The sequence below is a fragment of the Miscanthus floridulus genome, chromosome 1, assembly GCF_019320115.1.
Source record: "Miscanthus floridulus cultivar M001 chromosome 1, ASM1932011v1, whole genome shotgun sequence".
Classification (NCBI taxonomy): Eukaryota; Viridiplantae; Streptophyta; class Magnoliopsida; order Poales; family Poaceae; genus Miscanthus; species Miscanthus floridulus.
The window spans coordinates 101,310,080-101,382,168 of NC_089580.1; the positions used below are offsets into that span (position 1 = coordinate 101,310,080).

The 72,089-nt window shown below is 42.8% G+C and overlaps 1 long non-coding RNA gene and 1 other non-coding gene across 2 annotated transcripts; one reads left to right on the forward strand and one right to left on the reverse strand.

Annotated features, from left to right (window-relative positions):
• The first annotated feature begins 6,751 nt into the window (after positions 1-6,751).
• On the forward strand, positions 6,752-6,860 carry LOC136511229 (small nucleolar RNA R71). Its single transcript, XR_010772666.1, has one exon. It is a non-coding gene; the product is annotated as a small nucleolar RNA R71 (small nucleolar RNA).
• Positions 6,861-22,752: 15,892 nt separating this feature from the next.
• Positions 22,753-23,385, reverse strand: LOC136490175 (uncharacterized). Its single transcript, XR_010767539.1, has 3 exons — positions 23,323-23,385; positions 23,134-23,218; positions 22,753-22,877 (listed from the first exon to the last, which is right to left on the reverse strand). It is a non-coding gene; the product is annotated as an uncharacterized lncRNA (long non-coding RNA).
• Positions 23,386-72,089: the final 48,704 nt, after the last annotated feature.

Here is a 72,089-nt window from a genome sequence, read left to right on the forward strand (position 1 = left end):
GTCCATATCCTTTTACACATGGTAAATATGCTTGGGCAAGCAACATGGATTCAATTGAATTTCAATTCATATCTTTGTGAAAGGGTTGTCATCAATTACCAAAAAGGGGGAGATTGAAAGCTCTAGTTTGGTTTTGGTTAATTGATGAAACCCTAAGTGCTAACCTAGTTTATCAAAGTGATTATGAGATAGGTAGAACTATTCAAAGTGGTGAAGCAAATGAAGATCATGACATGATGATGGTGATTCCATGGTGATAATCAAGTGCTTGGACTTGAAAAGAAGAAAGAGAAAATCAAAATGCTTAAGGCAAAGGTATAAGTTGTAGGAGCCATTTTGTTTCGGTGATCAAGACACTTAGCGACTATGATCACATTTAGGATCGATAGCCATACTATTAAGAGGGGTGAAACTCATATCGAAATGCAGTTATAATGTGCCACTAGATGCTCTAACTCATTGCATATGCATTTAGGATCTAGTGGAGTGCTAACACCCTTCAAAACATTTGTGAAAATATGCTAACACACGTGTACAAGGTGATACACTTGGTGGTTGGCACATTTGAGCAAGGGTTAGGAACTTCACCAGTGGAGTGTCCACACGTGGAGTGCGGACAGTCCGACGGTGCCACTGGCTCTATACAAAAAAGACAGAGGTCACTGTAAGTGACCGGACGCTGGTCTTGATAGGACCGGCGCGTTCAGTCAGTGGAAGCATGAAGACACTAGCATCGGTCTTTGACCGGACGCTGGGTCACTTAGTGACCGGACGCTGACAGGGTGCATCCGGTCCTACTAATGTGGTAGCGCACAGAGGAGACGTTGAGTGACTGGACACTAGGTGAGTCCAGTCGGGTATGACCGAATGTGTTCGGTCATGATTTTTTGCTTCTGGATGCTTACTGGAAACGACCAAATGCTGAGGTCCTGCGTCTAGTCACTTTGAAGTAGTGCGTCCAATCACAACTTAAATGTACTAATGACCATTGAGATCGGGCGATCAATGTTTAAAGCAGGGGACATGTGGCACACATCACGTGACCAGACACTAGGGTCCAGCGTCCGGTCAATCTGACCTGCGCGTCTGGTCATCCCGTTTTTTAGTGGACTGAGGAGCCAATGGCTCTATTTCATAGGGGCTTCTATTTAAGCCCCATGGCCAGCTCAAGCTCACTCTCTTGGCCATTTGCATTGACATAACAACCTTGTGAGCTTAGCCAAAGCCCTCCCATTCATCTCAATCATTGATTCATCATCTTTGTGAGATTGGGAGAGAAATCTAGGTTCATTGCTTGAGTGATTACATCTAGAGGCACTTGGTATTCATGTTTTGCTACAGGATTCACTTGTTACTCTTGGGGGTTGCCGCCACCTAGATGGCTTGGAGCAGCGAGGATCATTGAGCAGAGGTTGGTGATTGTCTTTGGCTCTAATCGTGGTGATTGTGAGGGGTCTTGTGCCTTCCCCAACAGAGCGCCGAAAGGTATCTCTAGTGGATTGCTTGTGTCATTGAGTTACCTCACTTGTGGGTAGGTTCTTGCGGTGTCCAATTGTGTGGATGAGGTTCGTGCAACACCTCTTAGCCTGCCAAACCACCAAGTGTTGGTCGACACAACGGAGACTAGAGTGCCGGCAAGCACGTGAACCTCGGGAGAAAAATTGGTTGTCTCCTACCCTTTGGTATTCTCACAGTGATTGATTTAGTATTCATCTTGTGATTGGTTCACTCCTCTACATGGTGGTATAATCACCCTACTCACTTATTTATATTCTTGCAAACTAGTTGTAGCAAGCTCTTTAGTGTAATTAGAATTGAGAGCTTGCTTTGTTGTTTTAAGTTCATCTAGTGGAGCTCTTTAGTGTAGCAAGTGTGAGAGCTCTTAGTGAGTAGTGACATAGCAAATTGTGTGTCTAGAGATCATAGCAACTAGAATTGTTGGATAGGTGGCTTGCAACCATTGTAGAGCTAGAGCAAGTTTCCATTTCGCTATTTGTTATACTAATCAAATTGCTCTAGTTGATTTGTAGATTTTTAAATAGGCTATTCACCCCCCCCTCTAGCCATATTAGGACCGTTCACCGGCCCCACCTAGAGGCCTCTTGGCCCAACAGAGGCCCACCTATCAGCCTCATTGCTATGTCGATTTCCCACCACCTCCTAGGATGCATCTAAGTCGTTGCTTAAGTCGGTTTGATCCAAGGGCTCATGTTGTATCCTCAGGGCTATATAATCCAAGCCCCCTTCCTCTAGGAAGAATCAACTTATCAGATCATAAGTTAGGGCTAGACAAAAAACTAGGGTTTCCATAGATTAGAGATTAGAGCTCTAGTTCTTCAAGTTTCTAGTATAGATTAGCTAGCAAGGTTCAACAAGAGTGTAGGCTATTGCTCAGGATTCTGGATCTGCCATCTAGAGACTGGTATAGCCATTGTATCTCTATATTTATGACTTTGTGATACTTTAATATTATTATGTTGCTATTTATTATGTTCTTAGTTTGCTCTAGTTGTATGCTTGATATAGTTATGATTAATGATGAGTTTATGTACATGTTCGCAAAAAGCTTAGCTCATTATGCGCATGAGTTAAGTGGTCAACACTATGTAAGCATGGTGCTTAGATATTGTTTGCCTGTAGATGCCCTCTGCATTCTAGGTCATGTGGTAGATCGCGGCTGTGACACTCCTGTTGAGTCCTTTGTAGTCCACTCCCTATTTGTATTGCACGTAGAACGTGATTGCGAAGGTAGACAAGCTTTGTTCGTGATCTTTCTTAGTAATGTTCCTTATGCATAGATCTAGAGTTAGTTATACTATAGATGAGAGTGTATATATTAGGGTGTACAAAAGATAGTAGATAAGTAATGACTTAGGAATCTTTTGCTCTTAACGAATCTCCTACTTAGCTGTACTACATTTTATGGGTCTCTAATTCTATCTCTGGAATACCACTATTACCTTACACTTATTATTTATTTACCCTTTGACTTACCATTGCAACAGCATGAGAGTGATTATTATCATAAGTATACACATTTGTCAATATCTATATGCCAACACCACTCCATAAGCTCCTCCCTGTGGTAAAAATGTAAATAACGATATGTGGTATACTCCCAGGTGAAATGCTACAATGGTATATTATCTGTGTGCTTGCGAATACTTTATATATATATATATATATATATATATATATAAATTTCTCTAAAGTTTACAAGTGTCATTAATAATTACCAACCATGCATTTCTGGCATTATGCTAGGGATGACAACCTAATAACAAGTGATGCTAAGAAATGCCAACCATGGGAGTTTCCTAATTTTACTGAGGCCAAACCGACCATGCTTCGCTGTATAAGGAGTAGAGCTCATTCTACACACACATCATTTGGAGCCTCTACCTCGCTACCTCATCTTGTACTCTTAGCTTTCGTTTTATTTTGTGAGCAAGGGAAGAGCTACTTGGAGAGCTTGTCTCCTTGGAAGAAAGAGCAACTTTTGTTGAATAGAACTATGAAGACTTCTTCCATATTCAAGCTCTCATATCATTTATATAGTAGCGCATATGAACTAGACTATAGTTCTCGTTTTATAATCGTGTATATAAACTAACATATAGTTTATGTGTGATGATCCTAACATGTAGAACTTTACACTTAATCATTTATATAACTTATATGAGTAGAATTAGAGCTAAGTTGAGGTGGCAATTCATCGAGCCTTCATGTGTGCCCATGTCCTATGCTTGTTGATCCATATGGTCAGAGTCCTGAGGGCATGTGTGTAGTTTCTATGTAATCGGGCAAGGTGCCTAGGGTACATAGGAATAGGTGAATACATTTCATACTCCACGGTTCAGGGGTAGGCGGCAAGTGGTGATAGCCCTGTCTGTCCTTTGTAATCCCGCACATTCAGGTAGGGTGTAGGAATCTAAATTGTCACATGAGGATGCTGGCAGACCAGTACTCAGGTGGCCTCCTGACATATCTTACACTTAGTTCTAGATCTAACCACTATATGTTGTATGATCATCAACTGTTCTTTGCACGACTATATTAGAACATGCTGGCTCCATGTAGGAACATTCTTTTATTCTTTGTCTTCCTTTTATCCTTGAGGTTATCCCAGATGTGTGTGCACTATCCATGAAATATTGTTTTTACCACTGTTATGAACTATGGTCCACTATGCAAGTATGGAATCATGTTTATGTCTATGCTCGAATATGTATACCTTGCCCTCCTTTTAGAAAATATAAATAATGATACCCTAAATACTTCTGAGTGAAATGCTACAATGATAGATCTGTACGCTTGCGGAATATTGTCTGTAATCTTTAAGGACTATCATAGGTTGGTGTTTCTTGGCAGCGTTGCTAAGATTAACTCAATCTTAGTAATGGTGTTAAGAAATACCAACAAGCATTTCTGGCACCATTACCGGTGATGGACTTAAAACCTCCTCACTTGGTGATAGCGCTAAGAAATGCAACAACGGGGCTTAAAGTTTTATAGTGCAATGATGGAATTTTTTATTTTCTTTTCTAAATGCAATATAAATGTAGAAAAGATAAATATGCTAAAGTAAAAGTAATTTATGCAATGCAAAAGGGTAAATATGGATAACTACCAATTTTACCTCCCGGCAAGGGTTTAGTGTTTTGAGTCCTTCGAACAGGACTAGAGGAGTCCTTGATTCTTCAGGTGCATCAATTAGTCCTTGAGATGGAAACCTTGATGGTTGCACCTCTTGTGATGGTGACTCTAATGATGATATCACCTTTTCCTTCCACACCTGTTTGGGTTGTGGACTCGATTTTGGCATAGTATGTTCATCTTTTCTAGGTCCTACTTCTTCATTCTTTGTGGATTGATTCCTCCGGCATTGGGATGATCAGCGTCTCATCTTGGAGCAGATCTTCTTTGGCTCTTCATAAGTTGTATAACTATTGAAATAGCATCGTACCTTTTGTCTAGTGAATTAGAAGTGGATTTGTCCCAATCCTATGTAGATAATCATGTTTGTAGTGTTGAGGAACGATCATCCAAGGATGATACGTACGCCTTCTTCTTCTCCCATGTCAAGAATCATGAAGTCGGTAGGGACATAGTAATCTTGTATTTTTACCATGATGTCTTTTGCTATTATCTCCAGGAAATCAAATTGATTGGTCCACCATCTGCAATTGCATATATGTAGGGAACAAAGGCTCATCACCAAACAAATAGTCATATGTTACCTTGGACATTATGTTGACACCTGATCCAATGTCATAGAAGGTGCTATGGAAATTTTTTTTGCCTAATCGTACACTCGATCGTCGGTACACCAGGGTCTTCTTTCTTGGTAAGGAACGGTGAAGTGAGGAGGTGGTCATACTCTGATCGGAGTGTGTTGATCATCTTGACTAATTCTTCTTGTGGCTGCCTGGGCTTGTCTTCCTTCTTCGTTTATTTCTCTTCTTAGTCACTATTGTCTCTTCAGGTAGACACAGCCTTTTGTGGATGACTAGGAGAGTGATGTATATGATTCTTGAAAGTGAAGTTCTCCTTTCTACCCTTGATTATGAAGCAGATCTTGGCACTGTCCACATAGATGATGGCTTTTGCGGTGCTTAGGAAAGGTCGGCCCAAAATAATGGGTGTCCTTAGATCTCCACCTGTTTCCAAAACCACAAAGTCTACGGGTATGTATGACTATCCCACTCATACACATATGTCTTCAAGAATTCCCTTGGGGTAGTAGAGTGACTGATCTACAAGCTACAAACACATGTTTGTCTATAACAAAGTGCCTCCATTAATTTTATCATAAATTACCTTTGGCATAATGTTGACACTATCTCCGATGTCATAGATAGCTTCTTGGAATATGTGAGGTCCAATGGCTATGGGGATGACAGGTCTTCCTAGATCACCTTTCTTGACAGACAGAGACTCATCATTCCAAGCCCCTGTCGATGATTCAATGTAGTAGTATCCTGCATTGTGAATATTGACAAGATTTATAGTTTCAAGATGTTCCAGTTGCCCTAAAATCCTACCTTTGTCAGTCGAAGGAACAACAACTGCCAGCTGAGCTATTTGTGATTCTATCATTTTATTAAAGCTATGCTAGTTTTTAATGGCTGAAGAGAAGCTATCCATTCTATTATTTATATTTTCTAACATTTTGTCATTGGAAGCTAGTTTTCTAGATAGACCCTCCATAATTTTAGCTTGACCAGAGACTAAATCTCTCAAAGATGGTTGATTATTGAAATTATTGTAATTATTACCTTGATAGTTGCCTTAATAATTACCTTGTTAGTTTGGCATTTGTTGTTGATTCCATCCTTGATTCTATTGAGGACGATAGTTGTTGTTGTTGATGAAGTTCACATCCTCTTGGGTTTTAGGATAGTTATTCCCTGAATGCCTAGTGTTTCCACATTCTTCACACGTCATGTGGGAATCATGAATGTGCATGACTTCTTTCTTTTCATTGACTCGGTCTTCAAGCCTTTTCATCAGTAGATCCATCTTGGCAGACAACATGTCCACCTCCTTGAGTTGATGCATACCTCCACCTCTCTTGCAGGTTTGAAGATGTTCTTCATTCCAACCTTGGTTGGAGGCCATCTTCTCCACAAGAGCTATTGCTTGTGTGATTGTGAGTGATAAAAATGCACCTCTAGTAGTGGTATCCATATTCTCATGGGTACTATTAGTCAATCCATGGTAGAAGGTCTGCATGTGTAGCCAATTCTCCATATCATGATGAGGACATTCTAATATGTAGTCTTGAAAGCATTCCCATGCCTCAAGGATAGATTCATCATGTTGCTGTTGAAAACTTGAGATTCTTCCACGTAGAGCATTGGTCTTGCCTATGGAAAAGAACTTTGCTAGGAAGGCAGTGGAGCAGTTTTCCCACCACTCATGGGCTTAGGCCCTATCTAGCTCTAGAAAAGTAGTAGGGAGAGATGTGAGGGAGAGTTTGGGGAAGAGTCGGGCTTGTCGATGTCTCCCTGCCTTGTACCTCGACGAACACAAGCTTTGTACCTCGACAGGTATTTTAGTAAGTGTTCGTGGTTCCTTTGGTTAAAAAGTCTTTGAGTAGTTGAGCTATACTTTTACTTGTTTGTGGGTTCATCATCCATCCTAGTGGCGGATGCTCTAGTAGATGGCTCCTGATATGACGCATAACCCTGATTCAGGCTAGAGTAGTAGTTGATAGCATAAACATGGTGTCTAGGCTAGAGGCTACCTTCGTTTGTCTCATACCCTCCGGTTGAGGGGTAGGTGGCAGTTGGTGATAGCCCTGTCCATCCCTTGTAATCCCCCACATCCGGGTATGGCATTGAGCTATAGGCCGGCCTCTCCTGGCAGACTAGGTGTGGTTCGGTCCCCGAAGTGAGCAAGTATAAGTAGAGTTTATCTATCCTTAGACCATAAGCCATAGGAATCCTTCTCTACCCTCATTAGCTATCCTTGTGTTGTCGTTGGATGAGTTAGCTAGAAGAAATACCTCCGTTCCTTGTGGAAAATATGATACCCTAAATACTTCTAGGTGAAAGCTGCAACGGTAATTCCATACGCTTGAGGATTAATTTATGTAAATGTTAAGAAATACCAACAAGCTTTCTGGTGCCATTGCTTGGGAACAGTTGCTATTTTCTACAAAACTAGTTCGTTCTCATATCTATATCTTTTCTTTTTATAAAAACAAAAATATTTTCACTTTATCCTTTTGTCACCATGAAGCCAACATCTCTTGCAAACTCTTCCACTTCAAATGGGGAGTTCCATGAGCCACCACTTTCTCCAAAACCAAACCGTTCATCTAGCTATGAACTCCACCCTAGGCTTAATAGACATGGTTGGGGCACTACCCTTCTTAGGGCATGAAAATGAAAACCCCTACCATCACCTGTGAGACTTGGAAGAAATGTGCTCATGCCTAAGCATCTCGGGCATGACACAAGAAACTTTAAGGTGGAAATTGTTTCGCTTCTCCCTCATAGGGAAGGTGAAACAATGGTACACATTTACCATAGGAAGTACGAATGGGGACTTGGATGAACTTAAAGACAAGTTTTGTCTTGCATTTTTTCCCCATGTCCCAGTATCGGCTCTCTACCAAGGGCGATCCTCGATTTTGTGTAGTTCGAGAAGGAGTCTATAGGTGCAGCCTGGGCCCAGTTTTCAATGTTAATACATGCCAGCCTAGACTTGTCATTACCCTGATGGCATGATTTTGCGTCTCTTTTGTTTGGGTCTTGACATAGATGCTGACCTATGCCTAAACGTGACTATCGGAGGTCATTTTACACACAAAAATATGACAAAACAAGTAGAATTCCTTGAGCATTTCATAGCCATAGACACTTTCTTCAGTCATAAGAACAAAACCCCTCTAGGCAAAAGTCATGTAGAGTGTGGAGGAGTCCTCATCAGTCAAAACCAAGCACATACCATCCCAAGGTTTGGCTCATGAGCCCCCACATGAACCACGAACATCGAAGGAATGAGTAACTCATCCTTTAGAGTTCCCTATCCAATTCAAGGATTATGGCAATACCTTGAAGTTATCATGGCACGAAAAGAACATAAGGGAAGTTCCTGTTAAAGCAGAACCACTAAAGGAATGGCTAAAGGAAGTGAAACATTCTTTCAAAGCAATTCAAATTCTTTCACCTTCCATGGCCATAACTTGTTCATTAAGGGGAACCACCATACAAGCCCTGCACAACCCCATGGTCGAGACTAATATCATGTGCGAATTCCTTGTTGAAGCCCTTTTGGGCAAAATGCCGCAAGTCTTGACCAATAAGCTCTTCAAATGTGCCTCGTGACTAATCTTTGAGTGTTGTGGGATTGCTAGGGTCGTGCCACTCAAAATTGATGAAATCAATGGTTTTTATAGATTTCCACATCTTTGCCATCCTTGAGTTCGATCTTCTCATAGGCTACCCGTTGGACAAACTTTTTCAAGAAAATATCCACATGGGAGTCTTAATGAGAAGTTTGGGAAAACTACTTCTACCATTCTTATCTTTCACCCTAGAAATCTCAATGGTAAAGCATAATCCCAACAATGATCTAGTCGAGGAGGTAAAATTCATTTCCCCATCCATTTCACATCCTTGTGAAGCTGAACATCCATTATCACCCTCGCCTAAATTCGAGCCATGTCTCTCTAGCCAACACAAAGAAAACTTGTTGGTCCATGGACAAACTCAAAACATCAACTCTAGAGCTTGAAATGAATGATTCCACAAATGAGAATGAAAGTTCCTCTTTTGAGTTTCCCTATGTTTCATGCTCACTTTTGGCATCTCTAGAGTTGATCATGCTTAGTACCATATGCTTTCATGAAAACCACAACCATACTCTACTCCTCATTTACAAACTCTTTAGGAGGATGGTTGTGGATGCATATGTCTATCGCAAATATTGCAGATCTCGTGGATGCATTGTGGTACTAACCTTGTAGCTTGAGTGATAATGCTAAATGTTTGGTGGTAAAGTTGGGAACTATACCACCATTGATAGTTGTAGGATGAAGTTCCCACGGTCAAGCTTAAGACCATAAATGAAGCACTGCCGGGAGATACACCAGGATTATCATATATTATCATAAAAAATTATGATTATCATATAAAATAAAATAAAAACTTTTCTTATCAATAAAAGCAAGAACATGTTTTTAAGGGTATTCTTGGTTGGTAACCCTTTTAGGTTGAGATCAAGAAGAACAAGGTACATATGATGCTAAAAAACATGGGAAGCTACATCAATCATACACGTTGATGTTCTTTCATGATGTAACACACTCAAAGGGAGACCCCCAACATTGCACACTTGACTTTTACACAAAAAGTCCAAGTGTGGAGGAGGAAGTTCCATCCACACAAAAGGCCATCTTGGGCTAAAAACAAAAAATTGAAATGATGCCAGCTCTACCTTGCCATAAAAAAGAGAGAGAATAGAAAAATCTTTCTCTTAAAAAAAGAAAAAGAAAGAAAGAAATATATATAAAAAAAGAGAGAGAAGAGGAAAGAGAAGGAGCATTCTCCTCTCCTAGACCTTTGCTATCACTAAGGCCCATGGTCCACACACACTAGTTGTGTGTGTAGCCTAACCTTAGGTGATAACTTGAGATGAACCATACACAAGTCATCGGTGTAGCAACTTTAAAATCTTCATCCACATATGCTATCGGTAAGTACACTCAGGTATGCAAAGGTAATTGAATTTTCACCAAACTTTTCTACTCATATTTGTCTTCATAAGAATACAACTTGATCATGCAAAAAATTCTAGCTTCCCTTATTTTTGTCATATGCTCTAGTTTCGGTGTTTCCACATTTGCACATGTGGTATATCCATAGGCCCTTTAAATTAATCATGGTTCTTAGGTTAAAATGGTCTGCTTTAATCAAAATTCAACATGGTGTTGAAATTTGATTAATGAACTTTGAATATTACTTTCATAAATAATGGAGGTAGTCATCTATGGAGATAAATCAAGGCTAGAATTATACTATAAAATTTTATCTTAGCCTTGCTTGAGTTATATAAAGTTGGGTGAACAAATAAAAAAAGATAATAATAAAATAAATAAATAATAATTATAATTATAATAAATTTAAGGCTCCCTAGTGTTTCAACTGGTAGAGCCCTTGTCTATTTCCATTTGTTTTTCTATTGAATAAAAGCAGGTATAAGAATAAGTGTGGGATAGATCTCTCAAGCATAACAACCACACACTCGAGATCTCCCTAACATGTTGCACAACACCGAATGATCCAGCTTGTAGAAGGACAAAGCAGATGACTCTAGAAAAGATTGGCTGAACCTCTAGGTTTAGCCAAACCATCTCTCACTTCCCATAGCGCCTTCATCTTCAATGGTGGTTTGTGCAACTCAACCCTCAACTCTCCCGAAATTTCGAAGCTTAAAATTGAAACAAATTCAAAATACAAAACAAAATGATGCTCAATCTCCATGCTATCCTTTGATTAAATTTGCATACTCTTTATTCCTTGCTAATATTCCTAAACTTGTGGACAACTCATCATAGGGACCCCATATATCTAAGTAATTGGAATATGTGATATAGTAGGATGAAAATGAACCATGCTCTCTTATGCAAAGAACTTGGGAATTATTTTACAAAATAAAATTCAAATAGCATGCTCCTCAATTATGTTCAAATTCCTACCAAAGCGATATCTAGTGTTTAGAGCTTAAAGCCTCCAATTTTATGCTACTTATTTCTACATTGTATTTTGTCAAGTCTTGTTGACCATTGTCGAGAAAGTTATCATGCCCCCAAGATCAAGATCACGTACACCCACATACATAAGCTATTCCTACACTAGGAATACGCTAAAAACATGCCTCCATCCACCCAAAACTCTGCTCCTACACTGGGAGTAGACAAAAAATGTTTGTTAGGAAAATACTCCATGTTTTACAAGATAGTGATCTCTCTTAATATGTGGTTTAAGAGACATGGGCTATGCAAAAGTATGAGAAAAGTATATATATATGGACACATGAAGGTCCAAGAAAAAAATAGGGACACATGAAGGTCCCAAATTATTGAAAAAAATTAAGCAGATGAAGGCTCATAAAAAAGAAGAAAGAAAAAAAGGATAGCCATGTTTCAAAATAAAAAGCTAGAGAGAGACCACTCATACAAAAGGAGTATAGTATAGATTTAGAAATTATTTTACCCACACACTTGCACTTCTTGATCTAAGGTTATGACATCTTTTCTCCTTGGATCCTGAGCTTTGCCTTAACAAAATATGTAGAGTAAGTATGCCTTCATATCTTCCCCTACCCAAAGATCCACATAAGCTTTTTTAGATGTAGGAAAGAAAGAAGTCATTGCTATGATATGCTTTGGTGAGGAACCAACCACATACATGAGTGATTTCAGAGAATCATTTGAGGAGCTAAGCTATGTTTATATTTAAAAATCAAATGAAAAGCCCAATTTCTAAATTGAATGATGCAAGGGGATTTGAATCCATGTTGTTCCATTAATCAATTACCCATCATAATGTGATAGACACTTCAAAAGTTCACTAAGTGCAGGTGAAGCTTGGAACAACTTGTATGCAGATGTCATATCAAGGAGATGACCCATCTTTGTCCTAAACTTTACTCGAGGACGAGCAAAGGGATAAGTGTGGGGGAGTTGTTGGCAGGTCCTTAACTCACATTTTCCATCACCAACTATCACATAAAATCATAGCATACAAACACCAAACCTAGAAATAGGATTTTAAAACTAATCAATTCCACAAGTTTTGTTGATTATTCAATTATAGGAGGACATGTCGGGATTATGTAACATCATAGTGTTAAGCATTGCATTTGGCACATGCATTTCATGAGCACAAGCATCATCCAAGCATTCATGAACATAAGCATACGAAATTTCATCTCATTCTTATACCTTATCACATGAAATGTTGATTATATATATATGCTTATGCTTGCGATCATGCATGACCAATGTATGAGATGGTTGTGAGGTAATGAAAACACCTTAGACACATCTAGAATGATAATTGGAATAATGTTTATATTCGTGACGTAAGACAATTTTGCTTCTAAGTGTTGGTTTCATTTGAAATGCCATTTTCATGATGCTAGTTTGCATGGCTTGTGTGACCTAAATAAAAGTTGTAGTTATTATCATGAGTAACAAACTTTATTTAAGCGTCATGAGCTAATTCAGTGTCTAACATGGTCAAATAGAGCTGACAAGTATCAACAAAATGTTGTTTTTAAAACTTGAAATTTCGCTAAGTATTTAACTGAGTTTTAGTTTCAATGTAGTCTACTTTGGAACATTGTAGTTTGAAAACCTATTGAGAATTAGACAAAACTCATTTAAGCAATCTTGTAGTACTCACATAGCTCTACAATTTTTATTAATGAAGTTTTTGCTAAATCAGCCATGGATTAGGAGGACTGATCACTTGAACTTGCTTCATCAGTTGGGCTCAGAGGTGTCTGAACCTGATGCCGCGCACGCGTGTCGTGGCCTGACCAGAGTCAGGCCACTGGCTACTGCATGGAGGCCGTCCACTAGCAGTTGGGCCCACTGCATTAGGCCAATGCAGGGCATCAAAAAACCATATTATTTTGATATGTACAACTCCAATTATGATCAAAACATAGTGGCTGTTGTCTTGTAGTCTAGAAAATGATTTACATAAGCATTTATTTAAGTTACTAGGGAAAATATAACTTGTTATCACTGTAATGCAATGCTGCTAAGAACACTTATGGGGATGCATTCATCACATCATATCGTCTTATACATGTCATTATATTTGTATTCGTGATATCTTATTTCATGCTCATGCATATAGGATCATCCGAAGGGATAACTGTTTTGGAGTTCAATGAAGAAGAAGAGGAGAAACAGCAGGAAACACCTTAGGCCATAGCTCTAGAAGGAGAGGAGCAAACACTTGAGGACCTCCCAGATGGATGAGAAACTTGGCTAGTCCCAACATCAGTAGTAACCGTGTTATGGAATATGATGGTTCGGATGAACATGAATTTTTATTCTGACTATGGTTACTATTGTATGCTACTAAATGATATACCACATGTTTGGCATAGGTTAGTTGCTAATCTAGAGATGAATAGCTATAATTAATTTCATGACCAAATTATAACAATATTTTTGAATTGGTAAGCTTTTTATGCAAAATGTTATCAAGCTAGCTCCACTTATAAAGCCTTGCATAATCCTTAGAGTCACTTTATTTTTGGTTTATGATGGGTAAGTCTAGCTGAGTACCTTCTCATACTCAGGGTTTTATTCCCATTGTTCAGATGGTACAGTTTATCATGGCTATTGTAAGAACTGCTTCTAGTCCCACTGTGGATGAGGAGTAAACCCTAGGCACGCATCTCTTATTAATCCATCTCTTATGCTTCTATGGAAGTGTGATCATGAGCTGGCACTATAATTAAACAATGTTGTAGATGTTGGTTTTCAAACTTTTAATTTGCTTCCAGTACTATCTCACTTGAACAAGGTTTGTAATAACTTTAATTTATACTCTGATGGATGAACTATATTTATGAACCTTATGTAACGTGTGACATCTATGCTGAATCATTTACAATCTTAGTTGTATGTTGGTTAAATCGAGACCCTTCATGATACTTAATGGACTACCAGGTTTAGTATGGGCTCAAGTATGATAGTGTGACCGCTTGCGGGCTACCATTGTACTTGTGCTCTTATAAATTGGTCGGTTCTGGTACAGCTGGTATCAGAGCAAGATTCAACATTAATTGCCACATGTGTATTTAAAACAAAGGTTTTTGTTTTCCAAAACCAATTTTTAGCAACTTATAGTTATATATATATGTGTTTAAAACCTAGAGTTTGAATATAAAGTTTGCCAGTAATCACTTTCCTTTATGCCCAGTTAAGGACTTCAGGTGGCTAATTAAGTACTAACTTGGGGGTTTTCCATTTCATCGTCCATATGGCAGTGGTATTGTATGGAAGTCATTCACTTGAGTCGTAATGTATGGATCAAATGCCTCTATGCCTAAGGTAAGATACCACTCATCATCATAGTGGCATGACCACAAGTTGTGAGCGTGCGGTCTAATGTTGAGAGTTAGCTTTGGTACTGAAGTGTATATATGCCTCATATATATACGGAAGTATTTAATTATGGGTTGGCTTTGATGCAGGCTATATATGCATATTTATATGTATATATAGGATGTATTTACTCTCGGGTAGCCTTGATACGGAAGTATATATATGCGTATATATATGGAAGTATTTAGCTTGCAACCTAGAGCCTAGATTTACATTTTGCATATATAATTGTGGGGTTGGGCTGAAATAAAATTCTTGTGTAGGTACACTAACAACGAAACAGTGTAGCCCGACTAGTTACAGTTATATATGAGAGAATGCTTGTATGCCACCGTGTATGCCGTTAGAAGTTTTAAATTTTCCTAAGTTTGTAAGGACGTACAGAACGTGTATGCATCATGATAAATCATTATTTCATACTTGCTTTGTTCCTCCCCTTATAAATCTCTTACTTGGTTATGTAACTCTTATCCATTATGACTTTGTCTCATGAGACTTGCACATGTTGTTGGTACAGATGGCAGCACCAGCTAGAAGTGAGAATTTCTTGTTGATGTTTGGAACTCCTGCCCTACTTTGGAGAGTCTTACATTATGTGGGGTATTATGAACCGCCCCTCTATTACTGGAATGAAGTATACCTGAAGGGACAACCATGGTATGAAGTACAGCTGACCATACCAGCTCATAACCAAGCACCTTTCTAGTAGGAATGGAGGGCAGAATCTGAAGGAAGAACTCCTTGGGAGGCTACCCAAGTAGTGTCCTTTGAGGTGCTGAGTCAGATATGTTAGTCAGCATGGGGATGAGCTTACTGGTAGCGCTGCTGGTACTTTTCCTCAGGTGGATCCATCCAAAGCAGTTTGGACACTAGAACCGCAATGTGTTGATCTAAGACTAGGATGAGTGGGTAGATAGTTCTAGTCCTGCTATAAGTACAATGTTTGCAGTGATCAAGATGTTCTATACTTGTTAGGACACTAGGGACTTCTAGGTAGGAGTCCTATACCACTTGCATGGATAGGCTCATGAGAGCCGAAGCCCTAACCATGCAGCTAGACCATGTCAAGAGGGACTTGCGCCAATAGATTGCACAGACCCAGAACATGGTGGTTGATCTTCAGCATGAGGTGCATTTTGTAAAAAACAAACTGCATCCGATCCTTAATGAGGAAGAAGATCCAGAAATGATGGTTGAACATGACTGGTTGGAAGGAAGAAGAAGTGGAGTTAGAGGATGAGGACGATGCTATCTCTGACCTCGATAGTGAGCACGCTAAAGATTAGAATCAGCCTAGTGACTAGTTAAAGCGCTAGATGTATCCCTCTTATTCATGTAATGGACTTGTAGCTTGAAGTTCAGGTATTTGTGATTTAACTTCGGTGTAATATTGGCACTTTGCATGTCGTCTCACTATGGATTGAGCTTTGATGAAATTCTAGTTTTATTTTACTAGTGGATTATGACATGAATATTAAAGCAATATGAGTATGATAAGTGATCTAATTGGTGATGTCATGTTGCGATAATGAATTATTATGCCTCTATTTTATTGTATGAATTTAAGATTCTCTCCAGTAATTTCAGTTTGGCATGATTACATAATTCATCTATAATCTCCTGACATCATCCAATAATCACTTAATGTTGCAACTTTGCACATGACTTGCACTCGCGCTGGGGTAGTCACCAGCCAAGGTGGCAACGACGATGACTTAACAATACCGCCATCACCATCTGTGAATGAATTCTTCGCATAGTTCCTAGGTAATCAGAGAGCCATGGAGGATAGACTACACCTCATTGCGTAGAACACCGCTCATGCCCATTAACAACATCAAGGGCCTAAGCCAAATCAATATAGCTCTTTCAAGGATTTCTAAGACACCAAGCCTCGTATCTTCAAAGTGGCCAAAGAACCGCTCTAGGCGGATGAATGGCTAAACATGATCAAGCAAAAGTTTTGTCTGTTGAGGGTTACTAAGCATCAGAAGGCAGAATATGCATTCCATCAACCGTAGGGATGAGCCAGGATATGGTGGACCCATTTCCTATCCTCTCTACCTGCCAACTCATAGGTCACATGAGAGCAGTTCAAGTTAGCCTTTAGGGGACATAACATTCCCTCAGGGCTAATGCGCATGAAAGCCGCCGAGTTCATGAGACTCACACAAGGGACCAAGAACCTAACCATGTACATGCATGCCTTCAACAATCTATCCTGATATGCCCTAGGGTTCATCAATATGGAGGAAAAGAAGATTGAAAGCTTCAAGAGAGGCCTTGGCACTAAGTTAATGAAGACTATGGCCAACTCAAGGTGTGCCACATACAATGAGTTCGTTAGTGATGCCTTGACCCAAGAGAACCAAAACAATTTGCATGCAGCAGTGAATGGCTACAAAATAGCAGCTGAGGCAGGCGCCTCAAGATCTTCCCAGTCTAGAGCTCTAGTGGTGGCTAGGCCATAGTTTTGTCCACCAGCACCTAAGTTTAGGCCCCCTCGACCAAAAGCTCAAGGCAATCGCCCCTAGAAGACATTCCGTAGGGCGTTCACCTTTGCCCTACCCAAGGGAAACAGAAGGCAAGAAAGCTCAGTACTGACTAAGGAGCAATCAGCCATGCTTCAACTATAATCAGTTGGGTCATTGGGACAAGGTGTGTCCCCATCCCAAGAAGAATGGAAATCAAAACTAGGGTAATCAGAAATAGTCAATCTAAAGGCATGTCCTAGATACTGCATTACATAGCTGTTGAAGAAATCCCTATAGGAGAAGTTGTCACCGTCAGGTATGTTTCTTGTTAACAAACATCCCACCATTGTTTTATTTGATTCTAGGAGCTTATCATTCATTTATGAGCCAAGCATTTGTATCTAAGTATGATCAAAAAATAATTGAGGTAAACAAGGGTGGTTATAGTATAAGTTCAGCTAGGGCTACTATCTCTACAAATCAGATAGTTAGAGACATGCTCATCTCTATACAAGAGAGGGAGTACACAATGGATCTGATAGTATTGCCCGGATTAGCCATAGATGTGATCTTAGGCATGAGTTGGATGAGCGACCATGGGGTTCTCATTGACACATCCACTTAGACAATTATGTTGAGAGAACCAAAGGGAGGTAGTGCTTTTCTAGTGCCACATCCCAGAAGTTTTGATCTCCAAAACTTGTCTTGTGTTATCCAAGCCACTACTCTCTGTGATATTCCAGTGGTTTGTGAATTTCCTGATGTATTTCCAGATGAAATGCCGGGTTTACCACCAGATAGGGATGTAGAATTTAAGATTGAGTTAGTGCTAGGTATAGCACCTATCTCGAGAAGACCCTATAGGATGCCACCAAATGAGTTAGCTGAACTTAAAATTTAGTAACAAGAACTGTTGGACAAAGGTCTCATTCGACCTAGTTCGTCTCCATGGGGATGTCTAGCTTTATTTGTAAAGAAGAAGGACAAGCCCTTGAGAATATGTGTGGATTATAGGCCGCTTAATGCTGTGACCATTAAGAACAAGTATCCTTTGCCCCATATCAATATCTTGTTCGATCAGTTGGTGAAAGCAAAGGTATTCTCTAAGATTGACTTGAGGTCTGGTTATCAACAGATTAAGATCAGGCTAGAAGATGTCCCTAAAACAGCTTTCTCCACTCGGTACAGCTTGTATGAGTATTTGGTCATGTCCTTTGGATGAACAAATGCTCCTGCCTACTTCATGTACTTGATGAATTCAGTATTCATGCCCGAGCTAGACAAATTTGTGGTTGTGTTTATCAATGATATCTTGATTTACTCAAAGAATGAGGTAGACCATGCAGAGCATCTGAGAGTTGTTCTATCTAGATTGAGGGAACATAAGTTATATGCCAAATTTAGCAAGTGTGAATTCTAGTTGAGCAAAGTACCTTTCTTGGGTCACATCTTATCTAAAGATGAAATTTCTATACACCCATCTAAAGTACAAGAGGTCATGGATTGGAAGGCCCTGACTTTAGTTCATGAAGTTCAGAGTTTTCTAGGGCTAGCAGGTTACTATCGTCGTTTCATTCTAGATTTCTCCAAGATAGCTAAGCCCATGACCAGACTACTTTAGAAGGATGAAAAGTTTAGTTGGATGCGAGAGTGTGAAGCCGCTTTTCACACCCTACAGACCTTGCTAACTACAACTCCGGTTTTAGCACAACCCAACATGGAAAAGCCTTTCAATGTGTTCTGTGATGCATCGGGTACAGGTTTGGGGTGTGTGCTCATGCTAGAAGGCTGAGTTATTGCCTATGATTCTCGATAGTTGAGAAAGCATGAAGTCAATTATCCTATGCATGATTTAGAGCTCGCTACAGTTGTTCATGCGTTGAAGATATAGAGACATTACTTGTTGGAAACGTATGTCACATATATACTGACCACAAAAGTCTCAAATATATCTTCACTCAACCTGAGCTAAACATGAGGCAGCGAAGATGGTTAGAGCTAATCAAGGACTATAATTTGGAAGTGCACTACCATTTAGGAAAAGCCAATGTTGTAGCAGATGCACTTAGTCAGAAATCTCATTGCAACCCTTTGGAAGTCTTGTTGGAAGATGGATTTAATTTGTTACATCCTGCTATGTTCCACAATATCACCGTCAGTTGTTCACTTGAGAGCAAAATCATAGAACTTTAGAAGATAGATGTAGGTGTATTTCACATAAGAGAAAGATGAAAGAATAGGAAACCAAGCATTTTAGATTGGATGAAAGAGGTGTGCTATGGTTTGAGGACTGACTGGTAGTACCAAAGGACTGTGAGGTTAGAAATCCAATTTTTGATGAAGCTCATTCATCCAAGTTGTCTATCCATCTGGGTAGCAGCAAAATGTATCAAGACCTAAAAACCCATTTTCGGTGGACCAAGATGAAGAAAGAGATCGTCGCCTATGTCGCTAGGTGTTATAATTGTAGTAGAGTCAAGGCCATTCATTTAAAATCTACTGGATTACTTCAGCCATTACCAATTCTAGGCTAGAAATGGAAGGAAATAAGTATGGACTTTATTACAGGCCTACCGCTATCACCACAAGGTCACGATTCCATATGGGTCATTGTAGATCACCTCACCAAGTCAGCAAATTTTGTACCAATTAACACAAGGTATCTAGGTGGGAAGTACGCTGAGCTATACATTTCTCAGATCATGAGACTACATGGAGTACCAAGGACCATAATCTCAGATCGGGGAGCATAATTTATAGCTCGTTTTTGGGAACACTTGCACCAGGCCTTGGGAACCAAACTAACTAGAAGTTTAGCATACCGTCCACAAAGTTCTAGATAGACTGAGCGAGTGAATCAAATCTTAGAAGATATGTTGAGAGCTTGTATAATATCTTCCAAGGGTTTATGGGAGAAATGGCTACCTTTAGCCGAGTTCTCCTACAACAACAGCTCTCAAGCGAGCATCAAGATGGCTCCTTTTGAAGCCTTGTATGGTCGGAAATGTAGAACTCCCTTGAATTGGATTGAGCCCAGAGAAAGAAGATATTATGGCATTGACTTCGCTTCCGAAGCTGAAGAGTAGGTACACATTATCCAATACATATAAAGCATCTCAGTCTAGACAAAAGAGTTATGCTGATAAAAGAAGAAGACCACTAACTTTTAAAGGTTTCGCCCATGAAAGGAGTGCAGAGATTTGGAGTAAAAAGGAAGCTTGCACCTAGGTATGTAGGCCCATACTAGATTATTGAACAAAAAGAAAATGTTGCCTACAAGTTACAACTTCCTCTAGAGATGAGTGCGATATTTGATGCCTTCCATGTTTCTCAGTTGAAAAGATGCCTTCGCATACCTAAGGAAGTCATTGCACCCACCAACATTAAAATCCAATCAGATTTGACATATGAAGAGAAACCAATATGAGTGCTAGAAGAAGTGGAAAGAGTAACACGGAGCAAGGTCATTAAGTTCTACAAGGTGGTGTGGAATAACCATAGTGAACAAGACACCACGTGGGAGGAGATTCCTATATGGGGGAGGGGCTGTAACACCATAGTGTTAAGCTTTGCATTTGGCATCTACATCTCATGGGCACAAGCATCATCCAAACATTCATGCACATGAGCATATGAAATTTCATCTCATTCTTATACCTTATCACATGAAATATTGATTTTATATATATGCTTATGCTTGTAATCATATGTGACCAATGTATGAAATGGTTGTGAGGTCATGAAAACACCTTAGACACATCTAGAATGATAAATGGAAAAATGTTTATATTCATGACATAGACCAAATTTGCTTCTAAGTGTTGGTTTCATTTGAAATGCCATTTTCATGATGCTAGATTGACTAAAGTTGAATAGTAGCTTAGAGTATTTGTATGGCTATGTGACCTAAATAAAAGTTGTAGTTGTTGTCATGAGTAACAAACTTTATTTAAGGGTCATGAGCTAATTCAGTCTCTAACATGGTCAAATAGAGCTAACAAGTATCAACAAAATGTTGTTTTCAAAACTTGAAATTTCGCTGCCTTTAACCGAGTTTTAGTTTCAATGTAGTCTACTTTGGAACATTGTAGTTTGAAAACCATTGAGAATTAGACAAAACTCCTTTATGAAATCTTGTAGTACTCACAGTAGCTCTACAATTTTTATTAAGGAAGTTTTTGCTAAATCACAACGGATTAGGAGGACTAATCGCTTGAACTTGCTTTGTCAGTTGGGTTCAGAGGTGTCTGAACCGACACCACGCGCACAGTCATGCCTAACTAGAGTCAGGCCACAGACACCATGTGGAGGCCATCCGCTGGTGTTGGGCCCATGCGTCAGGCCGATGCAGGCATCAAAACAGGCAGCGATACACGCCCTCCCTCCTCACTCGCTCTGACTCGCTTTGCTCTGCCTCTCTCTCACCATCGCAGCCGCACCCTCGCTATGGGGGTATTAACCCCTATACCCATACTGGCTAGGCTTGGGCCGGCCTGGATCAGGGGGTCTAGTCCACTAGAAGACGACGTGCGGCTCGGCCAACCTGTTCGGAATCCCGCGCAAGGAGTCAAGGTAGATTTGGAGATCAAGCAAGATCCCGGTCGGTTAGAATAGGAATCCTTATCTAGACCACCTATGGCAATTGTAACTAGCTATGATTAGTTTCTAGATCTATAACCCTTCCCCCGAACTATATAAGGCGGGCAGGGGACCCCTCTAAAAAACATCTCTCATTGACATACAACAATACAATCAGACGCATGACATAGGTGTTACGCCTTCGCGGTGGCTGAACCTAGATAAAACCTCATGTCTGTCTTGCGTCACCATCTTGTTTGTGGCTTGCGCATCTGTCTGCCGACAATCTACTACCTTGGGCATACCCCTAGGTAGACTACCGACCATATTTCATCGACAGTGGTGCGCTAGGTAGGGGGTGTGCGTACTGCTCCACTACTACAAAAAGCATTTTTAGGGGCGGCTGGTAACCCTTTGTAGGGGCAGTTTGGCCAGCCGCCCCTACCGAACTGTCTCTACAAATCATGCATTTGTAGGGGCGGTTCCCAGGCCGCCCCTACAAATCGATTTATAGGGGCGGTTGGTGATTGAGCCGCCCCTACAAATAGATTTGTAGGGGCGGCTGGTATTATGAACCGCCCCTACAAATCTATTTGTAGGGGCGGCTCAAGAACCAACCGCCCCTACAAATCTATTTGTAGGGGCGGCTGTAGTGCCAGCCGCCTCTATAATACCGATTTGTAGGGGCGGTTCAATCTAGAACCGCCCCTACAGTACATTTTCCCGCCAAAAAAAATTCAAATTTACAATTCAAATTCGACCAGAACTGTTTGTTTCTGCGTATTCCATCCAGCATCCGCGTTGCCGAACGCCCCGCGACCAACGTTCCAAACCGCGTTCGCGTTGCCGAACGCCATGCGACCAACGTTCCGAACGCGACTACAAGCACAATAGTATTATATAAAGTACAATTACAAGTCCAATTCGTAATGATATATATATACAATCCATCATTAAATATACAAATTTCATACACATTGTTATCAACGTCCTAGAGCTAGCCTTTCAGTCTCATGAAGGTGTTGGTACTGAGGATTTGTACCTAAGTCAGACTCTCGATCATGGTAGGCGCCTCTGACGTGTACAATCTGGTCCAATATGAAGTTGCAAAGGTCGCCGACGAGCTCTAAGAGTTGGTCATCCTTGTATGGGTCTCTTTTCATTCCTTTCTCTTCTCTCCACTACAAGAAAACAAGTTTCAGTTTAGTATTTCATACCATTTATGAAGTTTTTATACTACAGGTGAAGAGGTTCAAACTTACCCTTAAGGGGTGTCTCCTGTAGGCACCGGTGTTACTCATCATAGAACATATATAGTATCCACAATGTACACTCCTAGGCCTCTGCTTGGGGCACTGTGTGTTTTGCATATGAAAATATTAGGTAATGCTTTTGACAGCCATGTAACGGAGTACTAAAGAAGTAAGTTACACTTACCGCACATAGTGTTTTTATAGCCAGCTTTTCCTTCCTCGCTGGATCATGCCTTCCGTGATGATGAGAGACATAGAACCTAAATGCCCTGTTCGAATTATTTTAGCAAATACAACTTGTTAGTATGCATAAGTGAACGTTACAAGTATGTATATAGACATATAAGCTAATGAGGATTGTCGATATGTATACGTCTTGAGAATCGATATGAAGTCTTTGTATGTCGCCGGGTCCTTATCTATTGAATCAAAGACCCATGCCATGCTCTTCCCGACATTGACGGCTATACAAATCCAGTGGTTGCTGCATGGATTTAATCATAGAACTAGATAAGCTCTTTTACATCGAATAAAATATATCGAACATAGCTTTAAGTTATAGTTGAACTTACTCGAAGTTGTATGGTAGCCATATAGTAGAGTGTTGTTGGAGATTTTTGAAAGCCAGAGCAATGTATGCCGCAACCTTAAGGGACTCTTCCCTTAGCTTCGCACTACGGATGCGCTCTTTCTCCCGAAGAGTCTTTGCAGCTGCTAGCTCTTTGGCATCCAGTGTCCACCGTTTAGGGTAATTAAAATTTGTTTGGGCTATAGCTTGAGGGTCTACATACCCGGCTTTCACACTTGGCATTTGTTTGACAATGTGCACTTGCATTCTACAAATCACGGCGTGGGTTAGTTACAACAAAATTCAAAGATTACATTCATATCATATCGGGAGGATAAGGACTTACAGGCACCACGTGCGAATTAGATTCATCTCCATTTCTCCCAGGTGAAAGCATGTGTGCATGTCATTGAAGTCAAAGACAATTTTCTCGGCTGGGCTTCCAAATGTGTCGGTGGGAAAGCATGCTTGTATGATATCTATGCTCGTTGGGAGAACACGCAAGTACCAATCATGGAACCTTCTCATTCCAAGTGGTAGGCGCTGGATGTCCCGGTTTGGTAGGAAGGGCTTGCCTCTTTCATATTTTTTCGGGCAATCCTTTGACCATTTGATGGCATCAACATTTGGATACTGCTTTGCAATTTGGTGAAGTTTGCTACTGATGTCCTCCTCAGAACCCTGTGATGGGACTTTTTTAACTTGGTTTTCAGGCTTGAACTGATCATGGGAATACCACTTGGACACCGACGAGACGTCTTTGATCAGAACATAAACTGGCCTTATGTGGATTGGAATCTTCTTTCGGAGTTCCCATTAAGGCACGTCCTCATCTTCTTGTGCATCACCTTCTTCAGGAGGCACTCGTTGTTCATGTATCGGTTGTGCTTGTTGAGAAGACTGTGGCATCTCATGATGCACTTGCCCGGTACGAGCTGGAGAAGGTTGTGGCATCTCATCAGGCACATGCTCGATAGGAGGCGGGGAAGAATGTGGCATCTCAGGAATGTGGGGGTCACGAGACGGTGAAAATATCTCCCCGGCCTCAACAACTCGCTCCAAATTTGGGAGAGGGGGAGGCGGCGAAGAAGTAGTCAATATAATGTCCCGTTTGTGCTAGAGGATGAACTGCCCCATAACGTCTCCGAGTAACACCAGCCCCTCGGGAGTTGCGTAGTCTATCCTCCACTGCATGAACTCGGGCTTCACTATATGCACCTCGACCCTAGTGTAGTCCGGCGGTATGTTATTATTGTGGTGTAAGCCACCGGGAGGATGTGCAACACCCGTTGCCACCTCCATCACAGTGTTCTGCCGGCCGCTGAGAAACACCAAGGTGCAACTAGTAGGTTCCCGTATGAGATTGACTGAGGTTGTGGCTGCAGTGGAACCTTGGCTGCTAGGAACTTTCGGAGGGCTACCAACTAATGTCAGTTCTCCTGGTGGCGTCACTAATATACGTGGCTCCATAGACATTCCTTGCTCCTCCAGCGCCTTCGCAACTAGAGCCTTCACTTGGAGCTCAAGACTAGTCTCCTGGTCTCGGCCATGTTTCTTGTACATGTGCCTGTCCTCTTCGAATCCTTGCTTCCAAGTCATCCTTTTCCCTAGCCCCCTGGTGTGGCCTGTGTGCTCCTTGTTTCCCAAGCCAAGGCCAAGCTCGTCCCTCTCTCTGGAAGGATTGAATGAGCCCTTCTCTTTGTCTTCAGCATATTTTAGTATCCTTGATACCGCCTCTTGGGTCTCCGGCTTATCAAACTTAAGATTACTGCCGGATGGTTCTGTACTCCTTGCATATATCCAATTCCTTGAGCGTACCTTCAACTTCATTACATCGATATTCCCAGCAGCTGTGGCCTCTTCATCCATCTTTCTAAACTGCTCTTCCTTGGCATAGTAGCCACCAGGGCCTAGATGATGGTGGTGTTTGTTCCTCTTCGCTAGCTCAGTGTTACAAGCACTGAGCTCCAATGCCTCCGCTGAAGTCTTCTGAGCCATGAGCTCCTCCCATTGACTAGGAGTTATTTTGCCAAACTCGTTGAAGGGAGTTAACCACTTTTGGATATACTTCGTGTTAAACTCCGACCTCCAACGTCGCAATGACTCTCCCATCATCCTGATAGCATTTTTTTACCAATTCGTGCTTACCCTCCAGAAATCTAAAATTGACCTTCAGCTGCCTATCCCATAGTGCATTCTTTATGTTCTCTGGTACCTCTTTCCAGTTAGGGATTGCTGGGTTCAATTTATCTCTTACTAGGGCCTCGATCGCATTACGGAATCGTCCTCTTAATTCCTTCGGCTCAAGGATCTCCCCTGCTGGCCCAACCTCCGTTATCACATAGCAAGCCTTATCTGGATATAGATTTCCTTTTCTATCCCCTCGTTTCCTCTTAGGCTTGGTAGTCGTGGTTGTGTCTTGAGTTTGTGGAGCAGAGGCATCGTGATCCGTCTTTGTGGTTGTTGCCTCTGCTCTCCTTTCCTCTACTCCGTCTTGTCCAGCGAGATGTCGTGGACGTCGACGTCGTCTTTTCTGAGTTTTAGGAGGGACCTGTATATAGGACAGGTCAAAGTGTTAGCAGAGGTAACACATCCAAAGCTTTAGCAAAATTTACAAGCTAAGGCTTCTTCCCTACCTCCTCATTCGGGTCAAAATCCTTGTCCAAATCTTCCTCCGTTGGCCTCCTTCTTGCTTCAGGTGGGAAAGGATCCTCGGGACTTTCATATCCCTCTTCTGACTCATCATCCTCTTCTTCTTCGCCTTCAGCAGCCTCTCCTTCAGGGCCTTCCTCCTCGTCACACTCCTCCTGAGTAAGCATCACTTCTAGATCTTTTTCTACCTCGTTATCGAACTGTTCCTGAGTAAGCTGGTCCTCTAGTGCTTGCTCCTCAAGGGTTGGCTGCTCATCATGCTCGGGGCATCGAGCTGCATGGTCTGTTGTCCGCGACATTATTTCGCGCTTTGTTCTAAAAGATGCAAGAAAGTGTGCTTTAGGTACGCGAGAAGGTATAAGAAATCAAAAAGGTCTATAAACCAAAGTAGTCCTATAAAACAACAATATAAAAAAATGAGAAGTAGCAGTGGTAGAGGCCTCAGAAACATGTCAATCATCATTTGATCTTGAACTTGGAGCATCAAGGCATCATAATAGAGAAGAGAGGAGAAGGTAATGTAGGGGTGGCTGCTAATGATGCCAAGTTCCTCACAAGTTCTTGATCATCAGCTCATATTCCATATAATGTATGGACTTGGACAATTTCATCATCGGCAAAACAAAGGAGAGGAGAGGAGAGGGGAGATTTGGCAAAAAAAAAAGCAACTGCTGCTTAACAAACATAGTGCAGCAGCTGATGGAAAAATACAGGACAACAAGTCCTGGGCGAGTCCTGGGAGATTTGGCAAAAAAGCAACAGCATCCAACAATTAGTAGCTAGAAGTAGCAAGTAGTAGTAGTAAGTAGAAAGTAGTAAGAGGATTAGTAGTAGGAGTAGTGGTAGGAGTAGTAGTAGTAGCAGTAGCAGCAGCAGCAGCCACTACACACCAGCAGTATATAAGCAAAAAATAGAGGAGTGGTAGTAGTAGAGTAAGAGCAGCAGCCACTTAGGAGTAGCAAGTAGTAGTAGTAAGTAGAAAGTAGTAGAGTAGAGTAAGTGTAGCAGTAGAGTGGTAGTAGTAGAGTAAGAGAAGCAGCCACTTAGGAGTAGTAGTAGGAGCATCAATGAAAGAAGAGCACCAGTAGGAGTAGCAAGTAGAGGGAGGAGTAGTAAGAGGAGGAGGAGTAGAAGGAGGAGGAGGAGTAGGAGCAGGAGGAGTACTAGTAGGAGTAGTGGTAGGAGTAGTAGTAGTTAAGTAGTAGTAGTAGCAACAGCCACTACACACCAGCATAAGCAAAAAAAATAGAGAAGGAGTGGTAGTAGTAAGAGGAGGAGGAGTAGGAGTAAGAGGAGGAGGAGGAGGAGTAGTAGTAGTAGTAGTAGTAGTAGTAGTAGTAGTAGCAGCAGCAGCAGCCACTACACACCAGCAGTATATAAGCAAAAAAAAACAGAGAAGGAGTGGTAGTAGTAGAGTAAGAGCAGCAGCCACTTAGGAGTAGCAAGTAGTAGTAGTAAGTAGAAAGTAGTAGAGTAGAGTAAGTGTAGCAGTAGAGTGGTAGTAGTAGAGTAAGAGCAGCAGTCACTTAGGAGTAGTAGTAGGAGCATCACTGAAAGAAGAGCAGTAGTAGGAGTAGCAAGTAGAGGGAGGAGGAGTAGTAGGAGTAGTAAGAGGAGTAGTAGGAGTAGTAAGAGGAGGAGTAGTAGGAGGAGGAGTAGTGGTAGGAGTAGTGGTAGTTGTAGCAGCAGAGTAGTAGTAGGAGCAGGAGTAGTAGTAGTAGTTAAATAGTAGTAGTAGCAATAGTCACTACACACTAGCATTATATAAGCAAAAAAACAGAGAAGGAGTAGTAGTAGTAGGAGGAGGAGGAGTGGTAGGAGGAGGAGGAGTAGTCCAAGAAAATATCACAAATATAATTAACAGTAGAAACCGGCCAATGTGAAAACATAGGAAATCACTTACTGCTATAAGCAAAAGGCAGAAATTAGTAGTAGTAGGACAGTAGTAGAAGTAGTAGGAGCAGTAGTGAAAACATAGGAAATCACTTACTCCTACAGGCCAAATTTGATCATCAGCTCATTTCAGATAATATATGGAGATGACAATTTCATCATAGGTAAAAAGGAGAGGAGAGGAGAGAAGAGGAGAGGAGAGGAGGCAAAAAAAGCAGCTGTTGCTTGCCAAAACAAATAGAGCAGCACCAGCTTGCCAAAACAAATAGAGCAGCTACTACTGCCAAACATAGAGGAGAGGATAAGAAACAGAGTGGAGACGATAGGATCATGTCAGCCATACAGTAGCTGATAGGAGGCATGTAGGAAGCCGATAGGCAAGTACTATCGGTAAGCCTATAGGAAGCAAAAACAAATTGGCCTGTAGGAAGCCGACAAGTGTTAGTAGCCGATAGAAGCCATGCTGGAGGCCAATAGGTAAGCAAAATGGTTGAAAATTTTGCTAAATGCCATCACAGGGAGTCCTTTTGTTGGATACAGTTGCAAATGTGAATGGCTAGGAACATTGGAATAGATGAAGTATGAATATCTATGTTGGTTAAAAGGTTTCCATCTTGGTCCATTTACTGTGCTTTTTTCTAAGAATTAACACAATGGAATTTTCTAATAATTACCATGTTCTTGATATAATCAGAATATCAAATTTAATATATATTTTGAGGCATCTGGTGTGACCTATGGAGAAAAAGAGAGAGATCTTCTACTTGTACCATACAACAGTAAGCTAGTAGATTGTTAACCCAATACCAAGCTGTAAAATTCACAAAAGAAAGACCGGAGTATAACAAGAGGAACTAAAGATTGTTAACTGAATACCAGAAATTAACAACAGGGGATCAAATCATAACACAAACACTTACTGTTGATCTACCTTTTTCATATGATTACCGGCTAGTTTATCAGGGGCTACTAGTAAAACTGAAATGGATGGCTTACTGAATAAAAGCATTGGTTGTCAATAATCTCCTAAGGGAAATTTCAGAATTGAAAGTTTGAATTATCTTTTTTTTGCTAATGCACGAATGTTACAGTTGTCTACCGTTCAAAGCAAGCACTCTGTCACGCGTGGCAATAATGTCAGCATGAACTCAGATGCTTTAATCAGTATACTCAGGATCAATATATTGACTCATTAGTTCAATCTACTAAACCTTGAGCATATAAGTACAACACTATAGGCATATGCAAGTTTTTTGTGTTTATTTTGCTTGAAAGTGATCTGTGTTTGCCAACAAGCAATGCTTAATTGAAATAAATATCCTCACAGTATTTTACGCTCTATTATCCAGATTAACTAAAACTGACACCAAGTGGGAGAGAACAACATGTGTTAACTATAAGATAGCAACCAAAAAAACAAAACATGCCCAAAATCCTCAGAAATTACTTAAGTTGATGCAGTTACTTCTCCAAGGAGATTCATGATAGATATATGAATATATCATAGTCCCTGTTGACTCAGGTAATATACAAATGGCTGGAAAATAAGCTAAATGCCACTCAAGTATATTGTCGCGTTCAGATCTGGAGCAGATAGCGGAGGCATACCTGGAGCAGAGAGCGGGGACTGAGACAGGACGAGGTCGCTGGAGGAGTTTGCGCTGCCGAAAAGTCACAGGGGCCTGGCGAGTCTGCACTGCCGGGGGAAGTCACGCCGAAGACAACAGTAGGGGATGGTGCCAGACCGTCTTCCTCAGCGCCGGGAAGGGGAAGCAGGAGGGGAAGGAGGTGGGCGACCTTCACTGCCGCTGATCCGTGCGGCGCGTGGGGCCCAAGGGTGGTGCAGGAGGCGGGCGCCGGAGCCGGCGTCGTCGGCGTGCGGGGGCCGGGCGCAGGGCGCCGGGAGCCTGCGTCGTCAGCGCGCGGGGGCGGGCGCCAGGGTCCGGGGGCAGGACGCCGAGCACCGAGGGCTGGTGTGGGTGGGCGCGGGACCGGCGGCGGGGGCGGCAACGTGGGCAGCGGTGGAAACCCTAGGCAGCCTGACGGCGTCGGAGGAAGAAGACCGCCCAAACGATGACTCCCGTGCGCTACCCTCCAATTTATACTAGGTACCATTTGTAGGGGCGGTTCCTGATCCAGCCACCCCTACAAATACATTTTTAGGGGCGGTTCCTGATCCAACCGCCCCTACAAATATTTTTTTTAAATTATAAATTCTATATTTTTTATATCATAAAAACACAATTATAAATTCTACATTTTGTTCAAACTTTCTCAAATGAAAAAATAGACTATATAAGTATTGTAGATCTTGATGAGATGAACAACCTTGTTATTCAGAGTTTTTTCAGCTGAGGTCATTTAGTGTCTTATTTGAGCAAGTTTGACCAAGTCAAATTTGGTCAAATGAAAAAACAACACTTTGACTCTATTATTATGAACTCTGAATAACTTCAAATTGAAAAGTTTTGAATACCAAGTTTGATCATCTTAGCAAGATCTACAATTGTTGTTTTGGTCAACTTTCCATTTGAGAAAGTTTGGATGGTTCAAATTTGTGATTTTTAAATTTCGACGCCTACAAACTAGTTTTCAGAACCCTAGGTTATCTCAAATTGAAAAGTTTTGAATACCAAGTTTGTTCATCTCATCAAGATCTACAATCCTTAGATAGTCCATTGTTTCATTTGAGAAAGTTTGAACAAAATGTAGATCAAATTTCACAAGTGTGTGACATAGTTTCAGAAAGTCTATATGAGATTCAAGAATTTGTGACTAGTGTTTGATAAAACTTTCTCAAATGGGAAAATAAGCTATGTAAGGATTGTAGATCTTGATGAGATGAACAACCTTGTTATTCGGAGTTTTTTCATCTGAGGTCATTTAGTGTCTCATTTGAGCAAGTTTGACCAAGTCAAATTTGGTCAAATTAGTGTCTCATTATGAACTCAAATGACTTCTGGATGTTGTAATAGAGTGGATGTTCAAATAGAGTCATCTGGATGTTGCAAAGGGTAGTCTCACACACATGCATAAAATGTAGTATCATACACATACAAAAATATGTAGTCTTACACACGTACACAAATATATAGTCTCACACGCATGCATAAATGAAGCCTTACAAACACACACAACTAGCTAGCCCGCTGTAACGACTTTCCCATTGACACCTTTTCGTTCCCATGGCATTATATCTTTGGGGATGTTCTTTTCCACAACACTGATCTTCTTAGGAAAGTCTGTGAATAACGGCATCTCATCATAGTTATTGTAAGCTTCAACATCGTCCACGCCATCAACTCCAATAATGTGTTGTTTCCCGGAGGCAACCACGTTCTTTGTCTTCTTCTTCGGGGGGAGGTTACTTTGTGGGTCAGACATATAGAAAACTTGTGTGACACGTGAAGCGAGCACCCAAGGGTCATCTTGGTAGCCTAGATTCTCGAGGTCCAGGACTCTCAATCCGATCTCGTTCAGTTGGTGTTATTTGATCCAGCGGCATCAAAACAGGGCCACCGTTATATCCCTTCCATAGTCAAGTTCCCATATCTCTTCAATGATGCCAAAGTATTGGATCTTTCGCCCTAATCCATTGAGAGCCTCTATTCGAACGCCGTTGTTTTGGTTCACATATTTACTATCCTTTGCGTGGGTATAGTACGTGTACCCATTGATATCATAAGTATTCCAAGATGTAACTTGTCTCGATGGCCCCTCTGCCAACCTACTGATGGTAATAGAGTCTATGGTTTCTCCAGGCGGTATGTTTTGGTCCTTCAACCATATAGTTAGTCGTTGCTTGTGCTGTTTCATGACCCAATCATCCGAACGGCCATTTCTCTCCGCCATAATGATAGCCAAGTGTTCATCAATATACGGTTGCATCAGTTGTGTACTCTACAAGACACTGTAATGCGCCCGACTCACCTCTTTGTAATCATGGTCGATGAACACTTTTCTACCACTGGTGCCCTTCCCAGCCAGCCTACCCTTGTGACGAGAATTGGGTTTACCAATCCCTTTTTGTACTTTTAGGTACTCTTGACAGCACTCGACGACTTCTTTAGTACTGTAACCCTCTATCATGGAGCCCTCTGGGTATGCTCGATTATGCACGTATCGACTTAAAACCGACATGAACCGCTCATAGGACCACATTTCATGCAAGTAGCAAGGGCCAAGTGCCTGTATCTGATGAACCATGTGAATTATGAGATGTGGCATTATATCAAAAAAAGCAGGAGGTAAACACATCTCCAGTTGGTTTTGTGTCTCCACCACAAATTCATGTAGGTCACTTAGCTCTTCCTTGCTAATCGTCTTCTGTGAGATCTTCGAAAAGAAGTAGCACATGCGGGTGATGGCCATTTTCAAGAACTCTGGCTTTATAGCCCTGATTGCAATAGGTAGAAACACTGTCAGCATCACATGGCAATCGTGAGCCTTGCAGTGTGTTATTGACAAGTCCTTCATCGACACTAGCTTCTTCACATTTGCTAAAAACCCAGTCGGGACTTTGATCCCCCTCAGGAAAGTGCATATAGCTCTCTTCTCATCTGGTGTTAGGTTGAAGCACGCCGCGGGCAGAGTGTATTTTCCATTAGCCTCAGGTACCGGGTGAAGCTGTGGCATCATGTTTAGCTGCACCATGTCTTTCCGTGCTTTCAGACCATCCTTTGACTTGCCTGTGTCCATCAAGGTAGCAATGAGACTCTCAAAGACATTCTTCTGTACGTGCATAGCATCAATGGCATGGGGGACCTCCAAGTCTGGCCAATAAGGCAGATACTGAAAGAAGATCGATTGTTTCTTGAAAGGTACGCCTTCGATAGGAGGTGTGCTTCTATCTCTGTTCGTCCCATCTGGATTCTTCTTTCCATAGACGACGCGTATATTTTTCACCATTCTGTACACATGTTCTCTGTTATGACATCTCTCCGGAGGGGGTTCAATCTCCAGGGCGTTGTCATAAAATCTAAAGAACAATTTGCTGCAGTACTTGTGACTTGTCTTTAAGAAGCATCGGTTCCTTAGGTAAACTATCTTCTTGGATGCATCCAGGTACACCCATGTAGTACCATCCAAGCAAACCAAGCATCCCGTCTTCCCTTTGATTTGTCCAGACAAAGTAAACAACGCAGGGTAATCATTGGTAGTAACAAATATTATTGCTCTACATATGAAGTCCTCCTTTCGGAACGCATCGTACATCTGCTCCCCATGCCTCATAGTCTCTCCATTTCTTGCATCAAGGGCTCGAGGAACACGTCTATATCAATGCCTGGTTGTTTAGGGCCAGAAATAAGAATAGTGAGGAGAAGGTACTTTCTCTTCTGACACAACCATGTTGGGATGTTGTACATGGTCAAGATCACTGGCCATGTGCTGTGGTTGCTCATCCTCTCATTGAAGGGATTCATTCCATCGGTGCTCAGGCCAAACCGTACATTCCTTGGGTCATCGCTGAATTCTTTGTGCTTCTCATCAAACCTTTGCCACTGACTACAATTAGCCGGGTGTGCAATCTTATCATCATCCACCTTGCGCTCATCATCCCACCATGTCATGAGTGCGGCTTCTTTAGGGTTTAGGAACATACGTCTCAAGCGGTCGGTCACTGGCAGGTACCACATTACCAGGGCAGGAATTCTTCTCTGTTTTGCATCGTTGCCTAATGGAGTGTCCTCTGGGGGCTGAGATTCTTGTACCACCTTTTTTGTACCCTTCTTATTCCTCTTTTTCCCCATGGATGGTTCGTCCCCACCGTAAAGGTCATTGTTCTTGTACCGGCTGGCCCCACACCGGGGACATTTATCCAATGACTTGAACGTTTCACCACGAAAAAGTATACAGTGGTTGGGGCATGCATGTATTTTTTCAACCCCCATTGTCAATGGACTTATAATCTTCTTCGCTTGGTATGTGTTGGCGGGAATTGAGTTTGGTTGTGGCAGCACCCATGACAGGAGATGCAATAGATCATTGAAACTATAGTCTGACCAGCCGTACTTAGCCTTTAGGATGAGTAGCTCAAGCACGAAACGTAGCAATGTCCAATGTGTCGGACAACCCTTTTCAACACCATACACAGTCTCCTTCGATGCTTTTGTCACTCTTTCCAAATTTTCTAGACCTTTCGGGCTATTTAGTAAAATCTCTGGTCCAAGGGTTCGAATCATGTCATCTAAATTATCTTCAACTCCGACACGTGCTCCACCATCATTATTGGCACCACCTTCGTCGTTACCATCCCAACCACCAGCATCACCACCTTGTTCATTGCCAAACTCGAAATCCATTTGTGCATCAAGCTCGGCTGAATATTGGGACAAGGATTCTATGGTTTCATCGTCGTATTCCTCCTCATCCTCGTCGTTAACAATAACCGTTTCACCATGATGAATCCACACTGTGTAGTCCTCAACAAATCCTCGTATAATCAAATGTGATCTGATGATAGTCACATCTGTCCATGCCATACGGTTCTTGCAATCTTTACAGGGGCAAATAATTGTATCCTTATTCTCTTTCAATGTCGTTGCATGCTTCATTGCGGCTTCAATAAATTTATCCACCTCTTCACGAAAACCTGCCTTGAACCTTAACGAACCATACATCCAAGAGTTCCTGTACTCCATCTTTTACAACAACAATAAAATAAACATTAAAGGACTACTTATTCAGATATATATAAAAATTAATCAAAGTAATAATTATTTGAGAATAATTGTATATACCTCAGATATATATGAATATAAATCTAATATAATTACATGAAGCATACAAACACACCATGGTAGAGGAAAATTAATTAATGGCCCATTTATCCATAAATAATTAAAATACATATTTATTGATTACAATAAACAATTTCAAAGACAACAATTAGCAATAATTATACTTTACACAATATCTTTCGTACAAACCCTAGTCCAATTTTATCAAACATAAATTTACAAAAACAAAATTAATAAAAAAATCAAACCCTAGATCTAGATCACATGCACATGAAACATCCATAAAACTAACTAATGGTTCACTAAAATCAAGAAACATGGACTAAATAAGGGTATGATCTTGTTCCCCTCCCTAATTTACCCTAGTACATTTAAAAGTTGGGTCTAATTTGCTCATAAATAGCTCAAGCACCATAGAAGAGAGAGAAAAACAAAACTCTAATTATTCACTAATCAACCATTAAAACTTCAAAAAAAAGTGTGGAATAGCATTTTCTTACCTTCTACAACCTCTCCACCAAAGGATTTGAGACCAAAACCTTCCCCCCTTAGTAGAGCAATTTTTGGGAGGTGCCCAAGCCCTCCCCAACTTTCTTTCACGGGTTGGAGTGAATGACCCGAGGAGGAAGAAGGTGCTGCTTCAGTTTTATGTGGGGGTCATTTGTAGGGGCGGCTGGTGATTGAGCCGCCCCTACAAATAGAAGCTATAAATATGGGCCATTTTTAGGGGCGGCTCAATCACCAGCCGCCTCTACAAATACTATTTCTAGAGGCGGCTGGTGATTGAGCCGCCCCTAAAAATCATACTCCATTTGTAGGGGCGGCTCGTATCACCAGCCACCCCTGCTATTCCATTTGTAGGGGCGGCTGGTGTCTGGGCACCCGAGCACGCCACTGTAGGGGCGGCTCCATCACCAGCCGCCCCTACAAAAAAATTGAACCGTTGCTACAAATCGTTTTCTACGTAGTGCTCTCCAAGCGAACAAGATGGTCATCATCTCTGGCTCCATGGCTACGCCGAACGGCCTCACGTTCACCATCGGCCAGATCACCTGGACCACTAGCTCCGACGACTTCATCGCCATGACCACGGAGGAGGTGCGGATTCAATCTGCGTCGACCACTGCATCACCTGCATCGGCTATGGCTCTGACCACGGTGGATCTGGCTCCGACCATGATGGATCTGGCTCCAACCACGTCCGCATCATCTTCAGCCACGCCGACAACCCGTCGTCCGCTTCCTCGCTACAAAGGGAAGTAGATCGACAACACCGACCTGCTCGACTCCATCGATCGGGTCGACACCAAACTTGCTGAAACCCTAGCTCTAGTAAGTACAATTCAAAGTCAACCTAATGAGCAGGTAACCGCTACCCACAATAGATCTACCCGACCAGCTCAGGCCAGTCATCCTACACGACTCGGTATGGATCTCATGGTCACATCTACTCCTGAAGGGCGCTCTGCTCATCACCGGCCAGCCTCCACAATGGGTCTTTGGCTCTCCGAGTACGAAGCCTCGACGGAGAACTACCAGGCCTAGCCCTACGGCCTATGCAACTTCATCAACATGGTCCAGATTGAGGATTATCGAGAAGGATCCGTCCACACAGTTCAAGAGGGTGGCTCTAGCTCTTCGTCTGGCATCGCATCTAATGTCTCCATCCACACCGAGCTCCAGCATCATGACGATGAAGGCGTTGAATACGATCTGGATAACCCTGACCACACCCTGGGGTTCCCACAATTCCCGTCTTTCCCACCAAGGTGAGGGGACTTGATCAATGTTGTCAGTAATGATGAACCACCGGCAGTTGGCGAAATAGAACAAGAAAGGCTTGCACGCGAAGCATGGAATATTGATCGGTTTAATCGCTAACAAATCGAAGCCGAGGTAGAAGAGGAGGCACGATGCATAAGGGTCCAGCCACGTGACCTTAACAATGCCTTCGACAGGGTGGGGGACAAACAGGTCTTTAGGACTGCAAGCACCAACGTAGCTGTTGCTATGGCAACAATGCAATGACTACCCAATACCCTAGAAACCCAGGCAGTTCACGATGATATACAAGCTTATCTGACGGCTGCTATGGCTCAGACCGCAGAGATTGTAAATCAAGCCCGGGCTCCATCCATCTCAGTCAAGTCAAGCCACAGCCGCTAGTACTCAAGTCGCTCACAGCCACTCAACCAACGTGGCTCACGCAATGATGACCCCTCAGACAACCGTTAAGGCAGAAACGATGGCCATGATGGTGGTCGGGACGACAACCACCGCAACTGCCGGGACGACAACCGCCGAGACAACCGTGACAATCGCTGTGATATCCATGGTTGCAGGGTTAACTAGGGTGGCATCTAGGATCGCCGTGATGGCAATAACGATCTCCACCATTACCTTAGAGAACGCAATCTGCGCGATCGCATCAACCAGAGAGCCCACGATCGTGCATCCCACGAAAGTCATCACCATATGGAATACGATACTACCCACAGCCCTCTGGGTTTGAAGTAGTTTACTTCTCACCTTCGCCAAGTCATATGGCCCAAGAACTTCAAGCTCGAGAAGCTTCAGAAGTACGACGGCAAGGAGAACCCCAAATTATGGGTTATGCTCTACGAAACCGCATGCAGATCAGCCATGGCTAACAAGCACGTCATGTCCAATTACTTCCCAGTCACCATTGGCCATGCAGGCCACCAATGGCTGGTCAGCTTGCCAGCGAACTACTTCGATTCTTGGCAGGAGCTCAAGCAAGCTTTCATCAACAACTTCATTGCTACTTGCAACCGAGAAACAAATATGATCTGTAGCGGATTCGAGATTGGAAAGATGAGCCACTATGCGAGTACGTCTGGCATTTCTTGGAGATGCGCATCAAGGTCCCGTCAATCTCCAACAATGAGGCAATCGAGGCTTTCATCACTGGCCTCTGCTTCCACGACGCCCTAAGGGACAAGCTCCTTCGCAAGAGACCTGAATCAGTCATAGCGCTCTTGGCCACTGCTAAGAAATATGCAGACGCCGACGATGCTAAAAAGATAATTATCGAAGAAGCAGCAAGGGTTCCACGCTCTGACCACCCCCACACTGCGATGACTACCACGACAACCATGGTCGGAATGAAAATTTTGACCACCGCGACCAGCGCAATGACTCCCACGACCATCGCGGCCAACATAATCAGTGGCGTAACTGCCATGACGATTATAGGGGCAAGCGTGCTCGGGAAGACGACGGCGAGGTCAACACCATTAAAAAAGGTGGCAGACGTTGTAACTACGAAGAAGACTATGCCAAAGCATTGAAAGTCAAACCATACCCTGGAGAATTGCCGCGTTCTCAAGTCTATCTACACGCGTCAACAGGCTCCGGATACATCTGACAAGCCTAACGACGTAGGGGAATAGCACAACGAGGACAACGACGATGAAGACGTAGATCCCCATCACAAGTATGTCAAGCCAACCGATCGCGTGCACACCATCATTGGAGGCAAAGTGTCCATCGAGACCAAATGAGAACGCAAGCTGCTCGCCCGCGCTTGCTTGAACGTGGCCAACACCAACAACCTCATCACCGATCTGTGGCTCCCTCCTTGGTCTCACCATGAGATCTCCTTTAGCAAAAAAGACCAGTGGGCCACAATACTTGAACCAGGACATTTTCCCCTGGTCCTCAATCCTTGTATCAACAAGGTTTAGTTCGACAGAGTGCTGATTGACGATAGTAGCTCCATCAATATACTATTCAAGAACAGTCTGCCAGCCCTGAAGATAACCTAGGCGAATCTCAAGCCATACGAGGCACAGTTCTGGGGTGTTCTACCTGGACAGAGCTCTACACCTCTTGGGCAGATCATGCTACCTATGCAGTTTGGGACCCCGGACCACTTCTGCACCGACTACGTTAACTTCGTGGTCGCTGACTTCGACGGCACCTACCATGCTATCCTTGGTCGACCATCGCTCACCAAGTTCATGGCCATACCTCATTATAGGTATTTGGTGCTCAAGATGCCTACCAAGAAAGGAGTTCTAACTCTCAGGGGCAATGTATATGCAGCTTATACCTGCGAGGACGATAGCTTCAAAATAGCAGAGGCTCATGACCTCTCTATTTGCATGGCTGAGACCATGCTCTATGCCAAGAAGACCTCAGCCGACCACCTGGAGATCCTAGAGCTTGAGGCTCCACACAAGAACATCAAGTCCAAGGAGCACAAGGTGATCCAGCTGGTTAATGGTGATCCCAGCAAAACGGCCCTTATCAGGGCCAACCTGGATCCCAAATAGGAAGACACGCTCGTTAGGTTCTTGAGGAGCAACATGGATGTGTTCGCATGGAAACCTGCTGACATGCCCGGTGTACCTTGGAACTTGATCGAGCACTCCTTGAATGTCAACGGCAAGGCCAAACCTATCAAGTAGAAGCTATGACGGTTTGCTCACGACAAGAAGGAGGCGATTAGGGTAGAAGTTACACAGCTTTTGGCAGCCAGATTTATCAAAGAAGTGTATCATTCGGAGTGGTTAGCCAACCCGGTTCTTGTACGCAAAAAGAATAATGAATGCAGAATGTGCGTTGATTACACTGATCTCAACAAACACTACCCTAAGGACCCCTTTGGCTTACCTCACATAGATGAGGTCATAGATTCAACCGCTAGGTGCGAGCTGCTTTCCTTTCTCGATTGCTACTCTGGTTATCACCAGATCGCTCTCAAAAAGGACGATCAGATCAAGACATCTTTTATCACGCCCTTCGGCGCCTACTGCTACATGACCATGTCGTTCAAGCTCAAGAACACTGGGGCTACCTACCAACACGCCATACAGGCCTGCCTCAAAGACGAGATAAAAGACGACCTCATCAAGGCTTATGTTGATGATGTAGTTGTCAAAACCAAGGAAGCACAAACCCTTGTTGACAACCTAGAACGCACCTTTGCAGCCCTTAATACATTCCAATGGAAATTAATCCCAAAGAAGTCAATCTTTGGTGTTCCTTCTGGTATACTGCTTGGCAATGTCGTCAGTTACGACGGCATATGCCCTAACCCAGAGAAAGTCAAAGTTGTCTTAGACATGAAGCCACCCAAAAAGGTGAAGGATGCCCAGAAGCTTACCGGATGCATGGCTGCTCTCAGTCATTTCATATCAAGATTAGGAGAAAAAGGACTACCGTTTTTCAAACTGCTCAAAGCATCCAAGAAGTTTGAGTGGTTGGAGGAAGCAGACGCTGCCTTCACATAGCTAAAACAATACCTTTCATCACCTCTGGTCCTCACTGCTCCCAGAGAAGATGAAACTCTCCTACTTTACATTGCGGCAACTAATCGGGTGGTCTCCACTGCCATGGTGGTCGAGCGTGACGAGCTTGGCCACGCCTACAAGGTACAGTGACCAATCTATTTCATCAGTAAGGTACTCAATGAATCCAAGACCAGGTACCCACAGATTCAGAAACTGATCTATGCCATACTGATAACATCCCAAAAGTTGAAACATTACTTCGATGGATATCGTGTGGTGGTCATGACCGAGTACCCTTTGGGAGACATTATTCATTACAAGGATGCGAATGGGTGCATTGTCAAATGGGCAATGGAGCTATGCCCTTTCTCTTTGGAATTTGCAAGCCATACTACAATCAAGTCTCAGGCACTCGTCGATTTCATCGTCGAGTGGATAGACTTAAGCGCACCTGCCTCTCAGGGGCCCGATGAGTATTGGAAGATGTACTTTGATGGCTCTCTCAACATCGATGGCGCAGGAGCAGGAGTCCTTTTTGTGTCACCATCCAAGGAGTAGCTCCGGTACGTCCTTAGGATTTATTTCCCAGCATCTAATAACGCCACCGAGTATGAAGCATGCCTACATGGTTTGCACATTGCAGTCGAGCTCGGTGTCAAACGTCTCTATGTCTACGGAGACTCGGCTCTGGTCATCATCTAGCTCAACAAGGACTAGGACATGACCAGCGAAAAGATGGATGCATACTGCAAATCGATCAGAAATCTGGAAGGCAAGTTCTACGGCATCGAGTACACACACGTGGTTCAGGACAAAAATCAAGCAACAGATGCGCTGTCAAAGTTAGGATCATCCTGAGCCAAAGTCCCACATGGCATATTCGTTCAAGACCTGCTCACGCCTTCCATCGAAGAGGAAGATCCCACGGTCGACAAGCCTCTAGACCAGCTATTGGTGGCTACGATTCTGGCATCAAGCACCACCGAGCCACCTCCGACCACTAATGAGCCTGACTGGAGAGTACCTTTCATCAAGTACCTGACAGATGGCAGCGGTTACACCGATCGAATAGAAAACGGGCGCCGGATGTGTCGTAGTAAGCAGTATCTGCTCGTCGATGGCAAATTATGGCGCAAGAACGCAAAGGAGGAAATCTTGATGAAGTGTATAACCCGGGAGGATGGCGAACATCTCCTAGACCAAATCCACTCTTGCTCCTGCGGCAACCATGTGGCCTCGAGAATGTTGGTTGGCAAGGCTTTCCGAGCAGGGTTCTATTGGCCATCAGCGGTAGCCGATGCAGAGAAGCTAGTCCACCGTAGTGAGGGTTGTCAGTTCTTCGCCAAGAGAATCCACGTACCAGCACACGAGATCTAGACAATACCAGCCTCTTGGCCCTTCGCATGCTAGGGATTGGATATGATCGGGCCCTTCAAACCGGCCCCTAGGAAATTTACATGTGTCTTTGTGTTGATCGACAAATTTTCTAAGTGGATAGAGTACATGCCTCTGGTACAGGCATCCTCAAAAAAGGCTATCACGTTCATCGACTAGGTCATCCATTGCTTCGGCATACCCAACAGTATCATCACTGATCTGGGTACTCAGTTCACCGGGAACGCTTTTTGGGACTTCTGCGATGAAAGGAGCATAGTAGTAAAATATGTCTCGGTGGTGCATCCTAGAGCTAATGGACAGGTCGAGCGGGCAAATGGTATGATCTTGGACGCACTGAAGAAGAGGATGTACAGAGAAAATGACAAAGCTCCCAGAAGATGGCTCAAAGAGTTACCAGCTGTGGTCTGGGGCCTTAGAACCCAGCCCAGTCGCAATATCGGCGTATCACCATACTTTATGGTTTATGGTGCTGAGGCAGTGCTCCTAGTAGATATAGCCTTTAGATCAGCACGGGTAGAGAACTTCGACGAAGACAAGGTCAAAGAAATGCGGGAGCTAGAAGTGAATAGTGTAGAAGAGAAGCGGCTTGATTCTTGCGTACGTACAGCCAAATACCTTGTTGTTTTGCGCAGGTACTACAACAAGAATGTTAAGGTGCGGTTCTTCATGGTCAGAGACCTGGTCCTAAAGTGGAAGACGAATTAGGCTGGTGTTCACAAACTCGCAACTCCATGGGAAGGGCCCTTCATGATCAAGGAAGTTACACGACCAACATCTTATAGGTTAGCTCACCTGGACGGTACGGATGTACCAAATTCATGGCACGTCGACAAGCTTAGGCATTTCTATGCTTAACTACTAAGATATGTACTCCTTTTGTACTTTCAATTTAATAAAGCTATTATGATTTCTCTGACCACTCTAATGTGTCACTTCGAAGTCTATGGTTATTCTAACTCAACCAGTCAAAACCGACCACCATTCCTTCCTGGGTTTTCGGAGCAGGCCCTGTTTCTGGTTTCTCCCAACGCGTGCATGGGATCTGCTCTCTAAGCTATGGGTGATCAGCAGGTCCCCTCTGGTTTGACTTGTCTGTGTCTACATGTGCATAGGCCACGCACCTCACACTCTGACCACATGGCAAATCAGGGCCATACAAACCTTTCAGGATGATGTGTCAACTAAACTGGTACAACTAAACAGAACGCTAACATGTTCTCTCTTAGTTACACCAACATGAGTTCCAAGCTTAAATACGTTTTATACAAAACAAACAAGCTTATGATGATTTATAGTTACGTTATTACAAGCTTGCCTGAAAAGGTACAAGTTTACAATAACACAACTACATCTTCTTCTACAACTATAACCTATCCTGTTGGCTAGTCGGGGCACGCAGCACCTGCTGCTCGTTGCTCCTGACATCTTCCTCGAGTCTTGGGGACTCCTGTACTGGTCCTGCTAGAGAGGATGGCCCTGCCGATGCCTGGCTGGTCGAGACCGCAGGCTTCGCCGGTTGGCTTAAAACTTATGGTGCTTCTAGCTGACTTGTTGATGGCGTACCCTGTACAGGTGTTGTCCCGCCTCCACACAGGTTAATGTCACCAATTATTTTTGCCGACAAGTCTAGCTGGGTCATCCGAAGCTCCTTAGCCTTGTCTAGATCTACTTCCTTTGGGTATCCAGCCTCCAGGCGTTTGAGATCGATCAAGGGGTAGTGAGCACGCACCATGCTTAGTACATGTGCGCCTGTGTACTCACCCGCCTCCTTCACGAACTCTTGGAACCATCCCCATGCCTTTCGGCATCTATCGACCAGTCCAAGCTGTGGCATCCTTGGCACATCCTCTGTAAGCGCTGGATCGATAAGGTTGAGGACTGGCAAAATGCCCGTTGCCACTTCCTGGCACTGTTTCTTCCATGCGTCCCGATCCTTGGTGATCTCTTGGCACTGTGCCTTCTAGCCGTCACGTTCTATTATCACGGCTTCCAGATGCTTCTTGGCATTGACTTTTCAAACTGCAAATCGCACAAGACATTAAAATGTCATGCCACGACAAGATAAGGCGGGCAACAAAAGTAAGCAAGGGGGTCTGGAATACTTACTTTTTAGTTCCTCCTTCATCTTGGTCGTGTGGTCCTAGAGTTGCGACTGGTCATGCACCAGTTTCTTGTTGTCCTCCATCAGGCGATCACACTCTACGACCACATGGCTATTCTCCTCTTGGAGACGGACTACTTCGGCTTCTAAGCCTGCACTACAGCTGTTACTACCAACAATGCAACAACACTTGTCATGCACTCATTGTGATAAAGTGACAACTTACTTGTTCTTTCCTGCTCTTTGTTACTGAGCTGGATGACCAGGTTCTGGTTCTACGCCTCTTGCTCCGTCCTCTCATGGTTGGTGGCTTCAAGTTGGTGGTGCAAGCATTCCACTTCGACCGCCAGTTCTTTATTGCTTGCTGTGATCCCCTCAATCTGGTCGAAGCACTTCTTTTGGTATTGCTATTGCTACATCGGTTCCACATGTATTGGGTGGATTCAACATACCTAAAGGGTGGTTTGCTCCTTCCATATGGGGATCATGCATATTTCCAAGGACCCCCTCCTCTCCACCTATAAAAGGAGGCTCTCTCCTCCCTCTTTACAACAACACACAAAAAAGAAGAGCACAAGAGAAAGAGAAGAGCAACACCACTTATGGGCTTAGGCCCTAGCTAGCTCTAGAAAAGTAGTAGAGAGAGATGTGAGGGAGAGTTCAGGGAAGAGCCAGGCTTGACGGTGTCTCTCCCACCTTGTACCTCGATGAACACAAGCTTTGTACCTCGATGGGTATTTTAGTAAGTGTTTGTGGTTCCTTTGGTTATAAAGTCTTTGTAGTTGAGCTATACTTTTACTTGTTTGGGGTTCATCCTCCATCCTAGTGGCGGATGCTCTAGTAGAGGGCTCCTGATAAAGATGGATAACCCTGCTCGATGCTAGAGTAGTAGTCGATAGCATAGACATGGTGTCTAGGATAGAGGCTACCTTTATTTGCCTCGTATCCTCCTGTTGAGGTTTAGGCAGCTGGTGGTGATAGCCCTGTCTGCCCCATATAATCCCCCACATTCGGGTATGGCGTAGAGCTATAGGCTAGCCTCACCTAGCAAACCAGGTGTGATCTGATGCCTAAAGTGAGCAAGCATAAGTAGAGCTTTTCTATCCTTAGACCCTAAGTCGTAGGAATCTTTCTCTACCATCATCAGCGATCCATGTGTTGTCCTTGGACGAAACAGTTAGAAGAAATACCTTCGTTCCTTGTGGAAAATATGATACCCTGAATACTTCCGGGTGAAAGCTACAACAGCAATTCCGTATGCTTATGGATTAATTTCTATAAACATTAAGAAATACCAACACCCTCGCTGGATTAGGACTGGTGAAGGGTCTTGTGTTCTGTAGATACATGGCTATGGCACACCCATGTTTCCATTATCGTGAACTATGTTATGTTCAAAGACTTCCGCTAGACTTTGAGATTGCAATGGGTGATCACGTGAGGAATTAAGTGTGTGAACCAAGACTTGTAAACTTTAATGCTTTGAACTTGTAATGTGATCTATGCACTGTTGTGATGTATTCTCTATCTCAAACTGAACCTAAAGAGGAGTTGCTACATGTGCTCCTGGGGACCTCATTGTTGATTTGCTTAAATTGAGGGGTCAAGTGGTCGACACTTGATTTAGGTAGATTATGTAACACCCCAGGTGTTTGGCTTCCACATTTGCACTTGCATTTCATGAACATGAGCAACATTCATCCATTCATGAGTTTATATTGCATGAAACATGTTTTCGAAACATTGCAACATATTGTTATATTTCATGTGTGTTGTTTTTATGAAATGAATAGTGTGCAACACCCAAGTGCAACATGTGCAACTCACTTTAGTGAAACATGGTTAGTTAGTACTATGCAACAAAATCATGAAACATGTGAAACATGACTATGAAACAAAGGTAACATTTCATTGGTTTTCCATGTTTTAGTACATGCAATGCTTGATTTTTGTGTGACCAATGTGTGGTGTGGCTAATAATCCTCTTAAGTAACTTAGTTATACTTAGAATGTCATTTGGAACATTGTTCATGTTGACCATGTTGTCTAATTATGATTTCAAATAGTGATTTGACTTGTTTTGACCCCTAAACTCTTTTGTATTACTGTTTAAAAAGTACAACTTAGAGTGTTTGCATGTCTGAGCAATCTAAAGAAAAGTTGTAGAAAATTTTATACGAAACAAACTTTGTTTAGAAGCGAAGTCATGAAAATATGCACAACATGCTCAAAAAGGGCCCACAAGTCAGTGTTGAGGGCTGATTCAACACTTAGAAAATTTTCTAAGTCTAAATTGCAATTTTAGTTTGATTGAGCTGACTTTGGCTTGATATAACTCGTGATCCATTGAGAATTAGCTGATGATTTCTAAAACATTGTTGTAGCCCTATCATAGCTTTACAACATTCATGTACACGGTTATCACTAATGATCAACGGCTTAGTCGTTTTCAACATGATGAAGATACACTGTCAGGCTTGGATTGGAACTCTGAATCAGAGCTACAGTAACTGACCGGTTTCAGAAAACAAATGCCACGTGGAGGCCACCCGTCACCGACCACCTGACCGTGCAGGCCACGTGCCATAGCCGTCCTGGCGCCGCTGTCCACTGCTTGAACCCGCGCCCTTCTGCCCGACCTACTCGTAGTTCCATTTCTTGCTTTCCTTCGCTTCCCATCGTAGCCAAAGCGCAGCACCACCATCCATTGCTGCTGAGCGAGCTTCACCGTCGCCTAGCTCACTCGCCGCCATAAAATCGACGCCTCCATCTAGCCTGAAGCTTCGCCGTGTCCTCCTCTACCTCATCAACCTTCTAGCCGAGCTAGCCGAAACGTAGGTTAGGGCCATTGGCTGTTTTTCCGACACCATCGCCATGGCCGTACCTCGCCGGAGCGGAGCTCACCGTGGCCAACCACCACTGGAGTCCTCTTGTCCTCCCTTTTCTTCTTGGTTAGCTCCGTGGTGACCTCATGAAGCTCGTACCGAGCTCAGAAGAGGCATTGGGGGCTCGCCGTCATCAGTACCCCGCACCGGAGCTCCGCCGTGCCACCTTGGCCGACGACAAGCTATCTCCGGTTAGCTCTAGGTCTTGCCGGTAGCATCATTCGATGCGGCTCGTCACGTAGATCATGTAGGTGCCGACCATCTCGCCGGAATCCTCGCCGTCGGCGAGCTAGGTCGCTGCCGTGCCGTCGCAAGCGCCGTCCCCTGTTTCCTTTCGCTGACCGGTGGGGTCGGCTGACACGCGGGTCCCACATGTCAGTGACCGTTTAGCTGTAGGATAGTTCAAATTTGCAGATTTGAATGCTGTTTTGTGAATTTTGTATCTACAAATTGGTAGATCCAAATGGTGTGATTCTAATTTTTTTAAGATCATAGGGAAGTCTAGTATTTAGGAAAAATATGACATGAACACTTGAAGTGGAAATTTTCGATGAATTAAATAGGAACTTGAAATGTATTTTTAAATGCATGTAAACTTGTTTAAATTATATCTTGAGTTTCTGTGCTCCAAAAATTATGAAATTTTGTGGGTAAGCTATTCTTGCTTAGTAGAAGCTCTGGTAAAAATTTGAGAGTCATTGCTGTATGGTTTTTGAGTTATATATTTTCCTTTTATCATTGATTGATATTTGTGTAAATTTTTGTAAATTATCTAGGAATCCTATGACCATGAAATTTTGTGGGGAGTATCCTAGTACCTAAAGGATGCTAGGAAAAATATAAAATCTATTTCTTGACACTTTTCACTAAGGTTTCCTAATTATGTCATTTTAAGCCATTATGCCTTACCATTTTTGTGTAGGATGTTATACTTGCTCAAATGGTGTGAAATTTTTATAGAGGTCTACTTAGAGAATGTAGTACCTTCTAGACAGTTCTAGGGACTTTACAAAGTTCCCCATGATAATTTGGTTTGCTGTGAATGTGGTGAATACAAAAGTTGTAGATAACTTATGTATCTAGCTCCTGTCAAAATTTAGTGGCATTTGGCCTAGTAGTTTAGGAGTTACAGTCATTTAAAGTTGGATCATAGCTTTGCCTGCTCTTTGTCTTGTGAAGATAGAATTCTGTTGATTAAAGAATTCATCCTGGTAAAGATTGGAATCATGCTTTGAGGTTTGAAAATGAATTGTAGACAAATTCTTAAGCTTTCCAAATTGTCTTATGGTATGTCATTTAGATTTCTAAATCTCTAGTTATGACCAGTTTATTGTACCGCTATATAGTTCCTATTTTGCTAAAATACAAATGCTTGTGTGTATGCTTTGTTGCAATGTTCTTGTTGATTATTTAGGGGCTAGCCTAACTTGAGAACATGCTTAGGTGCAGGTGCTAGGTCCTTAACTGAGGATGAGCAATTATACATTAGGTTGTATAAACTTGGTAAGTTAAAGTGATTTGAATAGAGCTTAAGTTGGAATATATGGACTGCAGTGAGCATGTGCATTCCCCGAGCATTCCTGACTTCGTTCATGTGCATCCATAATATTTATCTTGTGCATTCATGCAATAGGTGTGCCGGAGGGAGTGACGCTACTAGAGTTCGAGTGAGCCAACCAGGAGGAGGAGCCCGAGGTGCAGGAAATCGACGAAGCAGCCGCCGAGGAGGAGTTGCCCGAGTGCCCTGACCACCGTCCGTCCTCTTTCCTGAAAGGCAAGCCCCAGAGCATATTAAGCCTCCCATGTTTTTACAAATACATTGAGTATCTTTTATTCGTTGATGATGCATTAAGTATAGGACTTGGTTGGAACCAATTGTTGCATTATATATCCATCCTTGTCCAGATATCACACTGGAATCCTATTTAAGTTCAGGAACGGGTTAAATTCTTAGCCATGCTTAGTGCGGTAGAAGTCAGGTGATTTCCTGTCACCTACGAGCTTTAGGATGAGGTGGATCACGGTTGGCTATATTTGCTATCGTGGAAAAGAACCATGTTAATAATGAATTAAGACCGAGCGGAGTCTTGTGTAGGTTTGGACATAGTGACTCCATCTATGTCGTTTAAGGACTGATACGCTGTACGTCCTCATGTCATGTTGAACGCAGTATAACACTTAGTTGGCTGGATAAGTCGTTCCGACCACAAAGCCGAGTAACTCAACTCAGGCCAGGAACCATGGCGGTTGGATGCATTTTGGAGGTAGTAAGGATGTGTGGAGAGCCATTGGCATAAGTCCAAGGGGAGTTAGGTGCTTAAAATCCTACACTTCCTGGCAGAGTGGTTCTCTGAGAATGCAGGTCAGCTCGGACCCGCATCTTTTCTTTTATTTTTCTCCTAAGTTGTACCAAAGGTGACTCGTTTGCGACCCTAATGGGGGAAGCAGGGTTTGTGTTTAGGAATAACCCTCCAGCTGGATAGGAAACGATTTGAATCACCGTCTCTCCCGGATAGTGAGAACTTGACTGAGCAGCAGCAACGTAGATTCAATTAATTTAACGATATGGTTAAATGGATGATGATGATAATGTTGCCACGATTTATACCTGATATGGTTATTAATGTTTGCATCTTAATCAAATGGTTTCTTAGGACCGGTGCTAATATAGATGTCAGGTTAATGGCTAAAAGTCACTGCTAGTTCAGGCAAGAGTTGATATTTATTACTTATGCTTTTCCGCAAAAAGAAAGTGTCAGTCAGATCCACTAAAGTAAGCTATGCATAATCCTTGGTGTCATTTGTTTTGGTTTCTGACGGGTAAGTCTAGCTGAGTACATTCTCATACTCAGGGTTTATTCCCTCTTGCTGCTGATGACCTTCTATATCAGGGATTCTGTAAGTATTGTCTCCACCCGGCGGGTGATGAAGACTAGATCATGGGCATGATCTCTGTTTCTCTTATCTAAATGCTTTTGCGGGTTGTGATCAGCGAACTAGTATTTGTATTTGAACTCGGGTGTGTAAGTCAAACTATTTGCTTCCGCATACTTTACAACACTTGTTTTGTAATAACGATGACTCTGAGGTGATGTAATCTATTTGCAAACCGTCTACAAAATGTTGTAACGTACGATATGTTATGTTGAATTATTGTGATCTTGGTTGTATGCAAGTTGGTTTGAAATCCTTCGAGGTTTCAGTTGACTACCGGGTTTATATGGGCTCAAGTGCGAGAATTTGATCATTTTAGCGATTGTTTTTGTACTTGTGCTCTTATAAATTGGTCGGTTCTGTGATAGCTAGCATCAGAGCTAGATTCAACACTAAACATGTCATACGGGTATTTAAAACAAAAGCTTTTGTTGTGAAAATGGTTTTCCAACTTATAGTTATATATAAGTGTTCAAAAATCAAAAAATTTATGGTGTACTGGTGATGACATCCCTTGTAGCCCACTTAAGGACTTCTAGGTGGCTTATATATATAATTACTAACTTTGGGGAAATTGATTGTTTCTATTTCGTCGTCCATGCGGCGTGATATTGCATGGGTGCCATTCGCTTGAATGGTAATGTATGGATCAATTGCCTCTGCGCTAAGGTATGTGTGAGTTGTGAGAGCATGACCGTCCAACCATCGGTCTAGGGGAGAGTTAGTTGTGGTTACTGGAGTATTTACATGTTGCATACATGTATATATGAAGGTACTTAATTGTGGGTACATCTGTCGGGTAGTTTGGATACCAAAGTATATATATCTGGGGATGTATATATGGAGAGTATCTTAGTTACTACTTTTGTTATTAGCATTATATCTTGATGGGTTGGGCTGCAATGAAGTTTTTTTGCAGGTACGCTAACAACGCATCGTGTAGAACGACTAGTTACCGCTAATTGATAGAACGTATGTATGCCACCGTATATTCCGCTAAAACTTAACTTTTCTTAGGTTTGTGAGGACGTACGGAACGAGCATGCATCATATTCACTCATGTCGTTCATATTGCATTACTCCCTCCCTTATAATTTCTTATCCCAAGTATTAAGTGTAATCTCTCAGCAAAATAATCCTCTCACATGAGTTGCATCCCTTTTTGATACAGATGGCCGCGCTCGTGTTTCCTACTGGTAGAAGCACCTTTTTGGACTAGTTCGGTACTCCCACCTTGCTCTGGAGGGTGCTCGGTTCAGTTGGGTACCCGGAGGCACCCCGCTACACATGGAGGCAGGCGGTACCATTGGGAGATGTACCATGGTACGTCATGACCTTTATGGTGCCGCAAAACCCCATAAGACCGTTGTGGCATGGGTGGAGCATTGAGACTGATGGGCAAAGCCCATGGGAAGTCGCTCAAGTTGTTGCCCTTGATGTGCTGATGGATATAGCACAGAGCTTCGGGGATGAGCTAGTGGGTGGACCAGCTTCATCCATTCCCCGAGTGGCTCCTACTGAGGCAGAGTGGACTCAGGACGTTGGCCAGGCCTTGGTTTGAGGCCGTGGTGAATGTGTGCAGAGCGATAATGCTGGAATGAGTGCTATGATGGCAGTCTTGAAGCTTTGTTGAGTCTAGCAAGACACCCTTTCTAGTGTGCTAGATGAAGCTGGCAAGGCAATGGTAGCCTAGCACAAGTTTAGGTTGCGTGCCCACAAGTATCATCGTAGGGCAGATGCATGTGGGAGAGCTCAGCAAGAAGTAGATGAGATTCGTGGTATTGCAAATTATCACCTGCAACAGTGGGGTCAAATAGCCACGAGAGAGACGAGCTTCATAACCAGCTGATGAACCTCACTATAGAGAGAGATGAGGCAGCACAAGAGTTGGATCGTGTGACCCATCATAGAGATGCAGCTTTAGAGTTAGCAGAAGAAAGACGTCAGGGTTGGATTATGGCTAACCAAAATGCTTTCCAAAGGGAGCAAGAACTCCAAGAACAGCTTGAAGAGCTTCAGGTTGAACACCATTAACTGAACAACCGTCTGTTTCCTATTCCTCACCCCATACCAAGGTATCCTAATGTGGGTGGACCTCAAGTGATTGAGACCGATGAGGAAGAAGAGGACGTGCAGATGGATGACAATGCAACTGAACCTATAGATGAAGAAGAAGAGGAAAACCCAGAAGAAGTCCAAGGTGTCTCCGATGTGGACAGCGATCACTTTGATGAGTAGTTCGTTAGCAAGTCTCACTAGTTTAAGCTTTTGCAGTCATTGATGTAATGAACTTAAGTACGATGACTGATGTTGGATGTACCTGTTTAATTCGAACTTGGCATGTAATGTACTTTAATTCGCTCCCTTCAGGATGTGTACCTTGATGGTTAAGTTTAAAACTTGTCATGTTCGAATGCACTGCGTATGGCGCTAGTAAGCTGATTGATGATGTGGTGATTGGAGAATGAATTATTGCCTCTATTTATTGTATGAAGTTTTCATTCTCTCCAGTAAATTCAGTTTGGCGTAATTACATTGTTCCTCTCCAATGTGCTAACATCACCAATAATTACTGGTTGCGCATGGTTGCAGATGCCTCGTACTCGTTCCACTGGTGCGGCTGGTGATGATGATGACCTTCCACCGCCACCACCACCCACACCAATGGAATTGATGGCAATTCTTGCGGAAGGATAGCGTGCTATGGCTGAGGCTCGCCACACGATTGCAAATCGTGATGGTCGTGGTGCACGCCAAGGACTGAAACCAAATCAATACAGTGACTTCAAGGATTTCCTTAACACGAAACCCTCGATCTTCAAGGAGGCTGAGGAGCCCCTACAAGTTGATGAGTGGTTGAACACTCTAGAGCAGAAGTTCCATCTGCTTCGCTTGACTGAGGTGCTGAAGACTGAGTATGCATCTCACCAACTACATGGGTCAGCTGGTATTTGGTGGAGTCATCATCGGTCCACTATGCCCGCTAATGCCCAAATCACTTGGGATCAGTTCAAGTATGCTTTCAGGGGAAATTATATTCCTCCTAGTCTCATGGCAATCAAGCATACAGAGTTCATGAAGCTGACCTAGGGGAATAAGAGCTTGAATGAATACCTGCAGGCTTTCAATAACCTTGCAAGGTATGCTACTGAGTTTGTTGACACTGATGCCAAGAAGATCGCTAGTTTCAAGCGGGGACTTAGCCCCAAATTGATGAAGACCATGGGAAATTGCAAGTATGCTCATTTTAATGAGTTTGTAAGTGATGCCCTATCGCAAGAGAACAACAATGCTGTATATGCTGCTTCGAAGAATCGTAAGAGGGCCTATGAAGCGGATGCCTCACAATCCAAGGCTCTAGTCACACAGAGGGCTTCGTTCCATCCTCCAGCATCAGCCACTAAGTTTCGCCCACCGCTGAAGAAAAATCCAGGCAAGACTGGGTTTCACAAGGCGTTTACAGTTGCTCTTCCCAAGGGCACTACCAGTCAAGGCAGTTCCAATGTGCCACCAAGTAACATGCCATGCTGGAACTGCAACAAGACCGGTCACTGGGCAAGGAAGTGTCCTTACCCTAAGAAGAATAACTACCAAGGTGGCCATCAGGGGAGGTGAACCACACTAATATTACTGATATTCCTTCAAGAAAGGTAGTAACTGCTAGTAAGTTTCTGGTTGATCAACACCCCACAGTTGTACTATTTGATTCGGGTGCTTCGCATTCTTTTATTAGTCCCGCATTTGCATCCAAGTTTATGCAGAAAACATACACTGTTGAGGGTGAGGGTTATTGTATTAGGGCTGCCAGTGGTACTATCCCAACCAAGCTTGTAGTTGGGGACATACAATTTGAGATAGAGGGGCGAAGTTATCAGGTTGATCTGGTAGTTTTGCCGGGGCTGGGTATCGATGTGATATTGGGAATGAACTGGATGAGCAGTCATGCAGTGCTTATTGATACATCAACTAGAGTAGTCATGCTTAGAGATCCTGGTAATCAGGAGGGTTTTCTAGTATAGCTACCAAGGGACATCAATCTTTCTTGTATGGCTAATGCGGTGCAAGCAAAGTCTATGGCAGATATCCCTATCGTGTGTGAGTTTTCGGATGTTTTTCCCGATGATTTGCCTGGATTGCCCTCGGATCGAGACGTGGAGTTCAAGATAGAGTTGCTACCTGGTACAGCGCCCATCTCTAGAAGGCCTTATAGGATGCCTCCCAATGAACTAGCCGAACTTAAGACCCAGTTGAATGAACTTCTAAAGAAAGGCCATATTCGTCCTAGTTCATCTCCGTGGGGGTGCCCAGCTATCTTTGTAAAGAAGAAGGAGCAATCACTATGCATGTGTGTAGATTATAGACCCTTGAATGCAGTTATAATCAAGAATAAGTACCCTCTACCATGCATAGATATCTTATTTGATCAGTTGTCTAAAGCAAAAGTATTTTCCAAGATTGATTTGAGATCTGGTTATCATCAAATTAAAATTCGGCCTGAGGATGTTCCAAAAACTGCATTCTCTACAAGATATGGTCTGTATGAGTATCTTGTTATGTCTTTTGGATTGACCAATGCCCCCGCACATTTTATGTATCTGATGAATTCGGTGTTTATGCCCCAGTTGGACAAATTTGTGGTGGTATTTATAGATGATATCCTAGTTTATTCAGAGAACGAAGAAGACCATGTTGAACATTTGCGAGTGGTTCTCACTAGATTGCGAGAACACCAACTTTATGCAAAGTTCAGCAAATGTGAATTCTGGCTTCGTGAGATACCTTTTCTTGGACACGTGTTGTCCGATGGTGGAATTATGGTTGATCCCACCAAGGTGCAAGAAGTGTTGAACTGGAAGGCTCCAATCTCGGTGCACGAGGTTTGGAGTTTTCTAGGGTTGCTGGCTATTATCATCGCTTCATCCTAGATTTCTCTAAAATAGCCAAGCCTATGACTCGGTTGCTACAAAAAGACATGAAGTTTGTCTAGACTTCTGAGTGTGATGCGGCTTTCCACACCCTGCAAACTCTTCTAACATCAGCTCCGGTTTTGGCACAACCGGATATTGAGAAACCTTTCGATGTGTTTTGCGATGCATCAGGTATAGGTTTAGGAGGTGTTCTTATGCAAGAGGGTAGAGTCATTGCTTATACCTCTCGCCAACTTCGGAAGCATGAGGTGAACTATCCGACGCATGATTTGGATCTCACTGCAGTTGTTCATGCTTTGAAGGCCTGGAGACATTATTTACTCAGCAATGTGTGCAACATCTACACTAATCATAAAAGTCTTAAGTACATCTTCACTCAACTAGAGTTGAATATGCGTCAGAGAAGATGGCTCGAGTTGATTAAGGATTATAACCTCCAAGTGCACTATCACCCTGGCAAGGCAAACATCGTCGTGGATGCCTTAAGCAGGAAATCTCATTGCCACTCTTTGATTGAAAGTGACATCCATTTGTCAAAACTCCTTCATCCTGTAGTCCTTTACAACATCACTGTCAGTTGTACTCTACAGAGTCAAATTATCGAGCTACAGAAGACAGATTCAGGGGTGTTCCACATCAAGCACAAGATGAAAGAGCAAGAAACCAAACATTTTCGGGTGGACGAGAATGACATGTTATGGTTCAAGGATAGGTTGGTGGTTCCGAAGGATAGAGAACTTAGAAATCAAATCATATCCGAAGCCTATTCCTCTAAATTATCTATTCATCCTGGTAGTAGCAAAATGTATCTTGATTTGAAGCCTCGCTTTTGGTGGACCAAAATGAAGAAAGAGATAGCTGCTTATGTGGCTAGGTGTGACACTTGTTGTCGAGTCAAAGCTATGCACATGAAAGCTGGTTTACTTCAGCCACTCTCTATTCTAGGTTGGAAATGGGAGGAGATAAGTATGGATTTTATAGTTGGACTCCCTACTACTCAGAGGAATTTTAACTCCATTTGGGTGATTATAGACCATCTAACTAAGTCTACACACTTCATTCCTGTCCGCATAGATTTCCGCCCAACTGACTATGCGGAGTTGTACTTTAATCAGATAGTCCGACTTCATGGGATACCTCGCACTATTGTCTCTGATAGAGGACCACAGTTCACTGCTCACTTTTGGGAGCACTTACACGGATTATTAGGAACTAAGTTAGTAAGAAGTTCTGCTTATCATCCTCAAACCAATGGACAAACTAAACGAGTGAATCAAATCTTAGAAGATATGTTGAGAGCATGTGTCATCTCGGCTAAGGGTTCATGGGAAAAGTGGTTGCCCCTAGCTGAATTCTCGTACAATAATAGTTATCAAGAGAGTATCAAGATGGCACTGTTTGAAGCTTTGTATGGCCGGAAGTGTAGAACCCCGTTGAATTGGGTAGAAGCCGGTGAAAGGAGATATTATGGAATTGATTTTGTTCAAGAAGCCGAAGAACAAGTCCATACTATCCAAACCCATATGGCCGCAGCTCAAGCTAGGCAAAAAAGTTATGTTGATCGACGTAGAAAACCTATTGAGTTCGAAGTTGGAGACTTCGTTTATCTAAAAGTCTCACCCATGAAGAGTGTCCAACGCTTTGGTGTGAAGCGAAAGCTTGCACCGAGATATGTTGGTCCGTTTGAAATCATTGGACAAAGTGGTAAGGTAGCATACAAGATCCAATTACCTCCTGAGATGAGTGCTATCTTCAATGTCTTTCATGTATCCCAATTGAAGAAATGTCTTCGCGTCCCTGAAGAGAGAGTTCCGCTGGGGATATCGAGTTAAAATCTGATTTGACCTTTGAAGAAAAGCCGGTCCGAGTGATTGACACTCGTGAGCGAGTGACTCAGAGTCAGGTGGTCAAGTTTTACAAAGTCATGTGGAGTAATCAGGGTAGTGAACACGATGCAACATGGGAAAGAGAAGATTATTTGAGGGGAGGTTATAAGGAATTATATCAACAATGGTATGCTTGTCAAATCTCGGGATGAGATTTTTATAAGGGGGAAGGCTGTAACACCCCAGGTGTTTGGCTTCCACATTTGCACTTGCATTTCATGAACATGAGCATCATTCATCCATTCATGAGTTTATATTGCATGAAACATGTTTTCGAAACATTGCAACATATTGTTATATTTCATGTGTGTTGTTTTTATGAAATGAATAGTGTGCAACACCCAAGTGCAACATGTGCAACTCACTTTAGTGAAACATGGTTAGTTAGTACTATGCAACAAAATCATGAAACATGTGAAACATGACTATGAAACAAAGGTAACATTTCATTGGTTTTTCCTTGTTTCAGTACATGCAATACTTGATTTTTGTGTGACCAATGTGTGGTGTGGCTAATAATCCTCTTAAGTAACTTAGTTATACTAAGAATGTCATTTGGAACATTGTTCATGTTGACCATGTTGTCTAATTGTGATTTCAAATAGTGGTTTGACTTGTTTTGACCCCTAAACTCTTTTGTTTGACTGTTTAAAAAGTACAACTTAGAGTGTTTGCATGTCTAAGAAATCTAAAGCAAAGTTGTAGCAAATTTTATAAGGAACAAACTTTGTTTAGAAGCCAAGTCATGAAAATGTGCACAACATGCTCAAAAAGGGCCCACAAGTCAGTGTTGAGGGCTGATTCAACACTTAGAAAATTTTCTAAGTCTAAATTGCAATTTTAGTTTGATTGAGCTGACTTTGGCTTGATATAACTCATGATCCATTGAGAATTAGCTGATGATTTCTAAAACATTGTTGTAGCCCTATCATAGCTCTACAACTTTCATGTACATGGTTTTCGCTAATGATCAATGGCATAGTCATTTCAACACGATGAAGATACACTGTCAGGCTTGGATTGGAACTCTGAATTGGAGCTACAGTAACTGACCGGTTTCAGAAAACAAACGCCGCGTGGAGGCCACCCGTCACTGGCCGCCTGACTACGCAGGCCACGCGCCGTGGCCGTCCTGGCGCCGTTGTCCACTGCTTGAACCCGTGCCCTTCTGCCCGACCAACTCGCAATTCCATTTCTTGCTTTCCTTCGCTTCCCACCACAGCCGAAGCGCAGCACCGCCTGCCATTGCTGCCGAGCGAGCTCCATCATCGCCTAGCTCACTCGCCACTGCAAAATCGACACCTCCATCTTGCCCGAAGCTCCGCCATGTCCTCCTCTACCTCGTCGACCTTCTAGCCGAGCCAGCCGAACCATAAGTGAGGGCCATTGGCCATTTTTCCGACGCCGTCGCCATGGCCGTACCTCGCCGGAGCGGAGCTCACCGTGGCCAACCACCATCAGAGTCCTCTCGTCCTCCCTTTTCTTCTTGGTTAGATCCGTGGTGACCTCGTGAAGCTTGTACCGAGCTTGGAAGAGGCATTGGGGGCTCGCCGTCGTCAGTACCCCACACCGGAGCTCTAACGTGCCGCCTTGGCCGACGACGAGCTATCTCCGATTAGCTCTAGGTCTTGCCGGTAGCATCATTCGACGCGGCTCGTCACGTAGATCATGTAGGTGCCGACCATCTCGCCGAATCCTCACCGTCGGCGAGCTAGGCCGCTGCCGCGTCGTCGCAAGCACCGTCCCCTGTTTCCTTTCGCTGACCGGTGGGGTTGGCTGACACGCGGGTCCCACGCGTCAGTGACCGTATAGCTGTAGGATAATTCAAATTTGTAGATTTGAATGCTATTTTGTGAATTGTGTATCTCCAAATTGGTAGACCCAAATGGTGTGATTCCAATTTTGTTAGGATCATAGGGAAGTCTAGTATTTAGGAAAAATATGACATGAACACTTGAAGTGGAAATTTTGGATGAATTAAATAGGAACTTGAAATGTGTTTTTAAATGCATGCAAATTTGTTTAAATTATATCTTGAGTTTTTGTGCTCCAAAAATTATGAAATTTTGTGGGTAAGCTATTCTTGCTTAGTAGAAGCTCTGGTAAAAAGTTGAGAGTCATTGCATGTATGGTTTTTGAGTTATAGATTTTCATTTTATCATTGTTTGATACTTGTGTGAATTTTTGTAAATTATCTAGGAATCCTATGACCATGAAATTTTGTGGAGAGTATCCTAGTACCTAAAGGATGCTAGGAAAAATATAAAATCTGTTGCTTGACACTTTTCACTAAGGTTTCCTAATTATGTCATTTTAAGCCATTATGCCTTATCATTTTTGTGTAGGCTATTATACTTGCTCAAATGGTGTGAAATTTTTATAGTGGTCTACTTAGAGCATGTAGTAGCTACTATAATTTTGGTAGATTTAATGGGGTAGTTTTCATATATGTTTACCATTTCCCCTAATTAATTAAATAAATTAAGAAAGGTATTAAAAGAAATGATTTGGTGAGGAACACCTTACTTTATGGTGTTCTTGTGATATGTGTAATGAGGGAGTAAAGTTAGTTTTGTCCAATTATGTGTTTGCAACATAAGTTAATAATTATTTCGCTTGCATTATGTCCTTCTAGACAGTTCTGGGGACATTACAAAGTTCCCCATGATAATTTGGTTTGCTGTGAATGTGGTGAATACAAAAGTTGTAGATAACTTATGTATCTAGCTCCTGTCAAGATTTGGTGGCATTTGGCCTAGTAGTTTAGGAGTTACAGTCGTTTAAAGTTAGATCACAGTTTTACCTGCTCTCTGTCTTGTGAAGACAGATTTCTGTTGATTAAAGAATTTGACCTGGTAAAGGTTGGAATCATGCTTTGAGGTCTGGAAATGAATTGTAGACAATTTCTTAAGCTTTTCAAATTGTCTTGTTGCATGTCATTTGGATTTCTAAATCTCCAGTTATGACCAGTTTACTGCACCACTATATAGTTCCTATTTTGCTGAAATACAAATGCTTGTGTGTATGCTTTGTTGCAATGTTCTTGTTGATTGTTTAGGGGCTAGCCTAACTTGAGAACATGCTTAGGTGCAGGTGCTAGGTCCTTAACTGAGGATGAGCAATTATATATTAGGTTGTATAAACTTGGTAAGTTAAAGTGATTTGAATAGAGCTTAAGTTGGAATATGCAGACTGCAGTGAGCATGTGCGTTCCCCGAGCATCCCTGACTTCATTCATGTGCATCCATGATATTTATCTTGCGCATTCATGCAATAGGTGTGCTGGAGGGAGTGACGCTACTGGAGTTCGTGGGAGCCAACCAGGAGGAGGAGCCCGAGGTGCAGGAAATCGACGAAGCAGCCGCCGAGGAGGAGTTGCCCGAGTGCCCCGACCACCGTCCGTCCTCTTTCCTAAAAGGCAAGCCCCAGAGCATATTAAGCCTCCCATGTTTTTACAAATACATTGCGTATCTTTTATTCGTTGATGATGCATTAAGTATAGGAATTGGTTGGAACCAATTGTTGCATTATATATCCATCCTTGTCCAGATATCGCACTGGAATCCTATTTAAGTTCAGGAACGGGTTAAATGCTTAGCCATGCTTAGTGCGGTAGAAGTCAGGTGATTTCCTGTCACCTGCGAGCTTTAGGATGAGGTGGATCATGGTTGGCTATATTTGTTATCGTGGAAAAGAACCATGTTAATAATGAATTAAGACCAGGCAGAGTCTTGTGTAGGTTTGGACATAGTGACTCCGTCTGTGTCGTTTAAGGACCGATACGCTGTACGTCCTTATGTCATGTTGAACGCAGCCTAACACTTAGCTGGCCGGATAAGTCGTTCCGACCGCGAAGCTGAGTAGCTCAACTCAGGCCGGGAACCGTGGGGGTTGGATGCATTTTGGAGGTAGTAAGGATGTGCGGAGAGCCATTGGCACAAGTCCAAGGGGAGTCAAGTGCTTAAAATCCTGCACTTCCTGGCAGAGTGGTTCTCTAAGAATGCAGGTCAGCCCGGACCCGCGTCTTTTCTTTTATCTTTCTCCTGAGTTGTACCAAAGGTGACTCGTTTGCGACCCTGACGGGGGAAGCAGGGTTTGTGTTTAGGAATAACCCTCCAGCTGGATAGGAAACGATTTGAATCGCCGTCTCTCCCGGATAGTGAGAACTTGACTGAGCAGTGGCAACATAGATTCAATTAATTTAATGATATGGTTAAATGGATGATGATGATAATGTTGCCACGATTTATACCTGATATGGTTATTAATGTTTACATCTTAATCAAATGGTTGCTTAGGATAGGTGCTAATATAGATGATAGGTTAATGGCTAAAAGTCACTTATGCTTTTCCGCAAAAAGAAAGTGTTAGCTAGATCCACTAAAGTAAGCTATGCATAATCCTTGGTGTCATTTGTTTTGGTTTCCGACGGGTAAGTCTAGCTGAGTACATTCTCGTACTCAGGGTTTATTCCCTCTTGTTGCAGATGACCTTCTATATCAGGGATTCTGTAAGTACTGTCTCCACCCGGCGGGTGATGAAGACTAGATCATGGGCATGATCTCTGTTTCTCTTATCTGAATGCTTTTGCGGGTTGTGATCAGTGAACCAGTATTTGTATTTGAACTTGGGTGTGTAAGTCAAACTATTTGCTTCCACGTACTTTACAACACTTGTTTTGTAATAACGATGACTCTGAGGTGATGTAATCTATTTGCAAACCATCTGCAAAATGTTGTAACGTACAATATGTTATGTTGAATTACTGTGATCTTGGTTGTATGCAAGTTGGTTTGAAATCCTTCGAGGTTTCAGTTGACTACCGGGTTTATATGGGCTCAAGTGCGAGAATTTGATTGTTTCGGTGATTGTTTTTGTACTTGTGCTCTTATAAATTGGTCGGTTCTATGACAGATTAATGCGGCGGTTACCCACAGCCTGAGGTATCGGAGCACAATTTGAGATGATCGAGAGTCATTGCTACTTTGCATGGATCGGGGATCGTAAGCAACTAAAAATTTGCATCACTAAACAAGAAAAGTTTTGGAATAAAACCTAACTTGACTACTAAGGTTGCCACTTGTTATGGTTACGTAATTCTTTTCTATCTTAGAGCTAATCCTACCCTTTTCTACATGAGTTGAGTTTTACAAATCAATTGTTTTACTTCCCCTATTCTATAATCGCTAGATGGAGTTGGGATGTTTGGTGATGGCTAACCATGGGAGAACATCAAAGGTTTTCTAGCCTTGCTCAAAGAGGTGACGTGGAGAGACAACAACTCATATCACCCAGAGTATGCAGTTTATGCCCCAAGAGTTGGCCATGGAATGATTAACTACACCTTCAAGGTCCGTATACCAAGTCACCTTTGTGACCCGGGATAGGAGTTTGATCGCCTTGCTTGGGGAAAGGGTACTTCAATCGACATGGCAATTCAAGCCATGGCCTATCATGCTATTGCTATGTTGAGGGAGGCACTTGTTACCCTAAGCAAGAAGCTATTCCAAAAGTTCCCAAAAAGGACAGAAATGAATGGAGTTTTCAAGTTCTCTATGTAGATTGAACCTAGTACTCTATACGAGAAGAGGATGATGGAATTGGAAATGTGCCAGGGGCACATGATCCATTGTATGGAAGCTGAGCTTTGGGCTACTCCCGCAAGGTTTGTTGGCTTGCAGCATCGAGTGGAACCATATGTGAGGATGACTACAGTGCCACCTACCGTTCTCTATTATCCTCAAGGGGATGATGCCACAGTATATGAAGTGACTGAGTATCCTTACGCCTAGAAGATCATGGAGTTAGGGTCCCTCAAAGCTTAGTGCAACCCTCAAGGATATCTATGGGAGTGCTTGTCAGGCATATGTCCTACACCACCAGTACACCAGACGATTTACTTAGAGACACCCAAATCATCTTCTTCATCCGAAGCCCCATGATGTGATGGTAACCTAGCGACGTACCTGCTCCTGACCAATCATTTCCCAATAGACTTCCAAAGGCCACCGTACAACTCACCCGTTCCATCAATGAACCTATCACCTTCTAAAGACTTGAGTGGTGTTTGATCTAAGCGATGATGAGTTGTTGCAAGCTTGACTCACCCTATCTTCAAAACTTTTATGTACTGTTAGCTTATTGTAATGCTATGAGACTTGAGAGTACACTTTTGTAAGAACTAAAAACGACATGTGTGCTTCGACTGCTTGTTCCTAGTATGCATAGAAGCATATGCAAGTGCACTCATGTCATATGTCCTAATGGTTTGTGTGTAAGCTGAGACTTGGATGGCAATCTTAAGTTGGTGTTTAGTTGTGGCCTATGTCACTCCTTGTCATGATATGTGTGGAATATGATTATCCATTTAAGCATGTTGAAGTTCTGTTCCTCCGTGAATGCATATTTCCTATCCAACCCTTTTTGTCTCATCTTGTCTGAAACATGTCTAACGATGTGTCTATGGTAGGATGGTTGACACTCAAGGTTCTGCATCTTGGATGATAGTAGGAGGGGGTGGAGGTAAGCAGCACATTCCACAACCACTGCCACAGCCAGGAGGGCAAGTGCCAACCTAGATGGATATACTTCAGAGGGACGAAGCCTATCGTCAGGCAACTCAGCAAGGGGTGGGAAGAATGCTATAGCTATTGGAGAACATGCAAGCCAATCAGCATGGAGCTCAACCACCACTGCTTTGTTTGTATCATGGTTTCATACGAAACAACCCATCCATCTTTTTTGGAGCTAAGGATCCGATGGTAGCTAATCATTGGCTGAAACCTATGGAGCAGAAGTTCACTCTTGTCTAGTGTGATGATAATGAGAAGGTCCATGTTGTCGCGCACCAGCTTTAGGAAGCCACTACAATTGGTGGCATGACTATTGGACTCATTTGCAGCCAAATGCACAGCTCACTTGGCAACAGTTCAAGGAGGCATTCCATGGGTTCTTCATACCCGAGGGAGCCATGGTCATCAAGGCTACCGAGTTTCGCAACTTGGTTCAAGGAGAAATGTCAATAGTGGAGTACACTCATAAGTTCAATGAGCTAGTGCAATATGTTCCAAATGAGGTTGCTACCGACAAGACCAAGAAAGTGAGGTATGAGCATGGTCTTAACCTAATGATGTAGGACAATTTATGCAACATACTGACTCCAACTTCCAATGTGATGGTGAATGCTATGATCAAGGCAGAGACCAAGAAGAAGGCGATGGACAAGGATAGCCACAAGAGAGGACCATGCAACACCAGCTATGGACAAGGTTTGTCAGTCAGGCAGAAGACCAGCCGAACCCCACCAAGAATTCAAGGCTATGTAGCACCGTGTCCTATGTGGATACAACCACATTCACCCTAGCAGCGCCAGTAGCAAACACCCAAGCAATTGGCCAGAGCAACCAGAGCATGTTTTGAGTGTGGTGGTTTTGGCCACTTGGCTCGTGAATTCCCATCCAAGCAACAGCTACAAGCCGCACCTCAAGCCATAGCTCCCAAGTGCACCGACAATGTGCCCAAGAATAAGGCATAGCTACACTTCATGACCATAGAGCAAGCTCAAGTGGATGATGGTGTGATCATTAGTATGTTACCCATCAACTCCATTTTAGCTCGACTGTTGTTTGATTTCGGTGCATCTCATTCATTCATGAGGGTTTTGCCCGGGATATTAAGTTTCCAACTATGGAGTTTGGGAGGGGATTTTAGATTAGTGCCCCTGGAATCATGCACGAGTCTAACCAAATAGTTAGTTGAGCTTGGATTGAGATAGGAGGTTTGGAGTTCCTAGCCAACCTAATTGTTCTCAAGCTAGGGAATGATGTGGATGTTATTTTGGGAATGAAATGGATGGTTAAATATCAATGTGTCATTCGATGTGTACCTAGATCCATAGAGATCCACCACCCTTTAGGAAAGTCAGTTACCCTTTATGCTTCTCAAAGTCAATAGGTTGCTCTGAATAGTTTGAGAACCAAAACCAATGTGTCAAAATGTGTTGAGCTAGTACCATTCGTATGTGAGTTTCTCGATGTGTTTACGGAAGAGTTAACGGGAACGCCCCCAAAGAGAGATGTAGAATTTCTCATATAATTAGAAACTAGAACCGCACTAGTGTCTAAACCTCCATACAAAATGGCACCCTCGAGTTGGAAGAGATGAAGAAACAATTGACGAGTTTGTTGGAGAAGGGTTACATTAGACCTAGTTCTTCTTTGTGGGGATGTCCATCCTTGTTTGTGACCAAGAAGGACAATAGTCTAAGAATGGTAATAGACTACCAACCACTCAACGTGAGGACCATTAAGAACAAGTACCCACTCCTGAGAATTGATATTTTGTTTGACCAACTCAATGGAGCCAAATTCTTCTCCAAGATCGATTTGAGGTTGGGATACCATCAAATTTAAATCCAAGAAGGGGATATACCAAAGACTACATTTTCTATGTGGTATGGTTCCTATGAGTACATAGTCATGTCCTTTGGATTGACTAATGCCCCATCATACTTCATGTATCTCATGAATTCCATCTTCTTTGAAGAATTAGATGTGTTCGTGATTATCTGCATCGATAATATCTTAGTATATTCAAAAAATAAAGATGATCATGTGAAACACTTGAGAGTTCTGTTACAAAAGCTAAGAGAGCACAAATTGTATGCTAAGTTTAGCAAGTGTGAGTTTTTTCTCAACGAGGTTTCCATTTTAGGACATATCTTATCTCATAATGGAATCTCCGTGGACCCAAGTAAGATCAAGGATGTTGTGGAATGGGTTACTCCCACTATGGTGAAGGAAGTTTGAGGCTTTCTTGGATTGGTGGGCTACTACCGCCGATTCATGCTAGACTTCTCTAAGATTGCAAAGCCCTTGACTGAACTCACTAAGAAAGATGAACCGTATGTTTGGATGGAAGAAAGAGAGGAAGATTTCTAGATTCTAAAGCAAAATCTAGTTACAGCTCCTGTGCTAGTCCTACCCAACATCACTAAACCGTTTGAAGTATATTGTGGTGCATCCAATGTTGGATTGGGTTGTGTGCTTATTAGGAAGGGCATGTCATAGCATATGTAGCTAGACAGTTGAAGCCTTCAGAAATGAACTATCCTACTCATGATCTTGAGTTAGCAGCGGTAGTTCACGCGCTGAAAATCTAGAGACATTACTTGTTTGGTTAGTCCTGCACCATTTATACTAACCACAAGAGCTTGAGATACTTTCTTACCTAGTCAGAGCTTAATATGAGGCAAACGAGGTGGTTGGAGTTCATCAAGGATTATGATTTGAATATCCAATACCACCCAGGAAAGGCGAATGTAGTAGCTGATGCCTTAAGTAGAAAGGCCAATTGTGGTTGTACCCTGATGGAGAGAAATATGGACTCACTATGTCGGGATATGCATGGGATGAATGTATCCCAAGTAGCTGAGGTTCCTTGTCCATGTTACAAGTGACTTCTCATTTGTTACGGGACATTAAGGTGGGACAACAACTTGATGAAGATCTAGTTATAATTAAAGAGAAGACAGACGATCCATAGTATACGAGTTTTCGGTTGGACCACTCAAATACCTTGTGGTTTGGAAAAAGACTTGTAGTACCTAACCAGAAGCATCTAAAGAAGCAGATCCTAGATGAAGCTCTTGAGTCACTTTTCTTTGTCCACACTTGAAGTAACAAGATGTATAGAGATGTGAAGAAAAGATTTTGGTGGAAGGGTTTGAAATAGGATATTACAAGTTTTGTAGCCGAGTGCGATGTTTGTTGTAGAGTGAAGGTAGAGCATCTCAAACCAGCCGGAACTCTCCAACCTTTGACCATACCAGCTTGGAAATGGGAAGACATTACCATGGACTTTATCTCTGGTTTACCGAAGACATCGAGTGGATATGATTCCATTTGGGTGATTGTTGACCGACTCACATAGTCAGCACACTTTTTACCAATCAAGGTCACTTATCCAGTTTCCAAGTATGCATAATTGTATCTAGCTTGGATTATTTGTTTGCATGGAGTTCCCCAAAACAATAGTTTTAGATAGAGGTCTGAAATTCACCTCTCAATTTTGGGATGAGTTGCATAAGGCAATGGGAACAACATTGTTGTTTAGCACAGCATATCACCCATAGACTGGAGGTCAAATAGAGAGAGTTAACAGAATTTTGGAGGATATGTTGTGAGCTTGTACCCTAATATATAGCTCTAGTTGGGACACTTGTTTATCATTTGCCCAATTTGCCTACAACAATAGCTATCAGGCCAGTATCAACATGAGTCCATATGAAGCTCTATATGGCAGAGATTGTAGGACACCACTCTGATGAGGACATCGCCACGCTGGACACACCGACGCCATGGTCTTCCCCAAGTTGCAATTCGTTCCCAACTCAGCTGCCACGTCACCCTCGGATTCAGCAGACACGTCGTCACTGTTTCGGTCATAACTTTCTCATACGACATTGAAATGGGCCGTTCTTGGATGCGTTGGAAAGGGGACGACGACGACGTCGTTTTGGATCTGGTCCCAGCTCCAGAAGGTTCATGGATCATTCTGTGTGACCACGGCAAGGTGCTGCATCACCTATTTGGGCCAACTTGGCCATGTATCATGTCGGGCCTTAAGCCCAAGTTGTGGGCGCCCAACCCCTGGCCGTCCCCAACCCTAGGTCGAGTCTTAGACTATAAACACAGCCGCCGCTGCTGCTACACAATTGGGTTTTGTTTAGAGTTTAGTTTTCCATCGAGAAACTGAATCGTTCATTGTAACTGTGGTGACAAATCCTTTTACAGTGATCCAGGGCCCCCGTTCTTGATCTCCTCCACTGTGTCGATTAGTCCTTTGGAACCGAGTTCTTGAATCCTCTATTGATATTCGCATCATTCATATTTGCAATTTCAGATTGCGTGTTTTACCTTCTTGCTTGTGCTCTTCGATTCGCTTGCAGGAAAAGCCTTCTTGGTGAGGTCAATCAAGTTGTGCTTGGTTGATAACCAATGGAGCAGTGGTGTAACGGTTGCAGGGTTCGAATTGCGTCTGATTTGAAGCCGGATTGCCAACGTCGAGATCTCCACAAATCGAACTTACCGGCTACCTCTCGGAAGATCGGGCCTGTACTCATCAATTGGTATCAGAAATTTCAGGTTTACCGCGAGGTATAATCTCGTTTGCCTTAGATTCATATTTGTTCATTACCTAGAGTCCACAAAAAGCCCAAAAATATTTCAATTTCCGCTGTCCTATCGCCCTTTGTGCCTTTGCAATTTCGTTTCAGATTCGTGTTGTTGAGTTTGTGTCCATGGTCGAGTCTTGTTGCTGGTTTAGGATTGTGTTCGTGGTCGTAGTTCAATCGCCCGTTGCTGTGATTTTTGTTTTCCGCCGCTATCCCATCCTCCGTTCCCAAACAACAAGTCAAAGCCACCACATTACTCGACTTGCCCCGCTAGCCGCCTTGAGTAACTTCTCGCCGCCGCGCAAACCCTAGATAGGTTGCCAGCCGCTCTTATTTTGCCTGCATCGCAGCCCTCCTTACATCATCAGGCGAATACCTACTGCTGTTAGTCACAGTGACGATCCTGTGATCGGTGATAGAGTTTAGGGACACTTTGCCCTAACTGCCGCCGCCGTGTTGTGCCTCCCGGAAAACATACTTTGAGATACCTTCGGTAAAACAGGCATAACTTTTTGCTCGTTTATCAGAAAAATCTGAAATTTTTTCAGCAGCTTCTTGACACCATTTGGACCTGACCCAAACTCGGCTACGCCCTGTTTGGTTTCATCAGAATTGCCAAAAAAATTCGGGAAAATATAGAAAAAAAAATTATCAAAGTTTTTGCACGCTTGTCAGAGAACGTGCTGAATTTCTGTAGACCACATCCCACCTCAGTTGTAGGTGCCAATTTTTGTGGTTGCATCTTTTGTGATCCTTGTTCAGAGAAAAGTATAAAAAAAATAGTACAAAAAAAAATTTGTTTCCTACTAGTGCCTTTTGGAAAAATCCGGGAAAAAATTCAGGAAAAAGGAGAAATCCTGGCTATTTGCTTGTTCTGTGAGTTCTTTTGATCGTCCTTTGTTTTCACCTTGTTGTGCTACGTCTCGACACGTCTTAGCCAGCACCTGTGATTTGTACTTTGGATCCAGATTGAACAATCGTTACTCTGCACTCGTTAATTGCTAATCCTTGCTGTCATATTGTGTGCCTATCCATAGCTCCACATATTCTTCTGTCAGCACAGGTTCATCTTGCAACTGTTACCCACGCTCAACAACAGATTGTTTCGCCACTTTGGTTTTGCTCCTGTTTGGCGTTGGTAAGAATACAGGCAAGACGGTGGTAAGCCACTTGTGATTTTGCATTCCACTTTCACCACCATCACCACCACCACCACTTGTTTCCTTTTAGTTGATAGGGATAATACCTTGGTGTTGTCTTTTTCTACCTTCTAACCATGGCAGGAACTCCGACGGACTTCAATGAGTGCGTGTCCAAGGGCGAGCTTGCAACGTTCATGACTGAACAACGCAATCTTATGACCAAGCTGACGCGCAACGTGAACAATCTGGTCACCCGCATTGAACAGCTTGAGCAACGCCCTCCACCTTATCGTGTTGATGATGAAGATATGGATGCTTTTGGTGATGAAGATGCGTATGCTGACGGTGGTGCCCGTCGCCGCCTCAACTTCAATCGTCGCGGTATGGCAGGTAATAATCATGGTAATAATGATCCTTTTGCTAAAATTAAATTTAGTCTACCTCCTTTTGCTGGTAATGTTGATCCAGAGGCATATTTAGATTGGGAGCTTGCTGTTCAACAAAAATTTGATTCTCATAATGTTCCTGCTGAGCATAGAGTTAGACTTGCTACTAGTGAGTTTACTAATTTTGCTTTGTTCTAGTGGAGTGATCTTTGCAATGCCAATAATGCTGCTACTGTGCCACAAACTTGGAATGTTTTAAAGCAACGTATGACATCTCGTTTTGTTCCTCCTTATTACCAACGTGATTTACGTTTGAAACTACAAACTTTAAAACAAGGTGATAAAGGAGTAGAAGCATACTATCAACAATTGCTTATTGGTTTAGCACGTTGTGGTATAAATGAAGATGATCATGATGCTAGTGCTGGATTTTTTGGTGGTTTAAACCATGATATACAGAACATACTTGATTACAAAGAATGGCACAATTTTTCCCAATTGTATCATCTTGCTATTAAGGCAGAACGAGAAGTATAGGGACGCAAACAACACCAGCCTTTCAGGTCTAACAATGGGAGGAATTTTCAGCAGCGTTCCGAGCCAGAGACGCCCAAGCTTCCTGTTGCACCACAGCCATCTACACCTCCATTTTCTTCCGGGGTAAGTAAATTGTCTAATGTGCAGTTTCCACAGCTGAAGAAAGGTGGCACTCCGGGTGCTTCTACTAGCTCCTCCTCGTCTAGCTCTAAAATCATTTGCCACCGATGCAAAGGCATGGGACATGTCATGAAGGAATGCCCCAGTCATCGCGCTTTCATTGCTACCGAGGATGGATATGTAAGTGCTAGTGATGTTGAAGATGATTTAGCCCTTGCTGCTAACATTGATGCAGATCCCACCGAGGGCGATCAAGACAAGGAGGCCATCACCATTGACTCCGTGGCTGCTGCCGCGGACTACCCTAGCCTTCTTGTGCAGTGTGTGTTGAGTACACATGTGGGACATGAAGAAGAGATGAAGATCCAACGCCACAATTTGTTCCACATGTATCTCATTGTGCAGGGTTGTTGTGTTCTCACTATCATTGATAGCGGGAGTTGCAACAACTTGGTGAGTTCAGATTTGGTTGACAAGCTTGGCTTGACCACACGACAACATTCGTATCCATATAAACTTCAATGGTTCAATAATAGTGGTAAGACTAAGGTAACTAAATCAGCACGCATTAGCTTTTTCACAGGCTCTTATCATGATACTGCTGATTTTGATGTTGTCCCTATGCAAGCTTGCTCCATTTTGTTAGGTCGCCCATGGGAATTTGATAATGATGCTTTACACCATGGTAGAACTAATACATACACTATCATACATAAGGACAAGAAAATTACATTGCTGCCTTTGTCTCCTACGAATATTATTAAACATGCTAATGAGATCAAAAATAAACCTCCAACAGACATTGCTAAACATAATGGGATTAAGTTAAAAGGAGGTGCTTTTCTTGCTACAACTTTTGCTACTGCTGAGTTATGTGATAATCCTGATGCACCATGTTATACTATGTTTTGTCAACCTTTTATGTCTGGTGCATTGCCTGCTGTCACTAACCTTTTGCAGGAGTTCGTTGATGATGGGATAGAGTCGAGGACGACTCCAATTCTAGAAGGAGGGGATGATGAGGACATCGCCAAGATGGAGTCGAGGACGACTCCAATTCGACAAGGGGAGGATGATGAGGACATCGCCGCGCTGGACACACCGACGCCATGGTCTTCCCCAAGTTGCAATTCGTTCCCAACTCAGCTGCCACGTCACCCTCGGATTCAGCAGACACGTCGTCACTGTTTCGGTCATAACTTTCTCATACGACATCGAAACGGGCCGTTCTTGGATGCGTTGGAAAGGGGACGACGACGCCGTCGTTTTGGATCTGGTCCCAGCTCTAGAAGGTCCGTGGATCATTCTGTGTGACCACGGCAAGGTGCTGCGTCACCTATTTGGGCCAACTTGGCCATGTATCGTGTTGAGCCTTAAGCCCAAGTTGTGGGCGCCCAACCCCTGGCCGTCCCCAACCCTAGGTTGAGTCTTAGACTATAAACACAGCCGCCGCCGCTGCTACACAATTGGGTTTTATTTAGAGTTTAGTTTTCCATCGAGAAACTAAATCGTTCATTATAACTGTGGTGACAAATCCTTTTACAGTGATCCAGGGCCCCCATTCTTGATCTCCTCCACTGTGTCGATTAGTCCTTTGGAACCGAGTTCTTGAATCCTCTATTGATATTCGCGTCATTCATATTTGCAATTTTAGATTGCGTGTTTTACCTTCTTGCTTGTGCTCTTCGATTCGCTTGCAGGAAAAGCCTTCTTGGTGAGGTCAATCAAGTTGTGCTTGGTTGATAACCAACGGAGCAGTGGTGTAACGGTTTGCAGGGTTCGAATCGCGTCTGATTTGAAGCCAGATCGCCAACGTCGAGATCTCCACAAATCGAACTTACCGGCTACCTCTCGGAAGATCGGGCCTATACTCATCACACTCATTTGGTCCAAAGTTGGAGAAAGAAGATTATATGGAAATAAGAAGGTGAATGAAGCCAAGGAAAAGGTTAAGCAAATAAAGATCACATTAGAAGCAACACAAGATAGATACAAGGCTTATGCCAATGACCATAGAATTCATGTGGAGTATAAAGTTGGAGAATATGTATATTTGAAAGTTACACCATTTAAGGGCACCCAAAGGTTTCAAGAGAAGGGAAAACTTGCCCCAAGATATATTGGTCTATTTTGGATCTATTATAACAAAGGGAAGGTTGCCTATGCACTAGCCTTGCCCGATTCACTTTTGGGAGTATACAATGTCTTCCATGTATCTCAGTTGAGGAAATGTTTGAAGGCACCCAAAGAAGAGGTCAATTTGCAAGATATTGACATCAACAAGGATTTGAGCTATGGAGAATATCCCATTGCTATCCTTGACTTTTCAGAGTGAAAGACTAGAACAAAAACCATTAAGATGGTGAAAGTGCAATGGAGTCGCCATTCAACTGAAGAAACCACTTGGGAGGTAGGGGATAAGATGAGGAGGGAGTATCCTCACCTATTGGAGCCAAGGTAATAGCTTCGGATGAGTTTTAGTTTGGGAATGACTCTTAAGTCCTTAGTGTCGCTAGAATGGGATTAAAACCTATTTTCT